At 43.4% G+C, this 64,709-nt stretch overlaps 16 protein-coding genes across 24 annotated transcripts; 11 read left to right on the top strand and 5 right to left on the bottom strand.

Annotated features, from left to right (window-relative positions):
* The first annotated feature begins 6,723 nt into the window (after nt 1-6,723).
* On the top strand, nt 6,724-9,276 carry LOC128297139 (protein vreteno). Its single transcript, XM_053032709.1, has 3 exons — nt 6,724-6,990; nt 7,060-8,335; nt 8,404-9,276. The coding sequence occupies exons 1-3, from the start codon at nt 6,776-6,778 to the stop codon at nt 8,992-8,994; spliced, it is 2,082 nt and encodes a 693-aa protein (XP_052888669.1). The 5' UTR covers nt 6,724-6,775; the 3' UTR covers nt 8,995-9,276.
* A 276-nt stretch (nt 9,277-9,552) lies between these two features.
* On the top strand, nt 9,553-11,549 carry LOC128310704 (damage-control phosphatase ARMT1-like). The gene is made up of 4 exons (XM_053047407.1): nt 9,553-9,970; nt 10,048-10,380; nt 10,452-10,611; nt 10,697-11,549. The coding sequence occupies exons 1-4, from the start codon at nt 9,888-9,890 to the stop codon at nt 11,447-11,449; spliced, it is 1,329 nt and encodes a 442-aa protein (XP_052903367.1). The 5' UTR covers nt 9,553-9,887; the 3' UTR covers nt 11,450-11,549.
* A 1,297-nt stretch (nt 11,550-12,846) lies between these two features.
* On the bottom strand, nt 12,847-13,302 carry LOC128306081 (histone H4). Its single transcript, XM_053043724.1, has one exon. The coding sequence runs from the start codon at nt 13,239-13,241 to the stop codon at nt 12,930-12,932; it is 312 nt and encodes a 103-aa protein (XP_052899684.1). The 5' UTR covers nt 13,242-13,302; the 3' UTR covers nt 12,847-12,929.
* Nucleotides 13,303-14,170: 868 nt separating this feature from the next.
* Nucleotides 14,171-19,121, bottom strand: LOC128297113 (solute carrier family 26 member 10-like). Its single transcript, XM_053032683.1, has 6 exons — nt 18,589-19,121; nt 16,459-16,757; nt 16,157-16,261; nt 15,880-16,021; nt 14,825-15,429; nt 14,171-14,752 (listed from the first exon to the last, which is right to left on the bottom strand). The coding sequence occupies exons 1-6, from the start codon at nt 19,055-19,057 to the stop codon at nt 14,294-14,296; spliced, it is 2,079 nt and encodes a 692-aa protein (XP_052888643.1). The 5' UTR covers nt 19,058-19,121; the 3' UTR covers nt 14,171-14,293.
* A 4,527-nt stretch (nt 19,122-23,648) lies between these two features.
* On the bottom strand, nt 23,649-28,619 carry LOC128303713 (integumentary mucin C.1-like). 3 transcript variants are annotated; one of them, XM_053040767.1, is made up of 4 exons: nt 28,353-28,487; nt 28,031-28,211; nt 26,992-27,075; nt 23,649-25,766 (listed from the first exon to the last, which is right to left on the bottom strand). In XM_053040767.1, exons 1-4 carry the CDS (start codon nt 28,428-28,430, stop codon nt 25,360-25,362), a joined length of 750 nt encoding a protein of 249 aa, XP_052896727.1. In that variant the 5' UTR covers nt 28,431-28,487; the 3' UTR covers nt 23,649-25,359. The 3 variants fall into 3 exon arrangements, with proteins under 3 accessions (XP_052896727.1, XP_052896735.1, XP_052896743.1); XM_053040775.1 differs by having other exon boundaries at nt 26,992-27,072; XM_053040783.1 differs by lacking the exon at nt 28,353-28,487 and adding an exon at nt 28,531-28,619 and having other exon boundaries at nt 23,651-25,766.
* Nucleotides 28,620-29,049: 430 nt separating this feature from the next.
* On the bottom strand, nt 29,050-30,887 carry LOC128297594 (zinc finger C4H2 domain-containing protein). 4 transcript variants are annotated; one of them, XM_053033266.1, is made up of 5 exons: nt 30,559-30,887; nt 30,301-30,472; nt 30,047-30,225; nt 29,701-29,973; nt 29,050-29,504 (listed from the first exon to the last, which is right to left on the bottom strand). In XM_053033266.1, exons 1-5 carry the CDS (start codon nt 30,615-30,617, stop codon nt 29,369-29,371), a joined length of 819 nt encoding a protein of 272 aa, XP_052889226.1. In that variant the 5' UTR covers nt 30,618-30,887; the 3' UTR covers nt 29,050-29,368. The 4 variants fall into 4 exon arrangements, with proteins under 4 accessions (XP_052889226.1, XP_052889227.1, XP_052889228.1 ...); XM_053033267.1 differs by having other exon boundaries at nt 29,050-29,501; XM_053033268.1 differs by having other exon boundaries at nt 29,725-29,973.
* Nucleotides 30,888-31,380: 493 nt separating this feature from the next.
* LOC128297119 (protein FRA10AC1 homolog) lies at nt 31,381-33,684 on the top strand. Its single transcript, XM_053032688.1, has 4 exons — nt 31,381-31,904; nt 31,996-32,155; nt 32,217-32,489; nt 32,559-33,684. The coding sequence occupies exons 1-4, from the start codon at nt 31,632-31,634 to the stop codon at nt 32,624-32,626; spliced, it is 774 nt and encodes a 257-aa protein (XP_052888648.1). The 5' UTR covers nt 31,381-31,631; the 3' UTR covers nt 32,627-33,684.
* Nucleotides 33,685-34,001: 317 nt separating this feature from the next.
* LOC128297702 (inactive CLIP domain-containing serine protease A28-like) lies at nt 34,002-35,445 on the top strand. The gene is made up of 4 exons (XM_053033389.1): nt 34,002-34,127; nt 34,207-34,407; nt 34,466-34,768; nt 34,831-35,445. Exons 1-4 carry the CDS (start codon nt 34,050-34,052, stop codon nt 35,362-35,364), a joined length of 1,116 nt encoding a protein of 371 aa, XP_052889349.1. The 5' UTR covers nt 34,002-34,049; the 3' UTR covers nt 35,365-35,445.
* Nucleotides 35,446-35,629: 184 nt separating this feature from the next.
* On the top strand, nt 35,630-37,955 carry LOC128299716 (inactive CLIP domain-containing serine protease A28-like). The gene is made up of 5 exons (XM_053035759.1): nt 35,630-35,754; nt 35,820-35,960; nt 36,399-36,599; nt 36,658-36,960; nt 37,024-37,955. Exons 1-5 carry the CDS (start codon nt 35,668-35,670, stop codon nt 37,543-37,545), a joined length of 1,254 nt encoding a protein of 417 aa, XP_052891719.1. The 5' UTR covers nt 35,630-35,667; the 3' UTR covers nt 37,546-37,955.
* Nucleotides 37,956-38,267: 312 nt separating this feature from the next.
* Nucleotides 38,268-39,323, top strand: LOC128299717 (inactive CLIP domain-containing serine protease A28-like). Its single transcript, XM_053035760.1, has 3 exons — nt 38,268-38,346; nt 38,412-38,717; nt 38,781-39,323. Exons 2-3 carry the CDS (start codon nt 38,439-38,441, stop codon nt 39,312-39,314), a joined length of 813 nt encoding a protein of 270 aa, XP_052891720.1. The 5' UTR covers nt 38,268-38,346; nt 38,412-38,438; the 3' UTR covers nt 39,315-39,323.
* A 2,254-nt stretch (nt 39,324-41,577) lies between these two features.
* Nucleotides 41,578-42,525, top strand: LOC128299720 (inactive CLIP domain-containing serine protease A28-like; the record flags this gene model as incomplete). Its single annotated transcript, XM_053035762.1, has 2 exons — nt 41,578-41,847; nt 41,911-42,525. Coding segments are annotated over 2 exons (804 nt in total), but the record flags the coding sequence as incomplete, so codon positions are not given.
* A 184-nt stretch (nt 42,526-42,709) lies between these two features.
* LOC128299715 (inactive CLIP domain-containing serine protease A28-like) lies at nt 42,710-45,035 on the top strand. Of its 2 annotated transcripts, none has more exons than XM_053035757.1 (5): nt 42,710-42,834; nt 42,900-43,040; nt 43,479-43,679; nt 43,738-44,040; nt 44,104-45,035. In XM_053035757.1, exons 1-5 carry the CDS (start codon nt 42,748-42,750, stop codon nt 44,623-44,625), a joined length of 1,254 nt encoding a protein of 417 aa, XP_052891717.1. In that variant the 5' UTR covers nt 42,710-42,747; the 3' UTR covers nt 44,626-45,035. The 2 variants fall into 2 exon arrangements, with proteins under 2 accessions (XP_052891717.1, XP_052891718.1); XM_053035758.1 differs by having other exon boundaries at nt 42,711-42,839; nt 42,900-43,331; nt 44,104-45,029.
* Nucleotides 45,036-45,347: 312 nt separating this feature from the next.
* LOC128299719 (inactive CLIP domain-containing serine protease A28-like) lies at nt 45,348-49,538 on the top strand. The gene is made up of 3 exons (XM_053035761.1): nt 45,348-45,426; nt 45,492-45,797; nt 48,990-49,538. Exons 2-3 carry the CDS (start codon nt 45,519-45,521, stop codon nt 49,521-49,523), a joined length of 813 nt encoding a protein of 270 aa, XP_052891721.1. The 5' UTR covers nt 45,348-45,426; nt 45,492-45,518; the 3' UTR covers nt 49,524-49,538.
* Nucleotides 49,539-49,766: 228 nt separating this feature from the next.
* Nucleotides 49,767-51,777, top strand: LOC128297624 (inactive CLIP domain-containing serine protease A8-like). Its single transcript, XM_053033305.1, has 5 exons — nt 49,767-49,886; nt 49,952-50,116; nt 50,193-50,345; nt 50,441-50,671; nt 50,741-51,777. The coding sequence occupies exons 1-5, from the start codon at nt 49,803-49,805 to the stop codon at nt 51,260-51,262; spliced, it is 1,155 nt and encodes a 384-aa protein (XP_052889265.1). The 5' UTR covers nt 49,767-49,802; the 3' UTR covers nt 51,263-51,777.
* A 273-nt stretch (nt 51,778-52,050) lies between these two features.
* LOC128309174 (adult enhancer factor 1-like) lies at nt 52,051-55,976 on the top strand. 3 transcript variants are annotated; one of them, XM_053045576.1, is made up of 4 exons: nt 52,051-52,193; nt 52,404-53,010; nt 53,106-53,337; nt 54,473-55,976. In XM_053045576.1, the coding sequence occupies exons 1-4, from the start codon at nt 52,186-52,188 to the stop codon at nt 54,910-54,912; spliced, it is 1,287 nt and encodes a 428-aa protein (XP_052901536.1). In that variant the 5' UTR covers nt 52,051-52,185; the 3' UTR covers nt 54,913-55,976. The 3 variants fall into 3 exon arrangements, with proteins under 3 accessions (XP_052901536.1, XP_052901534.1, XP_052901529.1); XM_053045574.1 differs by having other exon boundaries at nt 52,404-53,025; nt 53,112-53,337; XM_053045569.1 differs by having other exon boundaries at nt 52,404-53,025.
* A 1,457-nt stretch (nt 55,977-57,433) lies between these two features.
* LOC128296703 (vanin-like protein 1) lies at nt 57,434-59,536 on the bottom strand. Its single transcript, XM_053032172.1, has 5 exons — nt 59,409-59,536; nt 58,543-59,333; nt 58,226-58,472; nt 57,821-58,122; nt 57,434-57,750 (listed from the first exon to the last, which is right to left on the bottom strand). Exons 1-5 carry the CDS (start codon nt 59,478-59,480, stop codon nt 57,570-57,572), a joined length of 1,593 nt encoding a protein of 530 aa, XP_052888132.1. The 5' UTR covers nt 59,481-59,536; the 3' UTR covers nt 57,434-57,569.
* Between the last annotated feature and the right edge of the window lie 5,173 nt (nt 59,537-64,709).

The following is a 64,709-nucleotide window of genomic DNA, read 5'->3' as shown; positions in this document are numbered from 1 at the left end:
CAAAAATGTGTTTAAAACCATAATATTTACCTCACTACTTTATAAACATTTAATTTTTGTTAAAAGATTTTTGAAATAACCCCCAGGGTTTGAAGGATCCCTGGACGGATTTGTTGCACTATGGGTTCAAATTTGTCATGGATAGGAAAAATTAAAAAAATGAATGTGGTTTGTTTAAACTTTTGTTTCCGTTGCTCTAATAATGAAAAACAATGCTGTTTATGAGCAGATGTGAACTAATGGTGCTGTACCATAGCGAATCGAAAACATCACCGATACATTAAAGGTGGATATGCATTATTTAATGTTCAAATCCAAAATAAATTAATACGAACACAGTATGAAGCTACCACATGTTTACAGAGGTTTAAAGATTTACCCAGAACTATATATTCAAATGAAATCCAACGATCAAATTGAAAATGGCTTCGCCGCAAAGACATTACAGATAATTTATTTTAGTTACATTAATACAATATCCCAGAATAAAATGTCGATCAAAAATTGATGAAAAATTTATCACGGTATGGATATAATGCTGTTGCTCAATTACATATGACGTATACTAAAGGAATTGGAAACAGCATTGAATATTGAATACGAAAGTAGAAAAAATTATAATCACTCACCAGATATTCAACCAACAAGCAAAATCCACAACTCACAATTGTCACTATTTTTACACAAACACTTGTACATAACATGCACTTACTAGTACTACTTCCTATTTTACAAACATCACGTAATTCGTACAGAATTGCTGTATGAATGCATTGTAAAACTATATCCCGCGAACAAGCAAGGATAGAGTCGAAAAGATTTATAAACACAGAACAACACTGGCCACATTTGATGGGCCACACAGCGACGATATTCCGACCGAACCGAAACATATTTCACAGTGATCTAGATTGAATTTTCGAATGCCTACACCGAAATGACCGTACACGATCTCCACTAACACGAAAAAGAAACTTTTGTATGCTAACAATTCATCAATCTATAAAGAAATGTTGCGAAACTAAAACGAGCTACAGCACGGGAGTGTTTTGTTTTGTTTTCTATAAGGACCACGTGCGAAAACGATAAGTAATTTGACAGTTCGATCTAGTGAGCGGATGCCAGCCAGTGGTGCTCAATGCGAAACAATCTCACCTTTCTGGACTCAAAGATATAGATATACTACAAAAAATCTTTTACCAATTTTTCATTAAAACAATTTTTCTAACAAAAGGTTTTAAATTTCCGAAATAATTATAAACAAGACAAGTAGTTACACCAAAATTAAAAACAAATACATTACATAATAAACTTAGAGAGAAAAAAAACGATGTCAAACAAACAAAGACACTAACACTGGAATAGAAGAGAAAGAAAAAAATCAATTTCACGCAAATTTTAAAGAAAACGATAAATAAAAACAAGCACGAACTAGCGCTTATACAAAACACGAACTAAAACATGAACTTGGCAATAAAAGCGACCAACATAAAATGGACAAACGAGAAGCAAAACGGGGGAAAAAAATGGCCTAAACATATTGAAATTCTTCTTCCCTGCCGTGACACAAAAACGCATGGCCGTCTCTCTCTCCATCATCACCAAGCTACCAGAAAACGATTTGTGATGAGGCTTTTTGTGTAGTGCGCGGTGTTAAACGCTGACAAAGCGTTCGCTCCTGTTGCGATGTTGGACAAAATAAAACCCAAAACAAAAAAACAAAACAACCGACAGGCGTTATAAAGTATAGATCAACACCCGTCCTAGCTGGAATGGGATGGTTTTAGTGGAGAGAAGTAGAAAAAAAAACAGCTGACACCGTGGCCCTTTAAATGGCGTGTGCGTGGCGCTTGGTGCATGATTTTCCTTTCACACGCCAATATCTTTCTTTTTCCCCGCGTTGATACCACATGCTGGTGTAACAGCTATTTCAAGACATCTTTTTTTTGTTGGTTTTCGTCCAAGTTTCGTACCATCAACCGGTTCCGGCAGTCCGGCATCGACACCTTGTAATGCGCCCGCACGGTGTCAAACGCCGCTGGGACACTTTCTACGCCGGCTTCGACACGACACACCGCAGCAGCAGCATCAGCAGCAAAGAAGCAAAAGGTTAGCAGATATCGATCGGCAGGAGACATCCGGGACGGAACCAAGAGCCTGCTGATAGTTTGATAGTTAATCGATCCCGTGGCAAAACCCCGATGCCACGTGCAGATTGTACCCAGGCAGCTGGCTGCATGGACCCATCGATACTGGAGAACCCTGGGCAAGATGCGAATCGTGCGATAAAAATGATTTAAGATCCGATGTGCGGAACGAGATTCCAACGACACTTTGGCACAGTTTTGTAAATATTAAGCCCGCTTGTTTTTGCGCCAGTGATGGATGGGCTGTCCCCGAATTGCGTGTGGCTTCCAAAGCTATAAATATAACTAGACAGTCGATATTGGCTATCAAGCAGCGATGATAGTGATAAAGAGCATTTTAAATCGGAAATTACAATATATAAAATAATGCTCACCACTTAAGGAATGCATTCAAATTAACTATTATTTAAGTACTTTGCCTTGCCTACAGAAAATTAAAATATCACCAATAAACTTTACCAAAAGCATAACGACCAATTCGCAGCCTCTGCACCGTGAAATATTGGCCATTTAAAGCTTACATAAATTTGCCGCCACAATTGCATGCCGCAAATCACTCTGCTCCGGCAAACAACCGGCAGCACAGCCACTTCCAAACCGTACGCTGCTTCCGACAAAATACGAAGCAAAAAAAAAACAAAACCCTCTGCAAACATTTGTCTAACGGAGAGAACTGGCCCACAACGGGCACAACGGGGGTTAGGTTATTTATCGTGAAACATTCGCGTGGTCCGGACGGATGCACCACGGTCAACCGAGTGAGTGACCGTGAAAATGTCCTGCCCGAGTCGTCGGCGAATGTCCGGCGGATCGCAACACGGCTGTGGAATTAATTGAGTTTTCACCCAGCGATAGTGATCGGCCATGTTTTACCCGTGAGTGGGAACGGTGGGCCAGAGATAGCGGACGGTCGTCTGTTCCTGTTTTTTCGCCTTTCCGTCAAGTCTTTCGTAACCGTAGCAAATGGACATTGTCATTCTTGGTGGGGAAGCGAAAAGGCTCCCCACCCCTGTCCTGTTGGCTTATTAAACTTTGGTGGAATTTGATTAACTGTGAGGCATGAATGATGTGAAGGGCATCCTGAGAGATGGGCTTCAGCTTTTGTTTTGTATTATATTGTGGAGCAAACCCTTGGAGAATTCATAGCAAATACATTCGTCTAAATGTAGTTCGGGTTGTAGCAACTAAATCACTCACTAATGGTGTTGGTCTTTGTCCAATATTTTCACAATATCTGCAAAAGAAGGACTACAAACATCAGCCAAAATTCCCATCCGGACTAATCCCCCGTAAGCAAGAGAGACTATCCAGCTACGGGTAAATATTGTCCAAGAAATGAAAGACCTAGTCCTCAAGCTTATTAAAAAGAAGTATCTTGTAGGACATGTCTCTTCGCCACTCTTAGAATATTAGGTTAAGATATTGCGACGTCTTGACGAATTCGTGAAAGCTTTTCTACTTCCCACAAACAATGGCAGACTTCTCTATAGAAGTACCAACGATCAGAAGTTAAAAATTGGAGTTACCTTTAGTGATCTAATAACCCAGAATCATTTAAGGACACTGGCTACCAGTACCTTCCGTTAGAGGACATCTGGACAATAATGTTTCTGCAGGTGTTTTTGTTCTGAGCGGGCAGACATGAACTTCAGGAGCACAAATCAGAAAAGATTCTAGGATCTCTGCAATATTTACCTATAGATCTCTCCTCCATTGAAAGAGATTCAGGAGAATCAAGCAGATGCGTTATGTACGAGGTTCTACCATGGGGTTTAATATCGTCGATGTGGTGAAAAGTGTTAAACAATATGGTGCTTCTTCAATCAATTTTCGTTACCAGTTAAGGTACTGTCCGCACACTGTACATTACTGGAGAGCTACAGATGGCTTAGTGTATGCTTATTAGTGAGACTCTTCAATAACACCTCCAGCCCCACCAGAAACGCTGGTGAACACAAACAATAACAGGGTGAGGTTAATGCATTCAAGAACGATCGTCTGTAGATCGAGTGTTCACACTTGCAGCAAGCACTTACGCATGCAAAAACCACGCTGGAACAATCCGAACATCGTCGATCAGGCGTGGTGCAGCAGACAAGTTATTAGTGGTTCGTAAGTGGCACGTCTATTAATATCACCAGCATCAGGAAGTAGACGGTTGCTATGAACATTTCATGAACGCGAATCTAAAGCACCTAGCAGGGTTTAACGTTGGAGAACAATATTTCAATTCTATTACAGCTGAACATTTAAAGTTGCTGAGTTAGATATTGCTGTCACTTTTTATGGCACCAGCAATTTTGAGCGATTGGACAATTAAAACTATGAAACAATTGGGCTGCTCTATCCATCAGCAAGGTGGAATTGTCTTCCTCCAGCATGTTTCATTTCAAACGTGAATGTCCGAAGAAAAAACCATTGCTCGCATTCGGAACTTTCGTTCAGTTCCGATTGCTCTCTCGACCGAGAGGAGGAAAATTTCGAAGATATTTTTAACAGTAAATCTTTCCCCTCGCTACAATGAGAGATTGCTCTCACACATTCTCTCACGTTTAGTGTTTTCCATTTCACGGTGAAAATGTTAATACAACGCGTTGTTGCGTTGCGATCTCAGCAGACGTTGCAGTGCAGTGTGTACAGGGGTTAACAAATACGCGTAACGCACCGTAACGCTACAACGGGAAAACAGCGCACAACGTTTATTGATTTTCTTTCACCATTTTTCCTTCAATCCGTTCTTTGCTTTTCCTTACTTTCATGCCAGCCACAGCTGACGATGTGCGTGGGCTGCGACAAGTGTGTTCCCGCGCAAAATTCTTCGCCTCACCTTTAAGTCATAAATCATGGTCACCCGAAAACAGGGATCGTTTTTGGGGGGGGAGAGTGGTAAGGATGGGGAGTCGATGCCAAACACCCAACGAAATAGCAGCACTGACAAAACTTTGACCTAGCAGACTTCAAACGACCCGGACCCGCGTCTAGTTAGGGTGCCTGTTCCATCCATTCATCTTATTCAGTGAGTGGCTTCGAGGCAAACTATGTGGAGGCAATGAAATGCATCGTGCCAAGTGGTAAGCCCCGTTAAACTCAGTCAAACTGATGGTAGCTAAAATTGTAACGCCATGCAAAAAACAAACCTTTCAGCCCGAAAAATTCCAAACCAGACCCTAAACATGACGATGTGCATTCGAATATCCTTCGGCCATCCACAAAGAGCTTTCGTAACCGCTACCGAAAATAAAAGAAAAAAAACACCCGAACGCACCATCCTGCGTACAGTGATTTTTCGGGAAATGTTCGGTTCGGGGCCCCCAAAACCCTGCACCCTGCAAGTGCGAGATGATTTATTGCAAATGAGAAAAGTTAGCCCAGGAATAAACGGGAGGACTTTCGCTGGGTTGGCATCAACCATTTGCTAGGCCAATAAAACACGCAAGCTTTCCATCCGGCGTGGGCACGCGCACGCGAATATACATTTTTAGGGTGGTTTTCTCATTGCCTACAGTTATGGTTCCTATCAGAATATACTCTGGTTTACCTCCCAGAGCCATGATACTTGAGGATGGGTTGATAGAACTTGCCTTATTTTTTGTTGCTTTTCCTATAGTGTTGATTTTACTAACTCTATTTCTCACCAAACCTTGGAGAGAATGGGAGAAACCTTTGCCTTATACTATAATTTAGAGAAGACGCAGTTGAGGTCATCAATAGCTCTGCAGGAGTCATGGTCCTTAATTGGAATATTACTTTCGAGAAGCTGCATCCTACCTCCGACAAACTGATCTTTGGTCAACCTTATGCAGCTTAAGTTCTTCATCTATATGTTTGTGGACGTCAGTACCTCCAGGATAGTAAATTCGTCTAACAGTTGAACTACTTGGAAATAGCTAAAACCCTTCAGCATCAGAAATTATGTTGAAAAGCTTTCAGTCATTATCTTTTTTCTCTAAAAAAAATCATAAAAAAAAGAATCATGTATAAAGCAGCGCGTCTGCTACTTATAAGCTACTTAAAGGTTACTGAATCTTACAAACTTCTGTTGGAACTCTCCAGAACTCGTAATTTTGTTCAAAAAGTTGAACAAATAAAGAAAATGGCATAATACGTAAAGCAGCTTGAATGCTGTTTAAGAACTGCTTACAAGTGCCTCAACCTTACATGCTATTAGTTGACTAGTTGAAGCCTACAATATCATCGTTCGACAGCCTTATTATGCTATTCTATTGTCAGTATTTGTGCGTATTTTTGTCTTTAAAATGGTAAAGTGTATTTTACAGCACAAATTACACATTAAAAATTTATATTATTTTTATTCGATGTTGATCTTTTATTTGCAGAACATGTTCTTCTGTGCATTATGATGTAATTTGCCTTCATTGAAATGAATTACGATCAACCTCATTTTTGGAAAACAATTGAACATTTTGAAACCATTTTATTTAACTGCCAATTTAAGCACGAGAAGAAATGTGTACAATTTCAATGGCTTCTACTGTAATTCGACAGCAAATGTCAAACGTTCTGTCTGTCAAAACCATCCGGAGCCGGCAAATGTGCGTTCCGGAAAGGAGCGGTAAACAAACTCAAAACTTCACCGGTAAACAATCGCTAGTTCGCACAAAACAAATATGGAATCACAAATAGATGGTGCTGATGCCGAGACCGCTGATTGCTGGCAGCTAGACCATCCGGAGGTGGACCAAACAAAGAAAATTGTGCTGCACAATGTTGCCGACCTGACGGTATCAGGTATACATCGGCTCTGCAGCTCCTATGGCACGGTGGTTAATGCGTTTAAAACACACACACCCGGTCTAGCGTTCGTCGAATTTTCCAATGAAACGTAAGGGGAATCGCATATTGTAATACCGCACGATTCTGCTCATCACTCATCGATTCCTACCATCTGCAGGGAAGCGGCAATCGCTGTAAAGCAGCTTAACATGAAGCTTGGCTTCAATTACAACGCCGATCTGGCAATGGCGAAAGAAACGTTACCTACGGTCAAAACTGTTACACCAAACGACGAGGCTAAAGATGTGCCGTTAACGGACGAAAGCTGGGAACGCACCAGCTTAAAGCGAAGATTCAACTTGGGCTTCTCGTTACCATTGCTGATCAACTTTCCCGCACAAGAATCGTTGGCCACGAGCGCACACTATCGCTGCCTAACGGACGGTTGCCTAAGGCGCACCGATCCGGAGTTGTTTTTCCGCATCTACAAAGTGCAGGAACTGTTTGATACACCCAAATTAATGTTCTACGATCCGAAGGAACTGCAAAAACGTAACAATGCTTCAGAAAAAAAATATGCTGACGAGCGTAATCATTTCGACGGGGAATTCTTCACGTACCGCGGGCTGACCGAGGAGGAGCGCGCTCATTTTGAGCTCAAATATTGTGTGGTTTGCAAAGGGTTAGGGTTCAGCTACTGCAAGGATTGTGGCACCCACTACTGTTGCATAGAACATCAGCGGCAGCACCTCGAGAAACATAATCGCTACTGTCCGCCAGGAGAACGAGCGGGCGGCAGCACACCAACGGACATTAACAGCGATGCAGAAGCTGAACCAGCAGCGACCAACGTACTAAAGAGAGATCCTCTTCCGACGAAGGTGGAAGTGATTATTACTGCCATTCTAACACCGGATCGCATTTATGTAAGATCGGCAGAGAAATCCGCCATTGAGGAGTATGTAGAAACGATCGGAGAGTTTGCTGCTGCCGGGCTGAATGCTGCACCCGTCGTCAAGAGCAAAGCGCCCACCTCGGGTGACATTTATCTGGCGATGTATGAACCACTGGGGGTGTATGGCCGTGTGTTGGTCGTGGATGTCGATGCGAAAAAGTCAAAGTGCGTGTTCATCGATTACGGAATGGTCGTGTTCGTTAGTAATGATGCTTTACTGCTGATCGACGATCCCGCGCTAGCGCACCGGAAGGTGCTCGTGTACAAGGTGTGCCTAACGAACATTACGGATGAGCAAGGTGAGCGAGAAAAGGCGGTACAGTATCTGCTTAGTCTGAAGGACCGTCCTTTGCGAATGCATTACCGACTCGAGGGTAACAACATCGTGGATGTGCAGCTGCAAACACCGGAGGGAGAAAGCGTGAATGATATGATCAACCAGCTTATCAAGATTCTCCCACTCAAAAACATGCGTAGCAATTCGTACGTAATGTACAAGGTAACGTGAAACGATGGGCAAGTGCCTTTTGCCGACCGATAAAGATATTTTTCTGTTGTTCATTTCAGGACCTTATCCAAACAGCTCCAGCGGTCGGTAATAGTAAGCAAATTATGATCCTGAACCGTACAACCATCCTGCTGGACAGCCGAATAACGTGGATATCGTTGGAAGATCTGCCCTACCTCAAGAACCTGCAGAGCATGCTCGAATGTTACGGCAAGAAGGTGGCCGAATTCGAACAATCGTATTTACCACGCGAAGGAGAAATGTGTTTGGTGGAGTGTCTGAAGCGTTGGTACCGTGGCGTATGCTACGAAACGGCTGGCGACGGTAAACCGGCCATCTTTCTGTGCGATTACGGTTCCATGACGCTGGTAGATCTTTCCAACATTCGCAAAATACCGATCCAGCTGGCAACGAAAGCGGTGCGCACGCACGACGGTACGGTGGCCCATCTGGACGAAGCAAAGGCAGAAGGGCTAACGTTGGATGCCATGTTTCTCGACATATATCTGCCCGAAAACGAGCTGGTCACGGTGGATATAAGCCAAAACACCGTCGTGGAAGGATTACCCAGTGCCCAGGAAAAGGAAACGTACACCCTGATTAATTTGCACGAGTTGGATATTTTTTTGAAATCGCGCAACGTGCAGTAATAATGGATAAAACTGGTTCATCCCAGGCTACAAGGATAAAGCGATTTCCTAGCATTTTTTTTTTACTTTTGTCCATTCTGCGTTAAGCAACATTCGGACATTTTTTTGAAATCATGCAACATGGACTCATGACAATATATCTCCTTCATTCCAGCAGCGAGGATAAAGCCTTTTCTAATCTTTTTATCCTCACACGTTAGGCGGCACCAAATGTAGCTGTTACAAACAAAAAAGAATTTTGAATGTGATGAATTTTTGTAAAACAAATGAACCGGGAAAACTCATCGTACAACTAAAGCTCATCGTACATTGTCCTTCAATGGGGCCACTGTCAGCCTTGTAAATCCAGAAAGAAAAAGAACGGAAATAGTGGATTCCAGTTCGTTTATATTTCACCAACATAAAAAACCCCTTTGTTCTTCTCTGTGCCACTGTGCGCGTTACTTTTTGATCAACCCACAGGGATTTTGACAGTTAGCAGCAAAACAGCTGATTGCCGTTGTGCGTTGCTGCTGTTGCCGTGTAGAGGTGTTTTCTTCTTTCCGACAACAACACAGCCTCCTGCGAACATTGAGGTCTAGTGATTCCATAACAACTTGTTTGTATAAAGACAAGCGGGTTTTGTGTGCGTATTCATCACATTAGCCAATCTTCCTTCTGGCTGTAGCTTATTGTCTAGGACGGAAAAAGCGAAACCATCCTAACGAGTGCCGCAGCATAACCGGGAAAAGCGAAGGTTCTAAAAATAGCACATTTTTAAGTGTGCGGGGTGCTTAATTTATGCTCCCCTGCTGTGGGTAGACCGTGCTGACTGCCTGCGTGATCATTGCATCAAAACACTCTGGAGTAGCGGTCATCGAAGCTAATCGTACGAACAACAACACTGCCTCACGATGACGACGGATCTTGCAACCAAGTACAACATCATCGACGAAAAGCCACCCTTTAATGCACCGCTAAAGGGCCAATACAAGCAGTAAGTTGTACTATTATTGATTTTGGGCGAGTGATAAAGTGAACGCTATTGTTGATTATTCTACGCAACGAAAACAGAGGGTTCGGTTTCTACACTATGCGCGAACGATTGCCCATCATTTTGACGCAGGTCATCGATCAGCTGTCGAAGGACAAGGAACAGATTGTGGAAAACTTCGGTGGAGAAACGGCCCGCGAAGAGCTGAAGGCCGCGATTGGGGAAATATCTAAGCTGAAGTATGAACTGCAGACGGATAAAGATTTCCGCCCGATTCGTACCGCCGTAGGGGACGAAACGGTCTGGAACGCCTTCATCGAGGATCTTGGGCAGGATAATTCTTACTTCTCAGCCTGCTGGCTGTATGCGGAAACTTACATGTACCGGCGATTGAATAACATATTCGAAAACACGTAACTATAGTGATGGGACCGTTTAAAAAAAATTGGCATCCTTTGTGACAATTTCCTTTTTTTTTTTGCAGCACAACCCTTCAAAAGTTGGACTACTTTCAGCAGCAAAAGCATAAAGCACTCACCAATTCGTACGATGCGATGGTTGCCGTACTGCGCTCAATAGAAACCTTCAATGAAGAACCTAAAACGACAGAAGAAATTGGTTCGTTCTTTCGTAAGCTGTTAAAAGTGAGTAACTGAGCCATTGTTGATGGTCGAGAAAGAATTGACAAAGATCAGTTTCTAAAAGCAAGTAATCTGTTACCTTTTGTAGTTAAATCTTTGGGGCAATCGATGCGATCTCTCAATCAGTGCTGGACAGGATGTGAAACAGGATGGTGATCCGTTCAGCTTGCTGGACTCACTGGAAGCGTGTATCGTTAGCGATCACACCCAGGACATTTGGCATTGCATCGCAACCGGACCCGCTGCCGGCATCGTGGAGATCATCAACGATAACTCCGGCTATGAGCTGTTCACCGATCTGTGTCTGGCCGACTTTATCGTACATCACAAACTCGCACCAAAGGTGTGCTTCAACGTGAAAGCCATTCCGTGGTACATTTCCGACGTTACACCGAAGGACATGCAGTGGACGCTCGATACGCTTGCCACCCATGACACTCAGCCCCTGCTGGCACAGTTCGGTACGCGCCTAAAACGTCACTTTGCGTCCGGTGCGCTCGAGATGCGCCCGGTGGATAATTTCTGGACGTCGCCGTACGAGTTTTATCGCATGCGCGCCATCGCACCGGCACTGTACGACACACTGTCCCAGGCCAAGCTGCTCGTGTTCAAGGGTGATCTAAACTATCGCAAATTGTTGGGCGATTTTAATTTCCCGTACAGCACACCGTTCATGGAGGCGTTGCGGGGTTTCTTGCCAACGAATCTGTGCACGTTACGCACCGTTAAGGCGGATCTGATCTGTGGGTTACCGGAAGGTATGGCCGATGAGTTGACGCGCAAGGACGCTTCCTGGATGGTAACTGGAGAGTACGGTGTATTACAATTTGCCGGCAAATGATCGTGTGCAAGTGTGCGCATGTAATGGTTTAATTTTTGTTTATTGACCGTTTTTGGTTTGGTTATGTGGTTGTTTACTAATAAAGTATCTTATGTTACCATTTTTGTTTAAAGTTTGTTTAATAAAATATATCACAGTCAATATTGTCGTGAATTGAACAGGAAATACACTTTTCGGATCACGCTAAAACGCAACACAATCGGAATGCATCTATTCCAGCTGACAGTTCTAACTCAACTGACTCGTTTCTTTTGTCTTCATATCTTTTCTCCTATTCCGCTGATGCATATATTCGTTTCTCTCTTTTTTTTGTAACTCCCTCTCCTCTTCTCTCTATACCTGATAATCCCTGCAATCATGGTTCCTGTTAACTTATTTGCGATTTGCCCCGTAAAACCAAACACGTGTTTTGTGTGTGCAAACTGAGCTTTAGTGCTGTGCATAGATGGGACCACAGCCTACTGCGCTACAAACCCAACATCTAAGGCAGCGGTCTAATATGTTTATGTGCAGGCATGTTGCCGGTGGCTTCCATGGTCTATTAATGTTGCTGGAAACATTTCAAATTTCATGTCAATTTCAGCGAATAAATCTACACTTAATTAATAAATTTTATGTTGAAGTGAATATTATGGCTGGCAACATATATGCTACCGGAGCAGCTGTCGAATTCATACATTAGACCGCTGCCTAACCGACACAGTAAATACACACATTTAACGCACACACGCACACACCTTCATATATGATCCGGGGTTATGTTAGATTTTCCTCATAAAATATGCAATCGGAATGAAATCTTCTTGCTTTTTTTACCCAATACAATCTGCTTGCTGTTGCTTTTATGCTGCTCTTAATAACCACAAGCAGATCTAAGAATGGATTTAAAAACATTTGCGAAGTTTTCGCAAAACTCAATACTGCCCATCACGCACACACACTAATACAGTATGTTTGCCGAAAACGTCTCCCTCCATTTGTTCAGGAACTATACCAATTCACTCTGCATTTTAAAGCCAGCAACTGCAAGTCCTCTCTCAGGGCGAGTTGTATTACCAACAGCTGGATTCTGGCATTACTGATCGGTTTAAAAATATTAGTTGCAAGCGCTTAGAGAAACGTCTCGAAAGAGAGACCCTCCCGGTTGTACATGCAAGTGTACATAACTTTTTCAGCAGGCGCGTCATGACGCCGCCGCCATCTTGGGACACGATTGGCAATGGTATTTGCAATATCCCCTCCGGGAGCTAAAATCCAGTGTTCCCATGCCACTTTCACTGAACCGAATTCCGCGGTCTACACAGAAAGCTACAATAAATCTAGCGACGCGATCGGAAGGTTGTTAAGTCGAAAAATATCTTTACTGAACTCTATCAGTGGCCCTGAAAAGGGCCGTTTTTGTTTCAGACGAAATAATCCATGATGTTCGTTCGGGGTAAACCGTCCGTGTGTCCAAACTGGTCGAGAGGGCAGTGTGCGCTTAACCTCCAAAACCGTACAGCGTACGGCCCTGGCGCTTCAGTGCGTACACCACATCCATCGCCGTAACGGTCTTGCGCTTGGCGTGCTCGGTGTAGGTGACGGCATCGCGGATCACGTTCTCCAGGAATACCTTCAGCACGCCACGGGTTTCCTCGTAGATCAGTCCGGAAATACGCTTCACTCCACCACGGCGAGCCAGACGACGGATGGCGGGCTTCGTAATACCCTGGATGTTATCGCGCAACACCTTACGATGACGCTTGGCTCCTCCCTTTCCGAGACCCTTGCCTCCCTTACCGCGACCAGTCATTCTGCTTCAAGAGGGTTTAACTTTCACACGGAACTTAACGGCGACGATGCGCTAGAATTGCTTCTTCACACTCGAATAACGCGTTACCGTGGAAATTGCCCTGTTTATATAACCACGGTCGAACGTACGCTCTGTCATGTTGGCAGCGGTGAGAGCAGCTGTTTACAGCGCTACGTTCGCCGCTCCAGACGTTTTTGCCGCCAAAATCTGGCGTTCCCACAGTGGGTGTTCTGTGTAAACAACGTTGTATGTATTTTTTTAGTTTGTTATTTTACATCAATGAACGTAATTTACTTAGGAAGTAATTATCGTTGTGGCATGGCAGTATTGAATTACAATTACTTCTTGCAATATAGCTATTATTTCACTCACAAACCGGTGCATTATCTGCCGAAAACAAAACCGCTTTTGTATACTTGTGTTCATTCATAATTTAATTTACGTTACAGTTTTCAACAAAAATACTTGACCGTTTAAACTGGTAACATTGCTCTAATGAAAATTTATCTTTAAACAAACATTTACCAGACGATTTCCTTTTCGATTAACGTCTTAACAAGGAATAATCTTGATGTAGTTTCCTTCCCCATCAGCATTCTGCTTTCTACAATTGGGTTGATCACCATTTAAGGATCTGTTTTAATTACAGCAGTTTGCAATCGCACGGCTTTGAGAAGGATAACGGATAAACAAACGGGGAAATCTTCATCGAAAGACAACGCAGCGGATTGTGTTTCGGAACATCGCGCAAGTAGTGAAATAAACATATAAAAAAACTAAGCTGTATTAATCAGAAACAGGTAAGCAAATCCACTCAGCAAACAGTTGCCATTTATCACTATGTTCCTAAACATTGTAACTATCTCCTGTACACAGAACCTTTGTTTTCTCACGGAAAACAAACACTAACGCTAGAGGGAAATACAGAATACCACCAATTCCGGTTCGGCCGATAAACCGTCCGTCACCGGCATTGTTAAGTACCATTGCCTCTGCAACATGGCACGTAAAAAAGGAAGCCCCATATGCGATCAGCCGATCCGTCTGCAGCGCTACACAATACCGGTAGTGCTGGAAATGACGCTTCCACTGATCGAACCGACGCCAACGTATTCCCGCGCGTACTGTACGGCATCGTGCACGGAGGTAAACAACCGGCAGTACGGTTTTTCGATGTCGCCAGTCAATCCGCACCGTTGCATCATCTCGAATACGGGCGGCTGACAGCCGGCCAGGACGGTTTGGATGTCGAGCACTTCGAACTCGCGCACCATCGCCTTAAACGTTCCGATAGCCGAAGGATCGATCGAGCTAAGTGAGGTAAAGTCCAGTACCAGCACCCGGCACGCCTGCTCGATGCTTGGCTTCCAGTCCGGATTCTTTCGCCGTTTAATCTCCTCGGTGAGATTGATGCCGAGCGTTTCGCAGATCGTTGTTTTGAAGGCGGCCCGGGAAGCGAAATTAAGTGCACCGCAATAGTGGAATATCTTTACGCCCGCGTGTTGAATCAGCTGAAACAAACAAATTGTGCTGTTAGATTTGCTTTTGGATTGGATTGCAGTCACTGATCGTGGGTTCCTTACCCCATCGTAACGATTCACGTCCAGGTAAATGTCTGTATTCGGTACATTACCCAGCAGACAAGTGTACGGTTTGAGTGCCCGGAAGAAGATACAACAAACGCTCAGCACGATGCCCACCAGCAGACCGATATCGATCGCAACCAGCACCACCGAAAGGAACGTCAGTATCCACACCATTCCATCGATCCAGCTCTGGCGCCAGAAGCTTTTGAGCTGCGTCACCTGCATCAGCAAACCCTTGAGCGATACCACGATGATCCCGGACAGTACGCACCGTGGCAGGGGTTCGAAGAACGGTCCCACCCACAGCAAAACGATCGCAAGCAAACCGCAGGAAATAACGGACGCGATCTGCGTCCGTCCACCGACCGAGTACTGGATGGAGGAACGGGACAGGGAAGCCGCAAACGGGAAGCAGGAGAAGAAGGAACTGAACACATTGCCGGTGCCCATCGCAAACAGTTCCTGGTTGAAACCGATCTCGTAGTTTTCCTTCTTCGCAAAGATGAGCGCCATCGAGACGGAGACGGTGTAACCGACCATCGCGACCGGGAAGCTGTCGAGGAGTATCGAAGGCATCAGGCTGAAATCTGGCAATGTTGGAGCTAAAACAGATACAATAAAAAAACATGAATGAGTAAAGTAAGTCACAAAAAATAAAATGGTTAGTTAGAAAAAAAGTAATGGATGGTTGAAAATAAGGTCATTGTTAGCGATCGAAGAGTTAAGTTCACCGCAAAAAACGAAACCAGATGATAAAGTGTAATAAGTCAATTGTATCAGGAAAACAAATCACACATGAACACCTGGCGGAACAAACCATGAGGTTGAAATATTAACATTTTGATAGGGACGGTAGAATAACTTCATCTATTCAGTTACGGTCAGGGCCATCAGTAAGGAAAGGGCATGATTATTTTTTGCAAAAAAATAAAAAATCGCATTATCGTTCTAACAAATGGTTTTAAAATTTAGGCTGTGATTGGTATCAATTTAGCAAATGGATCACCAGTTCAATTGAACCACCTTCTTCCCCCCCGGGGTTCATCACTTACCGGGTAGTCCTGTCGGGATGGTTCCGATTGTTTTGATGCTGTACTTCTCTTCAAAAAGCAGATACCGCGACAACAGTGTACCGGCAATGACCGCAATCAACTCAATCGGTATCGGAATGACACTGCGCTTCGCGACCTTCGGCTGCCCGACCGGAACCAATCCCCGTTCGTCGTTAATGAAATTGCGAGAAGATAAAACAGAAACAATTAGACCCACCATACTCGATATCCTTCGCCAGAATGGCGATGAGAGGGCGAATCATTCAATAGTCTTTACCTTCAGGATCTCGTTGTTAACCACCAGCACGATGATGGTGATGGCCGATATGATGATTGCGGCCCAGTTAACGTTAACAATCTGCTTGAAGATTTCGATGTACGTCTGTTGTACGTGTTGCCGATTGGGGAGAGGGGAGAAATAAAGGTGTGCGAACGTATAACGTTAGGTTCGTTTAGGATTTCTGCGCTTGAAGGTAAACGAGATTGTACTACCGAACGAGGTCAAGTTTGCCGGTACAATGCAACGGTCCAGTACATTCGCAGAATCGCCGGTTGTGTTGTGTTTGGTTCGGCACTCACCTTAATGATTTCGAACATGCTTCCCACCGTGGGTAACGATAGTCCCAGCAGGTCCTTGATCTGGGACGTTACGACGTGGATGGCGGCACCGGTAGTAAAACCGGAAACGAGCGTATCGGATAGCAGGAAGGATATTACGCCGAGCCGGCAGATGCACATTATAAGCTGCATAATGCCCACGACGAAGCAGACGGCCGTTGCCACGTCCAGGGCGGTGCGTGGCGGTTCGCCCGGTTCGCTGGTGCCGGTGTATGCTAGCACGGTTTTACCGACCATTATGGACACCACGGCAAACGTTCCTGAAGGATGCGGGTTTTTTTATTATTAATTGTAATTATAATTAATTTTATTATTATTGTATTATTAATTATTAATAATTAATTATTAATATCTCCGATTCCGATTACTTGAATGAATCATAATCTCTCTTTCAAATATTTGTGACCTCCAGGTGAAGGATCTTCAGAGGGATTTGTTTAAATTTAGATGAATCAGATTCCGATTCATAAATCTAAATGACTCTTTAAACCGAATGAATGAACTTGACACTCTCGTTCAAAGATAAATGAATCATACAAGATTTATGATCTCCGAGTGCCAGATCTCCAGAAGGATTTGTGTAGATACGGGTGAATCTGATTCTGAATAATGAATCTCAATGATTCTTTGAACTGAATGAATGAACTTTATACTCTCTTTACTCTGATACTCTGAACGAATGAACCTGATGTTGTATTTCAAAGATTCATGAATCATCCAAGATTTATGACCTCCGAGTGCCGAATCTCCAGAGGGATTTGTGTAGATACGGATACATCTGATTCCGATCCATAAATCTGGATGACTCTTTGAACTGAATGAATGAACGTGAAGCTCTCTTTAAAAGATTCATGAATCATCCAAGATTTATGATCTCCGAGTGCCGGATCTCCAGAGGGATTTGTTTAAATTTAGATGAATCTGATTCCGATTCATGAATCTAAATGACTCTTTGAACTGAACGAATGAACCTGATGCTGTCTTTCAAAGATTTATGAATCATCCAAGATTTATGACCTCCGAGAGCCTGATCTCCAGAAGGATTTGTGTAGATACGGGTGAATCTGATTCCGATTCATGAATCTAAATGACTCTTTGAACTGAACGAATGAACCTGATGCTGTCTTTCAAAGATTTATGAATCATCCAAGATTTATGACCTCCGAGAGCCTGATCTCCAGAAGGATTTGTGTAGATACGGGTGAATCTGATTCCGATTCATAAATCTGGATGACTCTTTGAACTGAATGAATGAACGTGAAGCTCTCTTTAAAAGATTCATGAATCATCCAAGATTTATGACCTCCGAGTGCCGAATCTCCAGAGAGATTTGTTTAAATTTAGATGAATCTGATTTTGAATAATGAATCTAAATGACTCTTTGAACTGAACGAATGAACCTGATGCTGTCTTTCAAAGATTTATGAATCATCCAAGATTTATGACCTCCGAATGCCTGATCTCCAGAGGGATTTGTGTAGATTATAATGAATCTGATTTTGAATAATGAATCTCAATGATTCTTTGAACTGAAAGAATGAACGTAATAGTTCCCTTTCCAAGATTCATGAATCATCCAAGATACGACCTCCGAGTGCCGGATCTCCATAGGGATTTTTGTAAATTTGGATGAATCTGATTACGATTCATGAATCTGAATGAATCTTTGAACTGAATGAATGAACCTGAATTTCTTTTTCTATCATCCAAGATTTATGACCTGAATCCGTAATCCAATCCTGAAATTTATTAAGCATCCAAGATTAATGATCGACACCTGATTTGAATAACTCCTCGCTAAAGACTCATATGAATGGCTCTTTTCAAAAGATTCATTACGCACAACATTAGAGTTTTGAAATTTTGATAATATTCAAAATTAAAAGCGAGTGCACTGGTACACAACGCCCAACTTCCACACCATTGTTAAGACACTTTAAATCGGTTTTGCCAAACAAATTCTCCCCTAAAGATCACTCACTGCATCACCGAGCGCACAATACACCGCAATCAATTAAACCATCTCGTCTTCCTTTGACATTGACGCATCCAATCTTATCACACCGAGCACCACACCACCAGCAAACTTACCCATGGAATTGTGGCGCGAGGTACCGAACAGAAAGTACACCAGCACGGGAAAGAACGCCATATAGATGCCGACGATTGGGGGCACGTTGGCCAGCAGCGCATAACCGATGCCTTGCGGTATATGCATCACCGCCACCGTACAACCACTGATCAGATCGCGCACCAGATCCTTACTCCACGAGTACTCCGGCAACCAGGTCGTTAGGGGGAAGACACTGCTGCAGCAGGCTTTCGAATCCACCTTACGGATACGGGCCTTAATCTCCCGCTGGAGTTCCCGTTTCGGTTTCCGATACCGGTACGCATCGTTTAGCTGGTGCTGCTGGTACAGTGGATGGGAAACGGTGACAATCGGTGGCACCACCGTATCACGTGTGGCCGTTTCCGAGTGCGTTTGTTCGTCGGTTAGCTCCTGGTAGAAGGTAGGATTCACAATGCCACTTTCGGCACCTTCCGAATCGAGCTTCATGTTTGTGTTTTTGCTTGCCTGCCTGCCTGATGATAGAACCGACCCGACGAACGCCGGACGACAACGATCCTTCCGGTGAGAGCGCGCCGACAAGACTGGCGGGCACGATCGGAACGCGCGCGCGCTCGACCGCGCGCTCGGCGACAGGTTTCCGATACCGGTGTGCGAACGAAAGGGTACACGGATGAGAAGATCTATCTTGCCGAGAACTTGAACCCGAACGTAACGGTCCGCCGTCCCCGGTGAAGGTTGATAGTTGGTGCTGTTTACATGCAAACACACTAGCTTCCCACCCGGTGGCTCTTGGCGACTGGAAGCTGTGACGGCTTCCGACTTATCTATTGCTAGCTCTGTTTGTGTGGAAGTACAGATTAGACGTGAGCAGCCCTATCATCAACCAATCTTGCAAAAAGTCTGACCATCGGCATGGGCATCGACAAACAAGAGATGTTTCACCCTCATGGTCGAGCCCACGCAGAGACAATGCAGAGAGCTTTAAATGTAGGTTAATATATGACCGTTCGCCTGCAAGGGAAGATGTCAATCAACCGGGAAACGGACCATCGTTGTGCTTAAGTCCGTTGTTGACCGGCAACCAAGTTACAGAGAGAATTAGCAGCGGGTTGAGTTTAATATTGTTTTCGACGCACTTCTCGAAACTAAACGCGAAGCGAAGGATTCTGTGGATGTATTGCTGTCTTGTTCGCACGCATGAATCTTTCGGGACGAGCTAACCTGTAATACACCGACGGGCATTGAGTTGACAGAATTATTATTTGGCACACGGATCGAAAAAAAACCGAATGTCCGAACATTGCCGGCTCAACAACAATCCATTTTTGCGCATTTGGGGAAACTAGTTTCAGCAGTGTTGCAGTGCTGTGGCCTTCGCTGAAACTGGAGCCTACCGAATGCGCCCCTCACGTGACTTGTCGAAGTGAAAGCAGCTGCGGTTATGGTGATCGACAATTGGTACGGGGTAGGTACACGCGAGTTCTTGGATTTACAGTGAGTAACATCGAAAAGATGTATTCAGCTGCCTGTACCATAAGCAAATAGCGAGTGTTGGTAGTAGATGAAGCTCGTTTGCACGTCTAATCGTACCGTCGTGCCGTCTTATCATCGTCCACATGACGTCGGATTGCCTTTCAACCAAATCAACCTTCCAAATGCTGGGCTGTACTTCTCATCGGTGAAAAAGGGAAATGACGTTATCGCGCATCTTCGTCCAGGAACTTCAACTGATGCTCAACTTCATCACCAACAGATAAAGTAACGATCTTGGGCATTAAACCGCACATACGATCGAGTTCATTACCATGCTCCATAGATGTTGTTGATAGGAATCAGAAAAGCTCAGCTTTGTGGTGAAATATTTTACATATTAAAGCAGTTGTAGAACATCTCACCTCGTTGCTCTGCTGTTTCTACCACTGGTGGCGTTATTTTTGTTATCGCGCCTCAGTTGACACGCGCCTGGACATGCTAATCGCGGACGGATATGATGGGCCGTGTGGGAAATGACGAAATTTTCGACTACCGAACAACACTGATAAGACTCGTACACCCCACGAACAAACAATAATACACACACGCCAGCTCATGCCTGCCTGTATCTCTTCGTCTAACTCCGGAGGCTATTCCGGTAGCAGTGCCATTTCCATCTCCAGCCGAGAATATCTCGATCTAGCCATACGCGTCCAGCAGATAGCACACCGGAGAAGGTTACCTTAATACGGGCATATGGAGACCGGATATGAAACGGGGGGCTTCTATTTGTGTTGACCATTCTTTACTGGGCCCTGTTTGTCCATCTTGAATTGGTGCTATTTCTGTACGGAAGGATCACCTCTTTTATAAATGCTTAATAGTGGCCCACTTTTTATTTCTTTATGGTGAGCAATTATCTTAACGTCCAAAGGGAAGCGTCATCAGACGTGGGATCGTACCGAGAGCGTATGTTTGATGTTGTTTTATGATTGTTTACCACGCTCAATAGTACTGTAAAATTTCTTTTAATACTTCCAAAAATGATGGACGGTAGGACCAAAGAAGCAAAAAAAAAAAACTCGTGTGATCGCGATTTTTAGAATTCAAGATGGTGGCTGGACTTCTAGCAGAGTTCAACACAGATAATGATAGACATTTTAATACTCAAAGCTCTTTCTCCGGATTGCTCCAAATTGTTCCAATTTTTCAGACACCCGCGACACACCAGATTGGTTTAACAGATTCGCCTTGTTGTCACCTGCGAAACAGCTGTAACTAGTGCCGGCCGTTAAAAAAAATGGCCTTATAGCGGATCTAGCAAAACAAAAACGTTTTTACATCGATAAAACCGATCGGGAGGGATGTACGTTAGATCGTGGGTTGTTTTTTTTTCTTTATCCACCGAATGGAAGGTCACACAAAAGGACATTCCAAACATGGGATAAAACTTGTTATTGTGAGTTGTATCGGGTTGGGGGGGGGGGGGGGGGGGTAGTACAACAAACAAGAAAAAAAACAAGGGTGGAATATGAAATTTTGTTAACGTAAAAGAAAAGATATAGAATAAAGATTGATCGTGACGCAAATGCGTGTGGAATGGAGTAAACCGTACAGTAACACACCAACGAATTTGAAGAGTGTTGTGCAAACCTGTTTCCCTTTTTTTGGAGGGGGTGCTTTACAGTAACATTAAGGTTTTTGTGTTGTTTGTATCGCAATGCCTACGCAGCGTTGCGGGAACTGAACGCGAATCGAAGCGTAAAAGAATACGCGAATGCGGCTGGTAGAACAGGAATACAGGGAGGATATTGAATTCTCTCGATCTCGATTTCTGTTGCGGACCGTTTGCGATCGTTTCGTTTTGCTTTTGGGTTGAAATTTGGGCAATCGAGAAGTGATGTTTCGTAGTTCGTAACTCTGCGCAAGATCCGTAATCTGTAACAAAACGGACCACATTGCACGAGGATGCGGGGAGACACACTGTTGTTTTTGAAATGCGTTTTATGTTTGTTTTGCATCGGAGGCAGCACCACAATCACCACAAACACTAACAAAGCTTCAAGCTAGTAAAATCAATTCGATGGTAGCTCGTATAGGATATTCTATCGAAACACAACCTCAGTGTATGGGTCGAACGAACGAAACAAATGTGCACGATCGTTACGTGGCCAAGACCGGCCAACACTACCGGCACGGGCCGGGCACCTCTGTACGGGGCACATCACAGTAAAAGCGACCGGTGTAAAACACATGCGTCGTACGCGAACCGTGACGGTGTCTCTTACTTGCGCGATTTCAACATGCTACGTTGTGTTCAGCATCTTGCTTACAACAGCGCCAGAATGGTCTGGTGTCCGCTGAAGGTGTTTCTTTGAATTGCTCTTCACTAACACAAACCGACTGATTTGTGGAGCTGTTTCGAATAATCCACCTGAACATACGATCGGCTGAGCGAACTGCTGTTTGGGGAGACGTTCCACGTGATAGCTACTCCACGGCTGATTCCCGGCTCGTCTCGAGACAACCGAATGAATTCTCTGACAAATCAATCGAGCAACAGCGGTACAGCAATCACTTAACATAATCGGATGTTTTCAACCTCATTTCGAACGACGCTCGGTCAGGTTGTTGCTTATCATCGGCACGATTTCCGTCAACGCTCCGTTCACGTGAGTTGTCGTTATTGTTCGTTAGACGCATCTTGCTGTAAGCAAAGGAAGATGTACTGAGATTGTCAATGCACACACGGTTAAGAATTTAAATAATTAATTTGAACATGTTGGACGATGTGCGTTAGGTTCATGTGGAGATTGTATGAAGGTTTTACCTGTTGGGTTGCCTGATGTTATTCTGACCAGCCTACCGGGACCTTGCTGGTTTAGTCGCTAGAATGATAGTGAGATCATATTATAACAATTATTACAACTCGTTCCCCATTATCCTTCCACAAATCCTTCGGTGCATCTTCCACTCGAACACCTTGGATGTAGTCTCTGCGGCGCCTTCACAATATTGGCGCTAGAAGCGTTTTAAAATAGCATCAGTTTCTTCCGAAGTATCAGGTATATTGAACCGGAGAACATGAAGGATCTTCCGTACTTATGTACTTGTGCTGAGAAGTTACTGAAGGTGGAGTTGCTCTACGCCATCGAACGGGGCTTCGCAACAGCTCAACAACATGTCAAACTAGCTACAGGAAGCAGTCCTTGATCAAACCCTATTCGACGTTCGACTATACTGATTCTCGTGTGCTATTAATTACGTGGCGCAGGTTCTACTTGGGCATAAGTTTTTCGAGTATCTCAACACCTAATCCAATCAATCTGTAATTCGAGGTTCGTCGCCTTCTACATATAGCTGGAGAGCTGTAAACCAGTAACGTCCGTGGCATCAGTATACTCCAGGATCAACGGTTTTGAATACTTGTTGAGGTCTCTGAAGGTCTTGAGAACATGAAACTAGTCTTGTGCTCTTATAACTCAGAGCATGCCAATGATCATTCAAGATCGTTGAAGGCAATTGTCTAGAAGCGGTAAAGAACATTTCTTGAAGAGTTATCGTCCAAAACATTAATGCTATTTACTGATAATAAACTTTATTGTAAATCTATGTGCGACAGTAATATTTTACAGAACGACACGGATCGCCCTTTTGTTTATTAAAGTTAGCACAACATTCGCAAGTTACCTATGCTTATGATCGTTTGTTTTAATACTCAGCTCAGCGGTTTGGAAATTATAAAGTGTTAATCGTGAGACCGAAAAAGCATTTATTTATTTTTACAACATGTGACAAAATTTCAACTCCGAAAACTTAGGGTTTTTCCTGAAAATCGTCTTTCGTTGGAGAAAAAATACAATTCCAACAAGGACAGCTAGCTAGGATTCGATGGAACGGGAGGAACAATTGCATACAATTCCAGAATGTAACCCCATGGAAAGCTTTGACGATTTGGCCCTAACGTTGACACTGTCTACATAAGTACACAATCGCTTCAAGTGTACGCAACACTGGCCGCACTTCAGTTTCTACTTTAAGAGCACTTACTTCCTTTTGGACGATTCGTTATTCGGATCAAACGGCGGACAAATATTTCTACGGCGACCGACTTCCAATTTATCATCCACACCTTTCTCTTCCTGGTGCGCGGATAATTTATTGACGCAATAGTTTTTCCTCCTCCTAGCTCGCTACAACACATTGTAAGAGCGATCTCCGATATTTCAGCCTTTTTATTTCATACGATTTTCTTTTTACAGTAACAATTTAGCTTAGTTCTTTCGCACCAACTGCAGAGCAACAGTGTGTGTGTGTGTGTGTGTTTAGCAATAATAGACATGATGTGTGCACGCAATTTCGATCCTCTACTAAACCCATATCCCAATTATATGCTGCCTAAGGGATTATTTCTTCATCATCGAGCAATTTTTTATGTTACTGGACTGGGTCAAATAGCGTAGGGGGGGTAGCGTTTTTGACTGGTTGTTTGCAGGAATTATCGTATAAAGGTGAGTTTAAAGTAGTGTACAATAATGAATTAATACATTAATGCGGATACGTTTTGGTATAAAAAATTTGGATTTTGGAACGCAAGCTAAAAGTGTGAATGGTTTTTTTCTTTTTTCGTTACGTTTTTCTTCATAAGAATTTTCATTTGTTTATAATTGATCAGCAAAAGTATTGTTATGGATTACTTAAGAGAGTAAGAAAAAACACAAAAGCTTTGATATCGTTCTTTTGAAGCCCGGCCATTTTATCTGGGAGCTTAAATGCATCATCACGTACCGGTACTTTCAACAGCCGCTAGAGAACCGGCCGCGATGTACGGATTCACTGTAAATCTGATCTGACTACTAACTGGCACTTTGGTAATAATTTGAAGAAGAAAAAAAAAGCAAGGTAATTAGTATTCTGAGCGGAACCAATAGCAGAGGTTCACTGAACGTAAGCTGTCCTATTAGAATGTCTTATTTAAATGAAATGTATTTCATGTGCCACCCACCTGTGTACGACTTAACATTAATGGCATCAAAATAATTGAAGAATAGGAAAAGAATACCTCGCAGAACGACAACTACCAAGGCCAATAAACTACTTCATCAAATGATTTGGATACAGATAAACTATAAGATTGTAAAATAAACGTTTCCCAACTGTCATACTTCTATGTAACCACCATTATTTTTCCACGATTTTGGACATTTGGGAAGGAGTGCTTAAAATGGACGACAAAATTAAAGGAAAGCAAAAATAAACTAAAAAAAAAAAGAAAACTACGCTCACTGTGGTGAAAACCGTGTGGACGCGTTCGTTTACAGCGTGCGGTAGTTGTTTGAGTTGTTAGCGATACCGGCGGCGTTCGAGTGCGTTTTGTAAAATTTGTACAGTACCAGCGAGATGGCGAGCGAACCGTAGGCAAGGATCATACCACCGACGAAGGAGTACGCGTCGAAGCGGTTACAGTGCGGTGCCGGTGTTGGTGCCGGAGTGGTGGGAGTTTCGGTCGACGTCGACGTCGGGGTTGGCGCGGGAGTCGGCGTAGTGGGTGTGGTGGTGGTAGTTGGTGGCGTAGTTGGAGGGGTCACTGTAGTGGTGGTGGTGGAGGTTGTTGTAGGGGTAGTAGGCTTGGGAGTAGTGGTGGTGGTGCTGCTAGTAGTTGTACTTTCCGTAGTAGTAGTAGTAGATGTGGTTGTTGCTGGTGTTGTCGTATTCTTGTCATCTAAAATCAAAGCATAAAAAACATTTGCATAATTTTTAATTTTAAAATACACGCATTTACGCATTACGATATTGGTATCAGGTAGGACTTACTTTTAATCTTGTGATTCTTGATAATAAAATGTTAATCATTATGATAAGGAAAAGTCACACAGTAGCATTACCAGTAAGGCAGGAACACAATATATTGTTCACGACGTTCTAAAATTATAAATGTTTTGGATCTCATTCCCTCTTTCGTTTCTCACTTCAGGAGGGACAACAAAAATTCATTACATTGCATACACGAAAATGTCGACAAACTGTAAATTATGAAGAGTTATACAGTATCTTAATGCCAAAAAGCCTTAAAATTACACCATTTTTGGTTATCGACCGTCCTTCTGATTTGTCATTTTAGGAAAATTATTATGACTTATGATTGCATGATGCACAATGGAGAAATAATAATTCTATGGGCAGTACGATGAACTTACTATCGTACAGACAGAGAACAGAGATTCGCCATGTTCCGGGGGAGGTGTTGCAATAAGAATGACACCGGACGATTTTTTACGTAGTCCATACCCATGTGGGAGAATACCCACAGCAGACTAAGGCTGTTATGGTGGCAGATAATGTTGAACTCTAAGTAACATTAATTGTGTATAGCTGAAAAGTGACATTTATCCAAATTTTAAATTAAAAAAAGATAAAATTTGAGCAAAACTCTCTTGTTTCAACATTCGGAACTGATAATAACGAAATCGTTTTTTTTATTTAAAAATTAAGCAATAAGACATGCTTATAATCTTATGATTGTAAATTATTTCATAAGATCAACGATTTGATTGAGGCATAATTTTGTGTGTGGAAGATAATGTTTCTCGCATTTTCAATTGAACATTTTTCTAAAGAGTAAAGGAGTTTGTAAGTATTACCAAGTACCAAAACAAACCTATGTGCCGATTGAATGCAGAAAAACGGTACATTTCTTAATTGCACCACATTGACTTTGCGATACTAAGATTATGCCATGGTTAGCTCCAATGGCCATGTAGTTGCAACATGTTGATAACAAGCGTTCAAGCGTTTGCAAATTAAATGTTTTATCATAAAACTCTGTCGACTGTGATTTCAAGGTCAGGGCCGGGGGGTTTTCTCTAGGTCACAAAGGGGTAGTAATGATTGTAACCAATTCGTTCAATGTAAATACACCCCTTACGCATTACATTACCGAAACTTACCTGGAGGTGCCTGTGTGGTTTGCGGCTGTTCTTGGGTAGTAATATCTTCCGTTAGAGCGTCATCGAATTTTGTAGCAGCTGCTGCTAAAAGAGAAAAACAATTTAGTATCAAATTGAACAGTAATCAGCCATCAAATATGTCGTATTAATGCAAGCAAATCATGCAATATAAGAATGGAAAACTTTGCGACAACAGCATGATAAACAATGCGCGAGCAATTTTGTTTATTTATTCAGATCGGAACGAAGAAAGACGCAATTTGCCAGCCAGCGTAAGGCATTTGTCTGCAAACAAAAGTTGCGCCGTTGGTGGTGTTGCGGTCAGTTAATCCACATCTCATCGTATCATCGTATGCTTAGCAACAGTTGGAAGCGAATTATAAACACGTACTCTCTGTGCATACTTTGTTCCGCGAGAAACATTCGCGTAGAAATGCTGACGGATGCATTTGAGAGCTGCAGTTGTACGATTGAGCCACCCCTCGCCCGGCGCCCTGGACCACCACGCTCTTATCGCGCCCATACACAACACACAACTATTGCAACCTTGCTCCTACTACTGCTTGACAAATCATCCAGCGCAAAGAGTAATCGTGAAAAAGAAATACGCAACATCGCCTTCTGCCCGCATTCGTGCATTTGGAACAATTTTTCCTGCGCTCACTTGGATGAAGTGATCGGGATGATTCGCTTTTTGTTAGTGAAGTAGAGAGAATGCAAAGCAGTATGTGTTGTGTGGGGAAGAACAGCACGAAAATAAGCAAAAGCAACAGCACAGCTTTCAAACAAGCCTCCTCTGCAACAGGCGCACAGGCTGCCCCGTGATGAATCATGCCACACACTCATCAATACGTTGAAAATTAGATTAACCTCTTTTCGCTTGCAAAACGCTGGATTTGCGAACGGAGATCGAGCAAATAAATGGCAGCGCTGCTGACCTCACGCGTATTCGAAACGAGATAATCTACACGAAATGCATAAATTCCAACAAACCGAGCGGCCGGTAACTGCAGTGTTCGCTTCCTCGAATATTTCTTACCTGATGTTGTGGGGACTGCGTTCACCGCGAATAGCGCAACCAATGCCACCAGCAGTGCACCTTTAACGTACATCGGCGCAATCATTTTCTCGTTGCTATCTACCTTTCTTTGGCTGGTTAGACGGTTCTTTACGATTCCCTGGAATCTGGGTCTACTCTCGTGCGACAACTGTTCTGTCACCTACGGAAGCGAGAAATACGAAACTGCGTTCATTAACTTGACTGCCGTACGATTGGCCTGCAATCCTTTCCGGAAAGAGACGTCGAAAGATGGATTGAATAAATACACCCGCTTCCGTTTACCGCTCTCCCACGTAACAACCTTTTGCACAGCTACCGCAGGGCAGCAAAATTGCACGCACTTTGCAATGGCGGTGTGCAATAAGGGACGATGATGCATTTGGCAACAATCGAAACAGGAAACGGTTGGGATGTAATGGAATTATATTCAACTTGCGGACAGTCCGTTTTCAAGGAAATGGGTAGAATTTCACACTTGCCTGTGGGAATGAAGGTTTTTAGCCGGAATTCGAGGAAAGCACCGATAGATCACACACACACGACTGACTAAACCAATTTACTCTGAGCGAGCTAAGGATGTTATGTCAGCAGGCTGGTCCATTGGTACGATTTGACGTTAAGATCTCCCGAATTGACAGTAGGAATTCACAACTCATCAAAGTTCCTTTGGCAGGCCAACACCGCGGAGGTGGCTGTAGCGCCCGATAAGGACGTAAGCAACCCAGCTACATGATAGTACTACCTAATATTTCTTTTTTTTTTTTTAATTACATCTAAAACAGATATATTACGGACAGCTTAGATAGCTCAGAATTATTTCTAATCTCAACTGTCATCTCACGTTCACAAAAACGTCACGAACAAATTCTTGACCGAGCCTTTGCTTGGCTTCTCGCGAGAAACAACTAGTCGTCTCTTTCCATCACTTTTCTTCAGAATTTGTTGTGTTCGATGAAAAAAAGCTTTGTTTATGATGAAGAAAATGATTTATTAGCGTTTTTAATGATACTTTTGAAACTTAATTCTACGACTTGCTTTTAATTTTTTTTTGTTGAGATTTTGATTATGCGACACAACGTTCACAAAATCGCTAAACTATCCAAATGCGCTACATAAAATTGTATGTAATTACATCATTCTTACCATTCTACGAAAAATGCAAAGTATGCTTACAAACCTATGGCCTTCTATCTTGATGCCGACACTGTACTGAACTACACCGTTTGCAGTAAATATTAACCCATCGTGTTATGGAAGATGTAGATGAAAGTAGCTAGCACTTTCTTGTCCAAAGCCTTTGCGTACTTTTGAAACCAATTAATGGTCCTTCTTTTTCGGTTTCTTGGGGTTGCGCGAGCGGCTTTTGGCCTTGCATAGTGGGCATATCGGTGCATTGCGATGAATCTGCTGATGACACGAAAGACACGACTTCATCGGAGGCGGCTGCTGTCTGCTGAAAGAGGAAAACAATGCGAAGGGAAGCTCTCAATGTTTGACAAAGTGTAGCCGGAAACTATTTTTCCTGTTTCCGTTTGTTGTGTGGAATCGCAATCTGAACTACTAGCGTGTGAGATAGTTCTCGTAACAAGCGTACAAACATATTAGCAAAAGTATAGATAATGAAACAATAAAACCGAACGAAAAATCACCTTAAATTCACATTGAAATCAGACCTGAATGTCGGATGACCGATGCCAATCGTGGACGGTGCCTGTTGCAGCCGGTTTGTCGGAAGTTCCGGCGGTTTGTTGATACGCATGGCAACCGGTGGTGGAGGAAGAAATCCGGGCGGTGCCGAAGGTGGCAACGAGGTGGCGGGTGCATCGGGCGGCAACGGATGATGGGCGGATAACGGTGGCCGGGTGAATGTGGCGGATGCTGCCGACAATGGTTTGTTCGTAGCGTAGTAGTTCTGGAAGCGGCTGAAAAGGGCAAATGGAATGGAACGGTCAGAAAATTGCTGCAAAACGGGTAAAACTTTCGGTATGTACGTACTCCGGAGAAATGGTAGTTCCTTCCTCTTCGTGCAGTTCCGGCAGTCTTTCCAGGCCCAAGTAATCACGCCGCATTGAATCAACCTCGGTTTTCAGCGGGACGTACTCTTCGTGTATGCGATTAGCCATATTAATCGAACGAATACGATTTTCCTCGGCCTGCTTAATAACAGTTTCCATCTGCACACCAGGTAAACGCAAATTTTTCAACTTTCCTGCCCAAATCGCACCGGAGTGATTGGTTCGTTTACTTACAGCATTGATGTCGGCATGAATTTGACGCAGTTCCTCCACATGGCTCATCTTTTCCTGCATGAGCAGCTCCAGCTCCCGCCGATATTCGGACAGACACTTCTCTTCCGCATCGCCATTCTCCACCTCGCGAATGATTTTCAGCTTCAGCTTCTCCAGCTGGAGCGTTTTTGAGCTGCAAACAGTGGACACAGCACAGTGAAAAGAATCCAATTCACAAAAGGATGCCATGGAAGGCAGAGAGTAGAACGCACAACCTACCGGATATCTTTCATCGCTTCAAGCTTTGCATAAATCGTTCTTTCATCAACTGCACTCATTTTTGTACCGTGCTGTAAACCGCTCTGGCAAGTATAGTAATTTGTTTCTCTTAATTAATTGCACTTTCAGTCCTGCTGCTTTCACACACTGCACTTGCGCTTAGGTACGTCTGTATAATTGTGGGAAACCGAATTCAAAATCTATTCAAAATCATACTTTCGCTCGTGGAAATGATGATGCGCTGCTGATGCTGATGGAAAATGGCCGATTAATCTTTGCATCTCTCGTGCTTCGTCTCCGCACAGAAAAATCCTTCCCTTTTTACAGCCTTTCAGTTACCAGCGTCACGCATACATCGACGTTTCGAGTCAATGCCGATGCGATGTGCGCTCATGCACACCAGCAAGCGTCTGTTTACAAACAAACTGCCACACAACCGCACTTTCGCAAATTTAATTTCACACATATTTCACAAATATTTTTCCTAATATATTCATTTTCAGTATATTAGGATTAACATAAATTATGCCCCAGCTTAGACAAAGAATATCGTAAGCATTCAAGTGATTTGTTCGAATAAGAGTGTGTCCGTGTGTGTGAGCTTTTGTTGTACATCGTCAACAGTAAATATACGGCCAAGGGACGTTTTGGCATTCAAATATAACTTAAAATATGTTTTTTTTAAATAATACACAAATTAGCGAGTCGAAAGCAATCCCCAGGAATCTCTCTGGAAGCAATACTATCATCAGAATACGCGAGTTCTGACTAATATGGGAATATGCTTCGAGATTTTGTCTCCTTTTTTACATACGTGGAATGTGTAAACTATTCTAAGCGTTTAACGTCGTTTCGAACATCATTCGTTGCAATATTCTTGCTCACAATTTGTGGCGGAATATGCTAAATATGGAAAAAAGATAATATCGAGCATCAGATTCGATTGCACGGTGAAGTTCCCCCAAACATGGCCCACACGTCGAGTGACGTTTGAAACGGTGCCGCTGTTGTTTACATTGTGAGTGTTGTTGCCGGTACCGGGAGCCAAAACCCGTACTAATTCCAGCGGCAAAATGTATCACCGAAACTTGGCCCACCTGAATCCGTACGAACTGCACAAACATCTCATCAATGAGTACATGCTGATCAAGCCGGGCGCTACCAAACTGCTGCAGCGTGACACTTCCCGCGACAAAACGGACCACGATGTGGTGCGCGAGAACCATCGGTTCCTGTGGGATGGCGAAACGGTGGACAGTTGGGAGAAGCAGCTGGCCAAAAAGTATTACGACAAGCTGTTCAAAGAGTACTGCATTGCCGACCTGAGCCGCTACAAAGAGAACAAGGTAAGCGAAGAGGTGTACCGATTCCTATCCTCGCGGCACCGATTCATATGCCTCCGTACCAAGGTTTCGTTCATTCATCATCCTCTTCGAGGTTGCCATGCGTTGGAGAATCGAAAAGGAAGTCGTCGTTGGCAAAGGTCAATTCGTGTGCGGCGATCGGAACTGTGAAGAGCGAAGCGAACTGCGCAGCTGGGAGGTCAACTTTGGATATCTGGAGCAGGGACAGAAGAAGAACGCTCTGGTGAAATTGCGTAAGTTAAACACCGGATAAGATTGCCCAATAAACTATTCAACAAACGTCTTTGTTCGCAGGATTGTGCCCTAAATGTTCAGACAGGCTAAACTATCACTCTAAAAAGAGAGAAATCAAACGACTGAAGAAGCGGGATCGGAAAACGAAGACTTTCAGCGATTGCAGGGTTAGCGTTGAAGCTCCCACTAGTTCCGTTGCAAAACCAATTTCGCAGGGTAATGCTGTCGGAACAATTTCCGACGGAACGACCCCGGAAGACGGAACGGCACCAGCGGAAGATGAAAAGGATAGTTCCACCGTGCCTGATGTCACCGAAGGAAGCTGGAGTAAAGGTAACTAGAAACGGGGCGTTATGTATCATCGATTAAACTAAGAGATGTATTTATCTGCCTTTTCTTTAGGAAACGAAGTGGAAGAAAAAACGCGCGAAGAAGAATTTAATGAGTTTTTAGAGGATCTCTTGCTGTGAGATCTTGTAAATGCAATTTCTATATGATCCGCAAACATCTCCTGATCCGGCTTACCGACAAGAACAAGATTGCAACCTCTATCCTTACTGCAAATACTTAATAAGTAAGCTACAGTCGCCTTCGCAGTCTTGGCATGCAGCAGAAGTGTTTTAAACCGCTCACTGGATAACTTTGGATCTTATATTTCAGTGGCGCATGTGAGTACTGGACAGCGCGACTTTCAAGGTTCTATATTGTGTCCATCTTCGATCGTTGGGACGGGTGTTTTAAGATGGAAAAGTTTTTTCTGCCTCAAAAACTTCCTTGCTTCGAGTATAGATTGAAACCTTCTTTATCGGCACAACAACCTCAAAAAGTCTAAGGTCTGCCATCTCTAGCTTTCTTTTATTATATGTACCCGTAGCTAGATAGTCAGTTCCGCGAACGGAGGATAGGTCTGGATAAGAATTTAGACCGGTCCTATCGTGTTAAGACCGATGTCTCTACCAACACACCACCGTGCCAGTTGAAACCACTCCTATAATATTTAGATAAACGCGATACGATGAAAGTTATTTTATTAAATATAATATCAGCTACACTTAGTTGAGGTGGGCGTAGAGGTATTATTAGTTCAAGTTCTAGTTGACACCAATACTGGATTATTTTCAAGTTGTAACGGAATAGGTGGCATTTTGACCTCTGTTGTGCCATCTGCTTTGATTTGATGCTTTGACTTTGAAAAGCTTTTACGAATGTAGGTGAGTTGAAGCTCAAGAAAGGTGGATAGATGTTACATCTACATCATCTGCATCTTACCCATATTCCAATTCAACTAATAATGAAAACATTGAAAATAACTTGAAAATAAACTATAAATGACTAAAACTTTAACATTATCACTGAACCACTGAAAAGAACTTTCACTATTACATTTATAGCACAACGTGAACAATGTGTGGTAACATAATATAAAAGTTTAATATCTTCTAAAAACACATAGACTTCAGCTCTTGTAATGTAATGTTTCGCACGTGAATTACTGCTTCTTTACGCTAGAATGAGTTCCTAGGATATTCCTAACGAGAGGATGGTAGAATAAATGAATAAATTGTATCGCTGCTACAATAGTTTTAAATAAATTACAAACTTCAAAAAAGGAAACGAACTTTTGCACAACGTTCCGGATGTTTTCAGTTATCAGCGTTCCGCGCAACCCTTAGCTATTGGACATCAAACGGAGAAAAAAACAGCGAATGGGATAATGTTTGTATAACACATACGGGAGTGCGCTGCGTCTGGTACGCTTTGTTTTAATCAATCCGACGTGAAATCCATGCTTATCAATGTTTTACATATAAGCTCATCGTTTGCAAAACGGTCTCACTTAGTTTGGTTTTACATTCGCAGTGATCACATCGTGGTGTGCTGGTGTCAAAGACGATGAACACGTCCTTAATCTGTATAGCCGTCTCGCTGTTGGCGTTAGCGTATGGCCAAGATAGAGGTGAGGAACAGCTGGTAAGTGCCACATATTCGTTTGATACTATAATTTGCAGTTTTTTTTTAAAATGTTTAAACTGATTGTTCTTTCTTTTAGACATGCCCCGGTGGATATTGCGTTTCGAAGCACCTTTGTCCTAACGGCACGTTGGTTAATGATCCAACACTTGCCCAGAGTACTCAGCTCGTTGGATTGCGCGTGGGGCTTGACATAGATGATATCGACTCGTGCGCAGATTATTTACTAAAATGTTGTGATACTGTAGCCACTGCAACAGTTAATCCACTTGACAGTTGGGTAAGTATACATAAGCCATGGATTTGCTGTGTACTGTCTGTAATGGATGCTATTTTAGGAAGATATTGAAATACCTGCGCCTAGCGTTGAATGCGGACAATTTAACAAGAATGGATTGCACTATCAACTGCATCATAATGACTCCTTGGCACAGTATGCCGAATTCCCTTGGATGGTTTACATAATGAAGGGTGAAAACCAAAAATCATCCCCGGCGCATAGTAACTTTGTCTGTGGCGGTACTTTGATTCATCCTCGGTTTGTGGTAACAACGGCTCACAACACGGATGGCAAATCGAATTTGATCGCACGTTTCGGCGAATGGGACATTAGCACCACAAAGGAACCATACCCACACAAGGTAATAAGCCAAGTACTAAGATGTATTGTTAGTGGACACTTCTGACATGTTTACTTCCACAGGATATCAGCGTCACGGAGATCATCAAACATCCCGACTATGTGCACAACCCCATACAGAACGATATTGCACTGTTGTTGCTGGAGGAAAACGTACAATACCACAAGCATATTCAACCAATATGTCTGCCGCAACCTAATGATCAGTTCGTAGGCGAAAGTTGCATCTCCAACGGTTGGGGCGAGCAGCGTGGAGTGTACGCGAACGTGATGAAGAAAATAACGCTTCCGGTTATTACCAACAAGGAGTGTACCCGTATGCTGCGCTTTGCTGGGCTTGGACCATTCTATAATCTCCGGGAGGGTTTCATCTGTGCTGGTGGTGAAGCCGGTGTCGATATGTGCAAAGGCGACGGAGGATCACCACTCGCGTGCCAAACCGAAAGTGGCACGTTCGTGCTGGCTGGAATTGTTTCGTGGGGTATTGGATGTGGAGGCCATGAATTGCCCGGCATGTACGTTGCTGTGAACCAGTACGTAGATTGGATCAACGAAATCATCACAGGCCATAGTTTAGAATTTGATATTACACTGTAAAACGCAAGAAGCGAACGGGCGGATCTGTTAGGATTACATTTAGAAAACAATAAATGATGCTTGGACATTTGCTTGCAACACGTAATCTTGCTTCCCTTCCGTTCACATTGACTTATGACCTAGGGTAGATTTCGTACCGGGGAATCCCCGGCTTTGCTTATCAAGAGATTACGTGTTACGTTTCCTGATCTTTCCTTTCTTTGCATTATGCGTGTATTGAAATGCTAAATTGATGCTGTTTAAGCTTTCTCGGGTAGTCGATGTACAGTGTTCAGACGAGAAGGCATCACATTCGCAACTGCAATGCCTTGTTGGGACGCTCTTTTAGTGATCTGCAGCTGCTTGATCATCGCATGCGTAGCGAACCGCTACGACCCGTTTGATCTGCAAGTAAGGTAGTACCTCTAAAATGATCGTGCAGCGTTAATACTCAAACAATAGCATCCCTTTCGTAGGAATGTCCGGGAGGTTTCTGTGCAAGGAAAGATGAGTGCCCATATGGAATATACGACCAAGCAAATGCGCAGACTAGCGGTATTATTGTGCTTCGATTTCGTGATAATGTGTGCCGGCATGGGAAAGTGTGCTGCAAAAATGTGAGAGAAGTCCTGCCTAATATTTTTTTATCATATGTATTACATACGTTACGCAGCGGGGCTCTCACGTGCGCTCACCGCGTGAGTGATCTCTCGTTGGTTGATGAGCACGAGTGCCCGTTATTCCAAGAATGGACCGAGCTCGTTATCTCGATGCCGATCGAAGGGATAAAGGAGTCGGGTTCGCGTCACGGTCATAGCAACAGCTTATGAGTTATCCTCCGGTTAACCAGTATTGTTACACTGAAACGAATAAGTATAAAACATATAAATATTTAATATACATATATGGTAAACCGATAAGCATTACAACCTAAGCGTTATAAGCGTTACACATTCATGTGTAATCACCCGTACACGATCACCTCATGAATTCCAACGCCACAAGGGGAAATATTAATTGTTTTTATGTTGCTTCTTTACTTTCTCTTTGGTTAGCCATGTCCCGGTGGATATTGCATTGCGAAGCACCTATGTCCTGACGGCACGTATATTGATGATCCAACACTTGCCCAGAGTACTCAGCTCGTTGGATTGCGCGTGGGGCTTGACATAGATGATATCGACTCGTGCGCAGATTATTTACTAAAATGTTGTGATTATCAAGCCACTGCAACAGTTAATCCACTTGACAGTTGGGTAAGTAATCATAAGCCATGGATTTCCTGTGTACTGTTTGTAATGGTTGCTATTTTAGAACAAGCCTGAAATACTTCCGAATAACATTGAATGCGGACAGTTTAACAATGATGGATTGCACTATCAACTGCATCATAATGACTCCTTGGCACAGTATGCCGAATTCCCTTGGGTGGTTTACATAATGAGAGGTGAAAAACAAAAATCATCCCCGGCGCATAGTAACTTTGTCTGTGGCGGTACTTTGATTCATCCTCGGTTTGTGGTAACAACGGCTCACAATACGGATGGCAAATCGAATTTGATCGCACGTTTCGGCGAATGGGACATTAGCACCACAAACGAACCATACCCACACAAGGTAATATGCCAAGCACTAAGATATTATTGTTAGTGGACACTTATGACATGTTTTCTTCTACAGGATATCAGCGTCACGGAGATCATCAAACATCCCGACTATGTGCACAACCCCATACAGAACGATATTGCACTGTTAAAGCTTGCGGAAAGCGTACAATACCACAAGCATATTCAACCAATATGTCTGCCGCAACCTAATGATCAGTTCGTAGGCGAAAGTTGCATCTCCAACGGCTGGGGCGAGCAGCGTGGAGTGTACGCGAACGTGATGAAGAAAATAACGCTTCCAGTTATTGCCAAGAACAAGTGTACCCGTATGCTGCGCTTTGCTGGGCTTGGACCATTCTATGATCTCCGGGATGGTTTCATCTGTGCTGGTGGTGAAGCCGGTGTCGATATGTGCAAAGGCGACGGAGGATCACCACTCGCGTGTGAAACTGACACGGGATCTTTCGTACTTGCTGGGATTGTTTCGTGGGGCATAGGATGCGGGGGGCATAATGCACCGGGTGTGTACGTTGCAGTGAACCATTACGTAGATTGGATCAATGAACATCTTATAGATATGGATATTGTTTTGTGAGCAGCTAGGCAGTCGTGTAGACGCTACGCAATTGACGTAACACGTCAAGATGTTGGGAGCGAGTGGTAATGTGTGCGCTCAAATATAAGTGGTTGCAATTGTAACCCCGGCGACCGTACATCCGTGTATTAAAGTGTCCGAAATATAACAGATATTAGGATGTAAAACATGAAAATGAGCAGCTCCGTTAGGAATATATATTGGAAAGTAAAAGATGCGCTGTGCAATCTCGCTTCTCGTTCTCCATGATCTATGACCTTGGGTAGATTTCGTACCGGGAAATTCACAACTTGGCTTATCAAGAGATGCTTTAAGAGGGTACGCTGTTTTACAATAACAGTAAACATGTACTGAACAGCTATGTCGTCCATGCTTTTAAAGCTGCCGCGATCAGTCGAATACAATCGTCAAACGTGAACGATCGAGAAACCGTCGGTGCTATAATGTTTTGTTGGGACTTTCGACTAGTGATCTACAGCTGTATGATTATCTCAAGTGTAGCGAACTCGATTTATTCGAATGATCTGAAAGTAAAGTAAAGATTCATAAATGATCTTGCAGAGTTCATTCGAAAACAATATCATTTTTTCGCAGAAATGTTCGGGAGGCCACTGTGCGCAGAAAGATTTGTGTCCAAATGGAATGTACGACGGCAAACATGAGAAGGAAAATCATATTCCGTTACCTGTTGAAGGAAACAAAGGGTGCCAGGCTGAGGAAGTCTATGTCAATGAGGAAGCAAGTGTCTTAAATTTCGAACCAGATCCGGTGACGTCTCCGACTGATCCAGCGGACAGTGGCGTAAGAGGATGATTGATAAAACTGAAGAAGAGTTAACTAAACCGTCCTAACAACTGCTTTTTTAGGAAGATATTGAAATACCTGCGCTCAACATGGAATGCGGACAGTTTAATGAAAACGGATTGGAAATAGACATACTCAACAATAATGACTCCTTGGCACAGTATGGCGAATTCCCTTGGGTGGTTTACATAATGAGTGGTGAAAAACAAAATCCATCCCCTGCGAGTAGTAACTTTGTCTGTGGCGGTACTTTGATTCATCCTCGGTTTGTGGTAACAACGGCTCACAATACGGATGGCAAATCGAATTTGATCGCACGTTTCGGCGAATGGGACATTAGCACCACAAAGGAACCATACCCACACAAGGTAATAAGCCAAGCAATAAGATATTATTGTTAGTGGACACTTCTGACATGTTTTCTTCCACAGGATATCAGAGTCACGGAGATCATCAAACATCCCGACTATGTGTACAACCCCATACAGAACGATATAGCTCTGTTATGGCTTGCGGAAAGCGTGCAATACCAAAAGCATATTCAACCAATATGTCTGCCGCAACCTAATGATCAGTTCGTAGCCAAACGTTGTATCTCCAACGGATGGGGCAAGCAGCGTGGAGTGTACGCGAACGTGATGAAGAAAATAACGCTTCCGGTTATTACCAACAACGAGTGTACCCGTATGCTGCGCCTTGCTAAACTTGGACCATTCTTTTTTCTTCGGCATGGTTTCATCTGTGCTGGTGGTGAAGCCGGTGTCGATATGTGCAAAGGTGACGGAGGATCACCACTGGCGTGCCAAACTGACACGGGAGCTTTCGTACTTGCTGGGATTGTTTCTTGGGGTATTGGATGTGAAGGACATAATGCACCGGGTGTGTACGTTGCAGTGAACCATTACGTAGATTGGATCAACGAATATCTCACGAAACATTCTAAAAATATTGGTATTAAGTTGTAAATCGAAGGAAGTGGATGAGCGGAATTATTAAGACTACATTTGCTAAAATAAATGATGCTTGGTCGCAATCTTGCTTCATTGAACTATGACTGTTTAGGATAGATAAAGCGCCTAGAAGGTAGGCTATTTAGGATAGACAAAGCGCCTAAAGGTAGGCCATAAAACGAGACGATTAGCGCCACCTAGGAATAGGAATATGAACTACTAGGACAGGATTACCTTTGGTCATTGGACAAAATGGCGAATTTAGAAATTGTTAGGTTGAAATGATTAAACGTCGCTAATAGACCATGGGTGGTGTCTACCCATAGCATTTCATTTAAACGAATGAGTCAACAGGCAGATTTTGGAGTTTATCCTTTGTTGCGTCCAGCAACAAAGGTCGCGTCCAGCGACCGCTTTTCTACCGCAAAGGCGACACTAATAGCTTCTTTTAACACTTTTATTCTAAAGGAGAGTGTATCTCTCGTGTTAGGTTAAGAGAGGGAAGAGGGTTAAAAAAACTTCTATCCTTTGCCTAAGCTGGTATCGAAAAAGACCCTAGCTGTCCCTGCGCGCTGCTTTTATCGGCATTCTCTCCCGTTTTCCCAGAACGGGAATACGTGAGAAGAGCGCACGATCCTGCTACGCGAGCGCCACCTAGCGTAAACCTACTGAACGGGCTGCTGTTGGTTCAAATGAACCGTTGCTCGCAACATCCTTTAACCATCCAGCTGTCAGATCTAATGCAAGTCCTGGAAACGGGTAGCGAACATTAGACACTTGGTAGCGCTCTCCGATGAGTTAAAAATCAAGCTGTTATTTTTGACCCCCTTGGAGGATTCACCTCTTGAATTCTCAAATTAATCAGCGTAGGGCGCAATCCTACACAATGACCTTGGGTAGATTTCGTACCGGGAAATTCACAACTTGGCTTATCAAGAGATGCTTTAAGAGGGTACGCTGTTTTACAACCCAGTCATACAAAGGCAGTCTCTTGGTCGAGTTTCTTTTGTTCTCATTGTCAAGTTTTGAGTCTACTCGGTTTCGAGTAGACAACCGACAGGAATACGAACTTCGACCTTCACGCACACACTCTCACCGCGATGGTATATAAAGCGGCGCGTAACCACGCCCGCTTCAGTCGCCCGGCGGCTTTTGCAGCGTGTGGACCTACGCCGGGTCGTAGCAAAAATATGATTCTATGGAAAAAAAGGGGGGTGGGGGTACTAGCACCACTCTCTGGCTCTCTCGTGAGAGCCGTTATCAGAGAATGATACTCTTTTTCCCCATACTATTTGCGTGGCGATAGTGCTGTAATGAAAGAGAATATTGGATTAAGTCGGTCGAGCAGCAGCAATAGGTACATCCTTCAGGGTCGCGCGAGTAGCTTGGCTCACGTGCGTTGCTAACGGTTTATAAACAAAGCCTAACGGGAAGGATTTTTGTCATTGAAAATTTTGAAAAACATTCAAATGGCTTGGCGATTGGCTGTTTTTAAATAAAACATAAAATTTAAGGCATTTTGAAATAATTTTTGCATTGAAAAATAATGAAAAAAAAATTTTGGTATAAGTTTTAGAACTTTTCAAACACCATAGAAAGATGTATTATTTTATTCTTTACATTTTTGTAGAACATCATTTTTATCTATCTCTGCTACTTTTCTAGTTATTCTCAAAAATATGTAAAAATTGTGGAAAAATCACAACTGATATGTATAGAAAACCTACATTTCTTATTCTTAACCACTTTGTAGAACAATTTATGTATCTAACACTTAAACTTTTCCTGCTATTGTTAAATACTCCCGTGTGTTACCGATCGCCACAAAGCAATGTCTTCGAATGTATCAAATTATACCTAGTTTTGATCATTGAATTTGTGCGCTTGTCCTTCAAATATCATAGGAAAAAGTGTTCCAATTGTTTAGTTAAAGTGTTGCCAATACTTTATAACCGATGGTTAATAATTTAATAAATAATAATTTAAGTACGATTAAATGCAAAAATCCACACACGCCAGTCAGTTAGACGCTTTAAATGAGAGGTTGAATATGTGGGCTTCGAGCCGAATATGCTGAGCTGCAAGGCGCGTAAGCTGCAAGGACAAAATTTGACTCTAAGTCGGCAGACGCGAGCACAGTACACAGGTACCTGTCGACACACGCGTTGTCGGTCGGTCGCTTTGAATGTGTTGGTGCGTTGCGATATCCGTATACGCGCGATGGAGGGCGTGGATCGCGTACCGTGATTTTGCGTGTGTATGTGATTTTGCGTTTAATGAAAACGGATTGGAAGTAGACATACTCAACAATAATGACTCCTTGGCACAGTATGGCGAATTCCCTTGGGTAGTTTACATAATGAGAGGTGAACACAAAAATCAAAAACAAAAATCATCCCCGGCGAGTAATAACTTTGTCTGTGGCGGTACTTTGATTCATCCTCGGTTTGTGGTAACAACGGCTCACAATACGGATGGCAAATCGAAGTTGATCGCACGTTTCGGCGAATGGGACATTAGCACCACAAAGGAACCATATCCGCACAAGGTAATAAGCTAAGCACTAAGATATTATTGTTAGTGGACACTTCTGACATGTTTTCTTCTACAGGATATCAGCGTCACGGAGATCATCAAACATCCCGACTATGTGCACAACCCCATACAGAACGATATTGCACTGTTGTTGCTGGAGGAAAACGTACAATACCACAAGCATATTCAACCAATATGTCTGCCGCAACCTAATGATCAGTTCGTAGGCGAAAGTTGCATCTCCAACGGTTGGGGCGAGCAGCGTGGAGTGTACGCGAACGTGATGAAGAAAATAACGCTTCCGGTTATTACCAACAAGGAGTGTACCCGTATGCTGCGCTTTGCTGGGCTTGGACCATTCTATAATCTCCGGGAGGGTTTCATCTGTGCTGGTGGTGAAGCCGGTGTCGATATGTGCAAAGGCGACGGAGGATCACCACTCGCGTGCCAAACCGAAAGTGGCACGTTCGTGCTGGCTGGAATTGTTTCGTGGGGTATTGGATGTGGAGGCCATGAATTGCCCGGCATGTACGTTGCTGTGAACCAGTACGTAGATTGGATCAACGAAATCATCACAGGCCATAGTTTAGAATTTGATATTACACTGTAAAACGCAAGAAGCGAACGGGCGGATCTGTTAGGATTACATTTAGAAAACAATAAATGATGCTTGGACATTTGCTTGCAACACGTAATCTTGCTTCCCTTCCGTTCACATTGACTTATGACCTAGGGTAGATTTCGTACCGGGGAATCCCCGGCTTTGCTTATCAAGAGATTACGTGTTACGTTTCCTGATCTTTCCTTTCTTTGCATTATGCGTGTATTGAAATGCTAAATTGATGCTGTTTAAGCTTTCTCGGGTAGTCGATGTACAGTGTTCAGACGAGAAGGCATCACATTCGCAACTGCAATGCCTTGTTGGGACGCTCTTTTAGTGATCTGCAGCTGCTTGATCATCGCATGCGTAGCGAACCGCTACGACCCGTTTGATCTGCAAGTAAGGTAGTACCTCTAAAATGATCGTGCAGCGTTAATACTCAAACAATAGCATCCCTTTCGTAGGAATGTCCGGGAGGTTTCTGTGCAAGGAAAGATGAGTGCCCATATGGAATATACGACCAAGCAAATGCGCAGACTAGCGGTATTATTGTGCTTCGATTTCGTGATAATGTGTGCCGGCATGGGAAAGTGTGCTGCAAAAATGTGAGAGAAGTCCTGCCTAATATTTTTTTATCATATGTATTACATACGTTACGCAGCGGGGCTCTCACGTGCGCTCACCGCGTGAGTGATCTCTCGTTGGTTGATGAGCACGAGTGCCCGTTATTCCAAGAATGGACCGAGCTCGTTATCTCGATGCCGATCGAAGGGATAAAGGAGTCGGGTTCGCGTCACGGTCATAGCAACAGCTTATGAGTTATCCTCCGGTTAACCAGTATTGTTACACTGAAACGAATAAGTATAAAACATATAAATATTTAATATACATATATGGTAAACCGATAAGCATTACAACCTAAGCGTTATAAGCGTTACACATTCATGTGTAATCACCCGTACACGATCACCTCATGAATTCCAACGCCACAAGGGGAAATATTAATTGTTTTTATGTTGCTTCTTTACTTTCTCTTTGGTTAGCCATGTCCCGGTGGATATTGCATTGCGAAGCACCTATGTCCTGACGGCACGTATATTGATGATCCAACACTTGCCCAGAGTACTCAGCTCGTTGGATTGCGCGTGGGGCTTGACATAGATGATATCGACTCGTGCGCAGATTATTTACTAAAATGTTGTGATTATCAAGCCACTGCAACAGTTAATCCACTTGACAGTTGGGTAAGTAATCATAAGCCATGGATTTCCTGTGTACTGTTTGTAATGGTTGCTATTTTAGAACAAGCCTGAAATACTTCCGAATAACATTGAATGCGGACAGTTTAACAATGATGGATTGCACTATCAACTGCATCATAATGACTCCTTGGCACAGTATGCCGAATTCCCTTGGGTGGTTTACATAATGAGAGGTGAAAAACAAAAATCATCCCCGGCGCATAGTAACTTTGTCTGTGGCGGTACTTTGATTCATCCTCGGTTTGTGGTAACAACGGCTCACAATACGGATGGCAAATCGAATTTGATCGCACGTTTCGGCGAATGGGACATTAGCACCACAAACGAACCATACCCACACAAGGTAATATGCCAAGCACTAAGATATTATTGTTAGTGGACACTTATGACATGTTTTCTTCTACAGGATATCAGCGTCACGGAGATCATCAAACATCCCGACTATGTGCACAACCCCATACAGAACGATATTGCACTGTTAAAGCTTGCGGAAAGCGTACAATACCACAAGCATATTCAACCAATATGTCTGCCGCAACCTAATGATCAGTTCGTAGGCGAAAGTTGCATCTCCAACGGCTGGGGCGAGCAGCGTGGAGTGTACGCGAACGTGATGAAGAAAATAACGCTTCCAGTTATTGCCAAGAACAAGTGTACCCGTATGCTGCGCTTTGCTGGGCTTGGACCATTCTATGATCTCCGGGATGGTTTCATCTGTGCTGGTGGTGAAGCCGGTGTCGATATGTGCAAAGGCGACGGAGGATCACCACTCGCGTGTGAAACTGACACGGGATCTTTCGTACTTGCTGGGATTGTTTCGTGGGGCATAGGATGCGGGGGGCATAATGCACCGGGTGTGTACGTTGCAGTGAACCATTACGTAGATTGGATCAATGAACATCTTATAGATATGGATATTGTTTTGTGAGCAGCTAGGCAGTCGTGTAGACGCTACGCAATTGACGTAACACGTCAAGATGTTGGGAGCGAGTGGTAATGTGTGCGCTCAAATATAAGTGGTTGCAATTGTAACCCCGGCGACCGTACATCCGTGTATTAAAGTGTCCGAAATATAACAGATATTAGGATGTAAAACATGAAAATGAGCAGCTCCGTTAGGAATATATATTGGAAAGTAAAAGATGCGCTGTGCAATCTCGCTTCTCGTTCTCCATGATCTATGACCTTGGGTAGATTTCGTACCGGGAAATTCACAACTTGGCTTATCAAGAGATGCTTTAAGAGGGTACGCTGTTTTACAATAACAGTAAACATGTACTGAACAGCTATGTCGTCCATGCTTTTAAAGCTGCCGCGATCAGTCGAATACAATCGTCAAACGTGAACGATCGAGAAACCGTCGGTGCTATAATGTTTTGTTGGGACTTTCGACTAGTGATCTACAGCTGTATGATTATCTCAAGTGTAGCGAACTCGATTTATTCGAATGATCTGAAAGTAAAGTAAAGATTCATAAATGATCTTGCAGAGTTCATTCGAAAACAATATCATTTTTTCGCAGAAATGTTCGGGAGGCCACTGTGCGCAGAAAGATTTGTGTCCAAATGGAATGTACGACGGCAAACATGAGAAGGAAAATCATATTCCGTTACCTGTTGAAGGAAACAAAGGGTGCCAGGCTGAGGAAGTCTATGTCAATGAGGAAGCAAGTGTCTTAAATTTCGAACCAGATCCGGTGACGTCTCCGACTGATCCAGCGGACAGTGGCGTAAGAGGATGATTGATAAAACTGAAGAAGAGTTAACTAAACCGTCCTAACAACTGCTTTTTTAGGAAGATATTGAAATACCTGCGCTCAACATGGAATGCGGACAGTTTAATGAAAACGGATTGGAAATAGACATACTCAACAATAATGACTCCTTGGCACAGTATGGCGAATTCCCTTGGGTGGTTTACATAATGAGTGGTGAAAAACAAAATCCATCCCCTGCGAGTAGTAACTTTGTCTGTGGCGGTACTTTGATTCATCCTCGGTTTGTGGTAACAACGGCTCACAATACGGATGGCAAATCGAATTTGATCGCACGTTTCGGCGAATGGGACATTAGCACCACAAAGGAACCATACCCACACAAGGTAATAAGCCAAGCAATAAGATATTATTGTTAGTGGACACTTCTGACATGTTTTCTTCCACAGGATATCAGAGTCACGGAGATCATCAAACATCCCGACTATGTGTACAACCCCATACAGAACGATATAGCTCTGTTATGGCTTGCGGAAAGCGTGCAATACCAAAAGCATATTCAACCAATATGTCTGCCGCAACCTAATGATCAGTTCGTAGCCAAACGTTGTATCTCCAACGGATGGGGCAAGCAGCGTGGAGTGTACGCGAACGTGATGAAGAAAATAACGCTTCCGGTTATTGCCAACGACGAGTGTAACCGGATGCTGCGCCTTGCTAAACTTGGACCATTCTTTTTTCTTCGGCATGGTTTCATCTGTGCTGGTGGTGAAGCCGGTGTCGATATGTGCAAAGGTGACGGAGGATCACCACTGGCGTGCCAAACTGACACGGGAGCTTTCGTACTTGCTGGGATTGTTTCTTGGGGTATTGGATGTGAAGGACATAATGCACCGGGTGTGTACGTTGCAGTGAACCATTACGTAGATTGGATCAACGAATATCTCACGAAACATTCTAAAAATATTGGTATTAAGTTGTAAATCGAAGGAAGTGGATGAGCGGAATTATTAAGACTACATTTGCTACAATAAATGATGCTTGGTCGCAATCTTGCTTCATTGAACTATGACTGTTTAGGATAGATAAAGCGCCTAGAAGGTAGGCTATTTAGGATAGACAAAGCGCCTAAAGGTAGGCCATAAAACGAGACGATTAGCGCCACCTAGGAATAGGAATATGAACTACTAGGACAGGATTACCTTTGGTCATTGGACAAAATGGCGAATTTAGAAATTGTTAGGTTGAAATGATTAAACGTCGCTAATAGACCATGGGTGGTGTCTACCCATAGCATTTCAATAAACGAATGAGTCAACAGGCAGATTTTGGAGTTTATCCTTTGTTGCGTCCAGCAACAAAGGTCGCGTCCAGCGACCGCTTTTCTACCGCAAAGGCGACACTAATAGCTTCTTTTAACACTTTTATTCTAAAGGAGAGTGTATCTCTCGTGTTAGGTTAAGAGAGGGAAGAGGGTTAAAAAAACTTCTATCCTTTGCCTAAGCTGGTATCGAAAAAGACCCTAGCTGTCCCTGCGCGCTGCTTTTATCGGCATTCTCTCCCGTTTTCCCAGAACGGGAATACGTGAGAAGAGCGCACGATCCTGCTACGCGAGCGCCACCTAGCGTAAACCTACTGAACGGGCTGCTGTTGGTTCAAATGAACCGTTGCTCGCAACATCCTTTAACCATCCAGCTGTCAGATCTAAAGCAAGTCCTGGAAACGGGTAGCGAACATTAGACACTTGGTAGCGCTCTCCGATGAGTTAAAAATCAAGCTGTTATTTTTGACCCCCTTGGAGGATTCACCTCTTGAATTCTCAAATTAATCAGCGTAGGGCGCAATCCTACACAATGACCTTGGGTAGATTTCGTACCGGGAAATTCACAACTTGGCTTATCAAGAGATGCTTTAAGAGGGTACGCTGTTTTACAACCCAGTCATACAAAGGCAGTCTCTTGGTCGAGTTTCTTTTGTTCTCATTGTCAAGTTTTGAGTCTACTCGGTTTCGAGTAGACAACCGACAGGAATACGAACTTCGACCTTCACGCACACACTCTCACCGCGATGGTATATAAAGCGGCGCGTAACCACGCCCGCTTCAGTCGCCCGGCGGCTTTTGCAGCGTGTGGACCTACGCCGGGTCGTAGCAAAAATATGATTCTATGGAAAAAAAGGGGGGTGGGGGTACTAGCACCACTCTCTGGCTCTCTCGTGAGAGCCGTTATCAGAGAATGATACTCTTTTTCCCCATACTATTTGCGTGGCGATAGTGCTGTAATGAAAGAGAATATTGGATTAAGTCGGTCGAGCAGCAGCAATAGGTACATCCTTCAGGGTCGCGCGAGTAGCTTGGCTCACGTGCGTTGCTAACGGTTTATAAACAAAGCCTAACGGGAAGGATTTTTGTCATTGAAAATTTTGAAAAACATTCAAATGGCTTGGCGATTGGCTGTTTTTAAATAAAACATAAAATTTAAGGCATTTTGAAATAATTTTTGCATTGAAAAATAATGAAAAAAAAATTTTGGTATAAGTTTTAGAACTTTTCAAACACCATAGAAAGATGTATTATTTTATTCTTTACATTTTTGTAGAACATCATTTTTATCTATCTCTGCTACTTTTCTAGTTATTCTCAAAAATATGTAAAAATTGTGGAAAAATCACAACTGATATGTATAGAAAACCTACATTTCTTATTCTTAACCACTTTGTAGAACAATGTATGTATCTAACACTTAAACTTTTCCTGCTATTGTTAAATACTCCCGTGTGTTACCGATCGCCACAAAGCAATGTCTTCGAATGTATCAAATTATACCTAGTTTTGATCATTGAATTTGTGCGCTTGTCCTTCAAATATCATAGGAAAAAGTGTTCCAATTGTTTAGTTAAAGTGTTGCCAATACTTTATAACCGATGGTTAATAATTTAATAAATAATAATTTAAGTACGATTAAATGCAAAAATCCACACACGCCAGTCAGTTAGACGCTTTAAATGAGAGGTTGAATATGTGGGCTTCGAGCCGAATATGCTGAGCTGCAAGGCGCGTAAGCTGCAAGGACAAAATTTGACTCTAAGTCGGCAGACGCGAGCACAGTACACAGGTACCTGTCGACACACGCGTTGTCGGTCGGTCGCTTTGAATGTGTTGGTGCGTTGCGATATCCGTATACGCGCGATGGAGGGCGTGGATCGCGTACCGTGATTTTGCGTGTGTATGTGATTTTGCGTTTAATGAAAACGGATTGGAAGTAGACATACTCAACAATAATGACTCCTTGGCACAGTATGGCGAATTCCCTTGGGTAGTTTACATAATGAGAGGTGAACACAAAAATCAAAAACAAAAATCATCCCCGGCGAGTAATAACTTTGTCTGTGGCGGTACTTTGATTCATCCTCGGTTTGTGGTAACAACGGCTCACAATACGGATGGCAAATCGAAGTTGATCGCACGTTTCGGCGAATGGGACATTAGCACCACAAAGGAACCATATCCGCACAAGGTAATAAGCTAAGCACTAAGATATTATTGTTAGTGGACACTTCTGACATGTTTTCTTCTACAGGATATCAGCGTCACGGAGATCATCAAACATCCCGACTATGTGCACATACCCATACAGAACGATATAGCCCTGTTATGGCTTGCGGAAAGCGTGCAATACCAAAAGCATATTCAACCAATATGTCTGCCGCAACCTAATGATCAGTTCGTAGGCAAACGTTGTATCTCCAACGGTTGGGGCGAGCAGCGTGGAGTGTACGCGAACGTGATGAAGAAAATAACGCTTCCGGTTATTGCCAACGACGAGTGTAACCGGATGCTGCGCCTTGCTAAACTTGGACCATTCTTTTTACTTCGGCATGGTTTCATCTGTGCTGGTGGTGAAGCCGGTGTCGATATGTGCAAAGGTGACGGAGGATCACCACTGGCGTGCCAAACTGACACGGGAGCTTTCGTACTTGCTGGGATTGTTTCGTGGGGTATTGGATGTGAAGGACATAATGCACCGGGTGTGTACGTTGCAGTGAACCATTACGTAGATTGGATCAATGAATATCTCACGAAACATTCTAAAAATATTGGTATTAAGTTGTAAATCGACGGAAGTGGATGAGCGGAACTATTAAGACTACATTTGCTAAAATAAATGACGCTTGGTCGCAATCTTGCTTCATTGAACTATGACCTTGGGTAGATTCCGTACCGGGGAAACCCCGTCTTTGATTACTAACAGATGCGATACGGGTTCTTCTTTTCCGTATTTTTTACCTTATGCATTGAATCGCTAAAGAGAAGTTTCATCGCTCAGGTTCAGCTTCATCGATCAGTTGGAATACAATCGTCGGACAGGAAGGTTTCATTTTTCGTAAACACCATGCATTGTTGGGGTTTCGTTTTAGCGATCTATAGCTGCTTGATCATCTCAAGCGTAGTGAACGATAACCCGGACGATCTGCAAGTAAAGTATTATCTCTACAATGATCGTGCAGCGTTAGTACTAAAACAATAACATCCCTTTCGTAGGAATGTCCGGGAGGTTTCTGTGCAAGGAAAGATCAGTGCCCATATGGAATATACGACGAGGCAAATGCGCAGACTAGCGGTATTATTGTGCTTCGAAATCGTGATAATGTGTGCCGGCATGGGAAAGTGTGCTGCAAAAATGAATCAACTGTTCACACTAATGAGGTAAGCAGTGATTCGCTCTGGCGTACATCGAGAAAAAGCAAATTATTGCTTTCTAAAACTTGTCCTCTCTTTGTAGAAATGTCAGGTAGGTTTCTGTGTACTGAAAGATCTGTGTCCGAATGGAACGTACGTCGAAACAACTGCGCAGAGTAGCGGTATTCTTATGCTACGAAATAGTGATGATAATGTGTGCCGTGATAACGAAGTATGCTGCAACAATGATGAAAATGTTCGTGCTGATATGGTAAGACTAGTACCAATGGTACTAGAAGGTACCATTACGGTATCGAGCTCTTCTGGAAGCTAATAGAATAAATATTGCAGATTAACCCAAATGAAACTGGTAATGAAGTCGAGGACAGCCAGACATATGTTAAGCATAGCGAATATCCGTGGGTTGTTACCATTTGGCAAGAGGAAACGTTCCTTGGTGGTGGAACACTTGTACATCCAAGATTTGTGCTAACGGCAGCGCATATCCTGACGTCGAAGAACAATTTACATGCCAGGTTTGGATACTGGAATATGGTACAGGGAAAAATCTTGCCAAAACAGGTGAACTATTAGCAATCGTTAACGTACGGTATTTCATAAAGACCAATAATGCGTGTATTATCTTTTCAGAATATTGAAATACGAAACACAATTCATCATCCCGAGTTCCAGAGTGAGAGCTTACATAATGATATTGCGCTAGCGCAGCTGAAACAAGATGTGCTTTACGATACGCATCTCCGACCAATCAGTTTGCCCAGCCCGTCCGATCTGTTCGATGACCAGCTGTGCATCTCTACTAGTTGGGGCAACAAGCACACAACCAAAACCCTGAAAGTAACTGCTTTGAAACGCGTAGAACTACCGGTTATACCACGAAAAAGGTGCAAGGAACTGTTTGCGGCGACACGATTGGGAGAATTCTTCCGGCTGCACAGGAGCTTCCTTTGTGCCGGTGCCATCGAAGGCGTAGACACGTGCTACGGAGATGCTGGATCTGGTCTATTTTGCCCGACAGAGTCGGAATCGTACGTTTTGGCGGGGATTGTTTCTTGGGGCTTAAGTTGTGGCCAGCAGGACGTACCAGGCGCTTACGTGAATGTGGCTAAATTTGTAACGTGGATTAATTCTACGATAGCAGAAAATGAGTAATGTAGACCTTTGCTATCACTTACTTAATGTCCGTGTTAATAGTTTTCCATTTAAGTGTTTCTCTAGAGTGGTTCTAAGGCCACTACAAAGATGAGCATGTTGCACTGACATGACCGGGGGACCAATTCGTTTCCAAGAAACTCAATCCAGGACTGTTTTCTTTCACCCCTGCTGGCTGGGCAGGTTTATCTCCACTTGGTCCAGTCAGTCGATGTCGCACATGTTTCGCAATAACATAGAAATAATCCAGCATTGTCCTTACGAATTTTGCTGCTTAAGTTGTGGTCCTACTACCTTGAGAATGACGCTGGCAACTGATACCCTTAAGCGGACCGGTCAGAGCCTCCGGCAATTTTCGTTGCATTTACCCTCAACCCAATTCTGAAGGCCTCATGTAGTCGCCGTGTCATTGCAATAAAGGATACCAAAGTCCGTGATGATAAACACTAAGCTTCCGGCTGACAGAGTTACCGCAAAGTGAACATTGTTGTGAATTGATTATAATTGGATTGAGAAAGTTACATAATTTATTTACCTGTTTCATTCCGTTTTCAACGAACGAACACGAATCAATCAAATGCAAATAAACACTGCCCGAAACTGCAATCGACCATTGTGTAAACTTTGGAATAAAATCGGTACAATTTTCCTCCGCCCCAAAGTGCACACTCCTTAGGCACACGCTTGTTTCGTCAAAATGAACGTTCGTTAAGTGGTGCATGAAGAGGATTTTTCGTCAAATGATTGATGTGTTGAGTTATTTCGTTAAGGTGGTGCTGTCAGCGAGAAAAAAGTAGAAAATGTTATTGTTTTATTTTCGTTGTCGTTGTTAAGCGTAACGCAGTGCAAAATCGGGACGAGAACGTTCACAAAATTATGCTATTAAACGTTGTTTAGAAACCGTACAGTGCGTGAGAGTGAAAATGAATTTGTAAGTAATGCGGCGCGGACGGAAGTGTGGTTGGATGGTGCACGCGACCATACCTTTGGCGTGGGGAAGTGGGGGTAACACGGCGGGTGGTGGTTAGACTTACGGAATGGACCAAAAAGGATTCAATTTCTTGTGCTCAAATACCTTTGCAGTCGAATGCATAATGGTGATGCCGCACGATGAACTTACGAACCAACTTCCTCTTTTTAGCTTTATCCCAAATGAAGTGAAACGCGAAGGGATCTACCTTCAGCATCAGCTTGGCCCGCCGCTAATCCATCAGCAGCATCACCAACTGCCGCAGCAGTCCCAGCATCAGCTGCTCGGCTTTCCGCATCCCGGCATGATCGTTAATTTGAAAAAGGAAGAATTTGATCCGCTGGAGGGCCAGACGCATAATCAACAGCACGTACTGCAGTTACAGCAACAGGCCCAGATGGTAGGACTGCAACAACATCTCTCTGCCCAGATGCAGTCCCAGCTTGCACAGCAACATCAGCAGCAACAGCAACAATCGCAACAGCAACAGCAGCAGCAGCAACAGCCACAGCAGCAGCAGGCACCACCAGCACCACCATCATCGCAAACCCAACAAGCGCAGCAGCAACAACAAACACCTCAGGCACAATCCTCTACGGTTACTACCGCCTCGACGACAACGACGACAACAACCACTACCACCGGTACGGGTAAAAAGAAAAAGAAAGGCAAAGCGAACCGGAACATTGTCATCCCGCAGCTACCGGAAGGGTTCATCGTAAAGGTGAAGGAAGAGTACACGGAGAACTACGTGCGCACCGTGACGAAAATCCCCGAAGTATGGTGGAACCAGGTCTGTTTGTGGCTCGTGTTGGTCTTGTTGTTAAGCTCCATTCTTTCCCGTCTCGTTGGCATACGGTTACTTTATTGCAGGAACAGTTCATCCGTACGGTTAAATCGCCGGGTAAGAAGGAGCGCAAATATCACGATTACAACGCGGTCAGCGAACACCAGTGCGATGTGTGCGGGAAGTATTTCAAGGATAAGTACAAGCTGAACTACCATGTGCGCATCCACGTGCCAGAACTGTCGCACCGGTGCGACGTTTGCGGCAAGGTGTTTGCACATCAGTCAACGCTGCATAACCACAAGCGCATCCACACAGGTAAGGGACGGGGGGTGTGCGGGATGGTGGTTTGGGCGGATTTTATCGGCGAGGGAGGTTTCGTACCGTGTACGATGTTTGCAATTATTTTTTTTAAGTTAACAACATTTACTAACCAAATTTTACATTTGAAATAGTGCAGAACACGCTCAGATTCCACGTTTTGTCATGCTTGTTTTGTCCAACGAATGTTTTGGAGCTACCATAAGATAATGTAAAAAAGTTGAAAGAATAACACAAGCTTTCGGTATAAACGTAACGTATGCATTAAAGAAATGGACTGGTTTTAGTTATTTTTCATACCTGGTAGAGAATTTAGCATTGTTTCGTCTTTTGTAGTTATTCTATTGTGCAAAGACTAAACTTGACAAACGTTATCAGTTAATTTGTAACAGTCAGTACGGAAGAAGTTAGGCAACTGGATAGGATCAAGATTTATTTTAATGGTAGGCAAAGACGCACATATTGTGCTCAGGATAAGAGCCGATCTGGCATTTTTCTTTTTTTCCCATCTGAAGAAAGGTGCATGTCCCAAACAGAATTCATAGATACCCTGGTAGCACGGTAAAGCGTTATAGAATCCTACGATGAAGATCGAAGGCAAACTGGCAATTGCTGCGATCTCGCTAGAATTTTAAGCGTCATTGGCCAAGCAGTGACGAAGTACCGGTGAAACAATACCAGTCGCATCGCAAGGAGCTAATGAATGTTTTCGAGAAATGCTGCTTTCTGAATCACTAAGAATAAATAACGATCGCCATGCCTCGTAAGGGTCTTTAGTTGCAAAGTGCCGAACTGTTTAGGGCAAACCTCGACAACGACAAAAATAATTGTATTCGGTTATCTTTAATTGTTTATTCTTATCGCTATGTTAAAATTAGTCCATTTTTCTAAGCATACGTTATCTACATCTACTCTTTGTGATGATTAAGACGCATTGAGAGAATTCTAAACTATGAACGATGAATAACAATGCCTCGTAGAACAATTGTTTCCATTAGCACACCAGCACTGTTTCTCTTGCGTATCTAAGGTAGAATTTAAAATGCTGTCTTGAATGAAGATCATCCCTTCCCAGGAATTGAGTTACACCTTCATTTATGTTCAACCAACCCCCTTTGTGTGTGTGCCCTAGGTGAGCGTGCGTTCAAATGTTTAACATGCGGCAAGGCGTTCGTACAATCGTCGGCCCTGTCAAACCACACGAAAATACACACCGGCGAACGGCCGCACGAGTGCCTGATCTGTGGCATTAGCTTCATCCAGAAGATCAACCTTATCTACCACATCCGCATACACAACGGCGAGCGTCCGTACCGGTGCAACATCTGCCAGAAGTCGTTCATCCAGCAGAGCCATATAAAGAACCACATGAAGGTGCACAAGAAGGACAATCCGCTCGATTGCAGCATGTGCGGCAAGAACTACAGCGATCTCAACGAGCTGACCGAACACTACTCGTCGCATCATACGGCCGAGCTGACCTACCGGTGCCAGGCGTGTGGCAAATCGTTTGCCCAGGCGAACCATTTGAAAATTCACAAGAAGAATTTCTGCAACAGCAAATCGAACTAAAGCGTATCCTTTGCTTCCAACCTGATGTCTGTTTTGTTTTCTTCGTTCCTCACAATTTCTGTTCCTTTTCTCAACTTCTCCACTATTCTGTTTCTCTACGTTTACGTTTGTCGCATTTTTGTGTGGTGTTCACACACTAAAGAAGTCACCCATTCTTCCCTAAGTAGACAAGATTTTGCAGTCAAAATAGCGTTTCCGTGTCTGCAGTTAGATAAACGGATCGAACTAGTTCGAATAGAATGAAGAGTGGGAGTGAGAAAAAGCACGTGGATGTTAATAGGCGCAATGTGGAATGTTATTTCGTCTTCTGCTTTACAATTTACATGATACGTCGTTTATGTTTTAGTTACTAGCACAAAGTTCAAAGTATCGTTACAAACGCAAAACAGAAGCGAGATAAACCAATAGATGCCAGAGCGATGTTATCATCGAAACAATTTCAATCCCGCTACAGACGGAGGAACACCCCGGATCTAAGGCGATATATAGCAATTTCTGTTCCGATTACTTCCGTCTCCATCCCTGCCTCTGCATAAACGCAAGAAAAATGTACATTTATTGTAACCCCGTACGTTGTAACTGCTGCCACTACTTCCCACACTTCATATAATCCCATTCCCCTTCCTCTTTCCCCCCAGTGTGCTCGTCGTAATCATCAACTTGTAATTTCAAAATTAATGCTTCAAAATTGATCGATAATTAACAAGCAAAACATAGCTGCGCGCGTGTCCGTTCCACTTTATCATCCCAACAAGAAAAAAAAAACAAACACTTCCGCTGATGAAATTCGTCCCAGCGGAAATGTTTAACAAAAAAGAATAAACTATCTGATACACATCCTACAGTAGAGGTAGAGCGTCCCTTTTTCTGGAAAGCCGTTAGTAGTGGAACAGGCAGCGCCATTTCACGATCGAATGGCAAATATATATAGATTAATTAACATGGACCGGCAAGGTAAAAAACAATCGGAACGGCACAGCAGCACAGTAGTGGCGGTGCAGCAATTAAGCGCATTCAGAATGGTAATATTGATTAATAAAATCAAAAACAATTGTAGAGAGCTGTATGTGAAACTATAAGTGTGCTGTTGGGAAGTGATTTATCTGTTTCAGTATCCGAATCGAATCGGTTAGCGGGTGCATTGGGTTCAATATCTGGCGCCAATAACCAGCACCGTTGTGCTTACCAGAGTCTTGTAGTTCCTTTTTTAAATGTAGATACCTCGTTGAGAGAGGAAAATAAGTCTGTCCCTGACAGTCTTCGCAGGACGGAAATTCCCAGCATTTTTGTGGAAAAGTATGGCCATTTAAATAGACACCAATTTTATAGCGACGGATCCTCATCAGAGCACGGCATTGGTTTTGGCGTATACAACACACTATCCGAAGCATACTTCAAAATTACGCCAACCATGCTCGGTGTACGTAGCGGAGCTCGCCGCAATCTTTTACGCCTTACTTATTATAATTGCTAGCCCTCCGGACGAATATTTTATTTTTTTCTGGCAGCTTAAGTGCTATCGAAGCACTGAAATCCGTGAAGGCTATTAAGAGCCCAGACTATTTTGTGACAGAAATACTGAAAGTCTTAGGCTCCTTGTTTGAGAAATCATTTCGTATTTCACTCGTTTGGGTGCCTTCTCATTGCGGCATACTAGGGAATGAAAAAGTAGACCAATTGGCCAAAAGGAGCGCTTCGGAAGGTGCTCTTTTTGATAGGCTCATCCTACCTCACGAACACCTTTGTGCCCCACAGTCGCTCTGCATGGCACGTTGGCAGAGTATGTGGGACATGGATGAGCTCGGGAGGTTTTTGTATTCCATCACTCCTTGTGTTTCCTTGTAGCCTTGGTTCTCTGGCATCTCTGGAGATCGAGCGTTCATTCGAATGATGTCTTAGACTTAGGTCTAACCATTTCGCATTGGGCGCACATCTCCAGCGTATAGGACAGGTCGACTCCAAAGTATGTGGCTGCGGTGTCGGATTCCATGATGTGGATCATCCTTTATGGTCCTGCGTGGAATACGAGGCTGCAAGACCCTCCTTGTTGGACCCAGTCCGAAGTATAGGAAGCGTCCCTGATACCCCAATTCGAGATCTGCTGGGGGGCTCGGATGTAGCTTCCCTCAAGGTAATTTTTGAATTTTGCCGAGCTAATGGTTTGGCTGTGTGACCCTGTCTTCCTTATGTTTGTGTTTGTGTTGTATGTTGTACCTCGCTTGTATATATGAAGATGTATACGTGTTTGTATGAATGGAAGTATGAATGTGTTTGATGCGTGTAAGTTGTGGGTACGATAAAGCAAGTCGACCGCTGCAGAACCACCAGAACGAATTGTCATTCGGTCATTAGAATGACCCCAGTTCGTAAAAACTTCTAAGGTCGTCCATATGGCGATCAGATGGACTGCATCAACGAGAACTCCTGAAGAGAGTTAAAAGAACTCCAGCAGTACTACCGTCAGTCAGGTATAACATGTTCGGATTCGTTGAGATTTCCTGTATACTGGTCATGCATCTCATGTATCTGTTTTATTAAAACAACACAATCATTAGGAACTGTTTGGGAATCTAAACCGGATGAGAATAACGCGTATGGAAGTGATCTTTATCATGAGGAGTGATGATTACAGTTCGTCAATGCGAATGCCACTAAAATCACCAGACGTTCCTCATCAATCCTGCCACACCGACCGCAATCAATACTAGCGTCGAGACCAGGCTGGAAGGATTAGCTCCAGAAATGGGGTAATTCTCGAACTTACGTGCCCAGATAGCGAACGTGTAGAGATCCGAATGGGGATTGTTCAGTTTGTAGGTCACAATGTTATGGGGTGTCCTGTAAGAAACGGTCACAGTTAGTTAATTCTCAAGCAGGCGCGGCTTCACCGCATACAACAGTTGCTTACTGATCGCCCACGCTCGGAACGACGACATATTCCGTTTCCGACACGTCGAACGGTACGATACTGGTGTCGACGTTATTCGGCAATACAAACGTGTCCGGGTTGTCCGGAAATTTAGCCACTATCGTGATTGCATTGAACGTGATCGCTTCATCGTACGCTTCGTTCGCGTCGAACCTTCGCGAGCAGTCGCTATAGTTGGTGGAAGAGCAAGCCATTATGGCACACGTCGTAATCTGGCCATCGGCAAACCCATCAAACGTACGGCCTGCATCATACGCAGCTAGCTTGTAGCGATAGTACTTCTGCAAAAGTGAATCGAAAGCGCGATCGAAAGCAAAAAAAAACGGCATTGAAACCCATTCTTAATCATCCCAAAGCGACCGATAACACAACAGCGATTGATACCGTGTTTTGTAGATTCGATTTCACGCTATAGTTGATGGTAAAGTTGCAGCAATGGCTTTGATAACAAACGCGCTCCTCTAGCTGCGCGTTCGACGTCATCGGAAGATCCTTCGTCGTATACTTATCGATCTGGTCCCGTTTGAGCAACAGTTTGGCCATCTGGGCCGGTGTACCTTTCGGTTGCGGTATCTTGTTAATGGCCGCGTTGGGGTAATTCACTTTCGGCACCTGAGTAACGTACAGTTTACTGCAAAACGAAGCAAAAGATTTTTAGAATGGTCCCGTTCGCTCCGCCTATGGTACAAAGAGTGCCATACGTTTGTGGTTCGTGATTCATGACGGTCGTGATCGCACCGCGCCGACCGGCATATACACCCGTACCGGTACTGCCAACACCAGGGAAACTCGCACCAGCCGCCAGCAGGTTCACATTGTTCGAAAATGCCCATCCTTGCTGTATCTGGGACGCCGTCAGGAAGGGCAGTTCCGAGAACCACATCGTCGGGAAAATGAAATCCGTAATGCCCAACCGCACCAGCTCGAGGGCGGGTTGGTTGAACATCAGGTCGAAGCAGATAAAGTGCCCAAACTGTACACCAAAATCCGTGTCGAAGTTCGCCATCTCCGGGTAGGTGGTCGTGTTTATGCCAGCCTCACCGAACAGATTAAACTTACGGTAGCGCGACACGACCACACCCTCCCGGTCGAAGGCAACGTTCGTGTTGAAGTGATACAACCCATCCGGACTGCAGGGGCGCGTATCGGACTGCTCCGGACATTGCGCTTTCTCGGTCAGATTGATCACGATGTACTTCTTGCGGTTGCGGGCCGCACAGGAGATGTCACGTACAACCCGCTCGTACTGCAGGTTGTTGCACGGTGCGATATAATCCCGCGGATGCGGTACAAAGGACGCAGTTTCGTAGCCGTTAAGTGTGCCCTCGGGAAACACTATCACATCGGTAACGTTCGCTTCGCCCGAATCAATAATGGTGAGATACTGTGCCAGCCGATTGGCCGTGCTGGCTTCAACCGTTTCGTCTGATACGCGGGCGGAACTGAACTCTACCACACCGGCCCAGTAGTGTGGATCTCCCGGTGTGGAAGCCTGCAATGCGAGCAAAGCGAAAGTGTGAGGCGGCTGATTCGCTGACGATCGTAAACACTTACATTGATCGCGTACCTGTTGTTTGCTCGGTGCCACAGCAAAGAGGAGCAGCAGCAAAATGCAAATCAGAACCGGTGGTTTGTGCATGGCGAGTGTATCTGCTTACGGCGCTCGGTACGGTAATGACCTTCGGTAGTTGCGTGCTAAACGGGAACTGATGGCAGTTGTCTGTAATCGGATTCGGTCTCCTATCCGCCAACACCATGGAGATACGGAGCAATAACTCCAGCTAGTGACAGCTGTTAGCGCCATTGCCTTAACGCCTGTTGATAGCACAAGTACATCATTCTGGTGTGTAAGTGCAAGCAGTAGGGCGAAGTGAATTAACAGTGGCTAACAAAAAAAGTATACAGTCACAAGGCAACATATTAAAAAAGCATTAATCTAGTAGTCATGGCACGTGTTTGCTCTAATCTTAACTGTTACATATGATTTTAAACGGAATATTAGAGGACAAAAATAGTGTACTTATAACCGTGCTGCACTGTATGAATAAATGCATTGTTGCTTACAGTCATCCACATAGTGATAATTACAATGTATTACAACTAGACTTTGGTCGGAACCGTCTTTATCTCGCACTGATGAAATTATCATACGACGGAAGAATATTGTCAGGTTGATCACGTTTCAAACAGATGGTGCAAGGGGTAGATACACCGATGCGTATGCAAATCATATCACTCCCGTTGTTCATCTTCATGATCTTTCATTATGTGTGCTCGTGTGTGTGCAAACGGTGAGGATTAAAATTTGTACATATTTGTTAACAAAACCGCTCGTTCGGCGGTATGTTTATCAAACAGTACTGCCAAATACTGCCATCAATTGTTATCATCGCTCAGCCGATGGGTTTGGTACAGGCTGTTGTTGTTGCAGGGTTACAGAAAATCTGGGATTTGATAAGAAACGCACGTATCTTACACCTGATAACAGCCAGTGTTTACAACAGTGTTTGTCATTGATTATTCGTAACAATCGCGTCAGGTATATTTCCCAACAATCGATTTACAAATTCCATCCAATCGGTCTGCGGTGATGACTTAGTGCCGTTAGTGCCCTTGTTCAAGAGATTCGCTTATCGCCGATCTGATGTGAGTCATTGGCGGTTGTGACGTTACGATGTGTGAGCATTCAAATCAAACTATTTCTGTGGCGTTTTCTTATGTGCCTTAACAAATATTTCATCTTTATAAAGGGAAGAGAGCAATTGCTCGTTTTGTAATCATGCTTTGATCATCCTGAACGTTGGCGCTATAATAGGCGGACATGTTTATGGCGTATGGGGAATGCATGGAAACACGTGTAATGATTATATTGCATGCATGCAGGCGCAAGCGGACAAATGAGTAGATGATTTAACTGTGATCAAGAGGGTGGTTTATATCCGGAAGGGATGAAACTTTGACGAAACACATTATTCGCTAAAAAGTTAACCAATCTTTTAAGAAAAAAAAAATGTTCACAATTTTTTTTTTCAAATGCTATCAAATTTATAAAATATTAAAAGTTAATATTATATAAACATATGCCAGCCAGTTTATTCTTGTTGATTAATCAACTTCAGGGGTATATCGACAAATAAATAGGTCAGATAAATCGACAAATAAACGTTGTGGAAAACGTTTTTACTTTTAAGGATTTTTTTAGATACCAGATTCTTCTTTAAAACCATTGTTTTATTTTGTTTAATTCCAATGTTTGTTGTTTCCTGCGTATCGTCATAGGGCTCTTGCAAAAGCCTTGTAAAGAAGTGGTTACGAGATAGATGCTCTAAGCTAAAGGTTATTGTGGGTGCTCCTGGTCAAGAAGCCTGGTGTGAGTTTTGTGCCAAATAGCATGCCAAGTGTCATTATGTTTTGGGGTATGATGGCGTCCGACCGATTAAAAACCGAACGATGGTGATGGCGCTGAAGTAAAAAATCAAACCTTACATTCCATGGCCATGACGGCTTACTTCATGAGGGTGTTAGCTTGAAAAACATCTCAGCTTATTGGGAAAACCCTGAAGATTTTGCGGAACTAAAGATCACGCACATGACAGTCGATAGCGAGATTTTACTTTGAAAAGATGTGTTCTAGTTTCTGGCGTAGTTTTGCGAATCTTGTTGATAAAAATGGGGTCTTATTGAGCAAAGTTCCAATAAGTATATTGGGTATATTAAACCAAAAAATGTTCATGTTAATGCCATTGGTGATCTTTTCCTACCGCACCCTTCGTATGACACAGATTATCATTTATAAAACTCAAAAATAACCTTTTTTCGAGCGTCTGACATTAAATATAAAAGCAGTAAAGAGGAAAGGAAGCGAAAAACAATAAATGTTTACCTTCTTTATTCCTAATTTCGACCATCAATCGTAAGCTTTCGATGTGCCGAATTGATCACCGTTCATCCATGGGTTCTTCGATGGCAGATTGCGATCGGAAAACTTATGCCAAATTAAGTCTATTAGTATCAAGGTAATGGGTGTAAATGATTGCAAACGTACACCCATTACTTTTCCGCAAGCCAGTTAACCAGCAGCAAGTGAGAGAGAGAGATTCAATTTGTTCAACAAGCAAACAATCAATAAAGAAAGTTTGCTATGTATGAGGCTTTCTGAAGGATCACTTCAAACAGTTCACGTCTTCAAGATATCAACAGATACTGAAAAATAGTTTCCCAGATCAGTTCTTAAAATTGCACCATCACGATTGTGCGATTATGTTACAGTAAAAACAAAGCTATATTTTGATCGACTTCTTCCAGCATTATTCCTGAGGCATCGGCATAGACACCTATGGTAGGTTTTCATTTTTTTTTTTGTTAAACTTTCAATTCTCATTTTTCCACCACCTTCATGCGTGCACTTGTTGCCCGCCGGCGGAACGTGTCCATCGGACGCACTCGAAGGCCGTTTCGCCGCCGACCGCGAGCTGCCTTTTCTTGACATTGACATTGCCCTACCCACCCCAGAGAGAGCAAGTGTGGTGGTCTGTTTTGGTAGTCGTTCTTCGGGGTGGTTAATGTTGTCCCCGGTTTATGTTGTTGTGCTTTTTTTTCTCTCATCGTTGAATTCATTCGATTCTTTGGCCGTTCGTGCTAATGCTCAAACATTGCGCACGATCTATTAAAGCGCTTAGGAAGAGAATGCTCCAACGCCAGCGCAAAAGCGCGTTCTGATGGTGGAAAAAATCAAACAAAAAATTCCAAAAATGGTTTCTTCACCTGACCCACCCCGAAGGTATGCGTGTGCCATGTGTGTGGCGAGGGCATTAATGGTAGTCGTTGGTCGTCTCCACCCTGTAACGTACGGTCGTCGGGCTGCACCTTCTAGTTTGAGATGGATTAGGCTGTGAACTTATTTACCAAGCAGCACAGTTTCGATTTCAGCTTCACCACCCGGAACACATATTAAGCTCCGTTGCTGTGCCTCTCGTCTTCAATCGTTCCGTTTTTGAAGTTCTTCTAGGAGCGGAATTGAATTCTATTCTTACTTGTGCCAAAATATTACTACGTGCACGCACATAAGGGGTTTCCATTTTTTTAATCGTAGAATAATTGCGCTTAAAATTGTTATGTTGCGGTTTTGCTATTTATTCGCTATTTTACAGCAGCAAACTCAACACACAAAAAAAAAACAAGAAGGTTCAATTAGTATTTAACAACTAGCACGGCAAAAGCTCATCTAGCGGAAAGGAACTAGCGCTACACACACAAAAAAAAAGGCAGCTGGTTCACACCCAACAGCTCAGCCACAGTCTCACGAACCTAGATGGAAATGTTTTGTCATGCAGCCGGGTGTTGCCACAGCCTGACGGCATTCTTGACGTCGATCACGAAATCAAGAAGCAAGAAGCGAGTTTCGGAGCGATAGATTAATAGTGCATTCGAAGAAAAAAAGGCAACAACACACTGTTAAACGCGAACAGATAACTCAAATAAAAAAAAACACGAAAAGACACAATAAACTCCACAGTTCCGTGTGGAAATCGCGCAATGCCCCGCGGTAAAATGAGCTAAAGCTACATTAGCGACCCAAGTTGGGTGACTGTGCCGACATCGCAGTAGACCGGTTGGATGGTATTAGGATGAAGGGGAGCATTTTTTTCCCCTAATCCAAAACTTCCCCTTCTCTTACTTTGAAGTTTTATAATTGTTACACTTTACAATGTCTGTAACGACCGAGTGGCGAGAAAAAAAATCTAATAACCCTTAGCGCAACGTTTGAATATGCATCACTACGCGCTACTACCAGCCCCGCTCGGGGAGTGAAAGCACACACTAAAATTATTCAAATCACATCAACGAACACCGTGGAGAAGGAAACCGTTTGAAACGGAAACCAATGTTTGTCTTTTAATTTATCCTCTTTTAAAAATCTCTTATCGTGTGCGTGTGCGTGGGGGTTTTTTCGTAAATTTTCCCAATTTTCACCGTACCGGTTTGGTGCGCATGGAGCGCACATAAATCAGAACCGTGTTACTTTTACTCCCTCATTTGGTCGATATAAAACAGCACCAAATTACCGCACAATCGCAATGGTTTTGATAAAGCGGTCCCCCAATACCGTGGACATGCGGATGACGCTGAATGATTTCGCTACAAACGCCAAGATTAATTGGGATCGGTTCACCGGGTGCTGCTGCATTATTTAGTGTGATTCTGAATTAAGCACGTGCTCATGCAATGGAAATAATGTACAGGCAGTCCCCGTGATACGCGGTTTTTGGAAATTTGACAGAAGAGCTAGTTTATAGCACAAAATTTAAGCAAAAATTGGTCGAAATACTTTTTTTTCTCATATAAAACATTTGTTTTTATTAGATTATAATGAATTATTTGTTATAATAAGATTATAATGAATTGTTGTTAATAATTTGTTGAATAAATCAAGTGCAGAGAAGAAAGTCGACTCTGTGACTTGGAAGTATAAACGAAATTACAGTATGATTCAACTTACGCAGAAATTCGAGATACGCGGATTTTTCCCGGGTTAAAGCGGTCCGCTATAATAGCGTATCTCGGGAACTGCCTGTATTGAATTTTTGTTGAATTTTTTCTCGCCTCATCCACACTGTTGGCTTGCGTTTTAACCTTTGCGTAAATGTGTACGATGTTTCGGAGGCATGTTTAATACTTGTGCTGTGCGTAATCTCTTGTTGGGAGTTTTATTCGTTTGCCATTCTCCATGCCAAATAATTGTGTATTTAATTTCTGCTGTTGACTATTTGCCCAATGATATGAAGGAAAATTCAGGAAAATGGAATATTAAGATCAGTTTATTGTTTGATTTCTTTAATATAAGTTACCTTCCTTCGATGGATTAAAC

The sequence above is a fragment of the Anopheles moucheti genome, chromosome 2, assembly GCF_943734755.1.
Source record: "Anopheles moucheti chromosome 2, idAnoMoucSN_F20_07, whole genome shotgun sequence".
Taxonomy (NCBI): domain Eukaryota; kingdom Metazoa; phylum Arthropoda; class Insecta; order Diptera; family Culicidae; genus Anopheles; species Anopheles moucheti.
Note: the sequence above shows the minus strand (reverse complement) of the source record. Positions and strands in the feature narration are given on the sequence as shown.

What these genes read in the sequence shown, in the direction of transcription:
- LOC128297139 (XM_053032709.1), top strand. Translation starts at nt 6,776, where the DNA reads ATGGAATCACAAATAGATGGTGCTGATGCCGAGACCGCTGATTGCTGG. An exon ending in GTCGAATTTTCCAATGAAAC is followed by an intron (nt 6,991 to 7,059) that starts GTAAGGGGAATC and finishes TACCATCTGCAG; the next exon opens with GGAAGCGGCAATCGCTGTAA. An exon ending in ATTCGTACGTAATGTACAAG is followed by an intron (nt 8,336 to 8,403) that starts GTAACGTGAAAC and finishes TGTTCATTTCAG; the next exon opens with GACCTTATCCAAACAGCTCC.
- LOC128310704 (XM_053047407.1), top strand. Translation starts at nt 9,888, where the DNA reads ATGACGACGGATCTTGCAACCAAGTACAACATCATCGACGAAAAGCCA. An exon ending in AATAACATATTCGAAAACAC is followed by an intron (nt 10,381 to 10,451) that starts GTAACTATAGTG and finishes TTTTTTTTGCAG; the next exon opens with CACAACCCTTCAAAAGTTGG. An exon ending in TCTTTCGTAAGCTGTTAAAA is followed by an intron (nt 10,612 to 10,696) that starts GTGAGTAACTGA and finishes TACCTTTTGTAG; the next exon opens with TTAAATCTTTGGGGCAATCG.
- LOC128303713 (XM_053040767.1), bottom strand. Translation starts at nt 28,430, where the DNA reads ATGCATCATCGTCCCTTATTGCACACCGCCATTGCAAAGTGCGTGCAA. An exon ending in CGCAGTCCCCACAACATCAG is followed by an intron (nt 27,076 to 28,030) that starts GTAAGAAATATT and finishes TTTCTCTTTTAG; the next exon opens with CAGCAGCTGCTACAAAATTC. An exon ending in AACCACACAGGCACCTCCAG is followed by an intron (nt 25,767 to 26,991) that starts GTAAGTTTCGGT and finishes CTTTGATTTTAG; the next exon opens with ATGACAAGAATACGACAACA.
- LOC128297702 (XM_053033389.1), top strand. Translation starts at nt 34,050, where the DNA reads ATGAACACGTCCTTAATCTGTATAGCCGTCTCGCTGTTGGCGTTAGCG. An exon ending in TTAATCCACTTGACAGTTGG is followed by an intron (nt 34,408 to 34,465) that starts GTAAGTATACAT and finishes ATGCTATTTTAG; the next exon opens with GAAGATATTGAAATACCTGC. An exon ending in AGGAACCATACCCACACAAG is followed by an intron (nt 34,769 to 34,830) that starts GTAATAAGCCAA and finishes TTACTTCCACAG; the next exon opens with GATATCAGCGTCACGGAGAT.
- LOC128299717 (XM_053035760.1), top strand. Translation starts at nt 38,439, where the DNA reads ATGGAATGCGGACAGTTTAATGAAAACGGATTGGAAATAGACATACTC. An exon ending in AGGAACCATACCCACACAAG is followed by an intron (nt 38,718 to 38,780) that starts GTAATAAGCCAA and finishes TTTCTTCCACAG; the next exon opens with GATATCAGAGTCACGGAGAT.
- LOC128297624 (XM_053033305.1), top strand. Translation starts at nt 49,803, where the DNA reads ATGCATTGTTGGGGTTTCGTTTTAGCGATCTATAGCTGCTTGATCATC. An exon ending in ATAACCCGGACGATCTGCAA is followed by an intron (nt 49,887 to 49,951) that starts GTAAAGTATTAT and finishes TCCCTTTCGTAG; the next exon opens with GAATGTCCGGGAGGTTTCTG. An exon ending in GAAAAATCTTGCCAAAACAG is followed by an intron (nt 50,672 to 50,740) that starts GTGAACTATTAG and finishes TTATCTTTTCAG; the next exon opens with AATATTGAAATACGAAACAC.
- LOC128297594 (XM_053033266.1), bottom strand. Translation starts at nt 30,617, where the DNA reads ATGAGTGCAGTTGATGAAAGAACGATTTATGCAAAGCTTGAAGCGATG. An exon ending in GAAGCGATGAAAGATATCCG is followed by an intron (nt 30,473 to 30,558) that starts GTAGGTTGTGCG and finishes CACTGTTTGCAG; the next exon opens with CTCAAAAACGCTCCAGCTGG. An exon ending in GGAACTACCATTTCTCCGGA is followed by an intron (nt 29,974 to 30,046) that starts GTACGTACATAC and finishes TGCCCTTTTCAG; the next exon opens with CCGCTTCCAGAACTACTACG.
- LOC128297113 (XM_053032683.1), bottom strand. Translation starts at nt 19,057, where the DNA reads ATGAAGCTCGATTCGGAAGGTGCCGAAAGTGGCATTGTGAATCCTACC. An exon ending in TTAACAACGAGATCCTGAAG is followed by an intron (nt 16,022 to 16,156) that starts GTAAAGACTATT and finishes CCGGTCGGGCAG; the next exon opens with CCGAAGGTCGCGAAGCGCAG. An exon ending in CATCCCGACAGGACTACCCG is followed by an intron (nt 15,430 to 15,879) that starts GTAAGTGATGAA and finishes TATCTGTTTTAG; the next exon opens with CTCCAACATTGCCAGATTTC.
- LOC128309174 (XM_053045569.1), top strand. An exon ending in CCGAAGTATGGTGGAACCAG is followed by an intron (nt 53,026 to 53,105) that starts GTCTGTTTGTGG and finishes ACTTTATTGCAG; the next exon opens with GAACAGTTCATCCGTACGGT. An exon ending in CCACAAGCGCATCCACACAG is followed by an intron (nt 53,338 to 54,472) that starts GTAAGGGACGGG and finishes TGTGTGCCCTAG; the next exon opens with GTGAGCGTGCGTTCAAATGT.
- LOC128299719 (XM_053035761.1), top strand. Translation starts at nt 45,519, where the DNA reads ATGGAATGCGGACAGTTTAATGAAAACGGATTGGAAATAGACATACTC. An exon ending in AGGAACCATACCCACACAAG is followed by an intron (nt 45,798 to 48,989) that starts GTAATAAGCCAA and finishes TTTCTTCTACAG; the next exon opens with GATATCAGCGTCACGGAGAT.
- LOC128296703 (XM_053032172.1), bottom strand. Translation starts at nt 59,480, where the DNA reads ATGCACAAACCACCGGTTCTGATTTGCATTTTGCTGCTGCTCCTCTTT. An exon ending in ATGAATCACGAACCACAAAC is followed by an intron (nt 58,473 to 58,542) that starts GTATGGCACTCT and finishes TTCGTTTTGCAG; the next exon opens with TAAACTGTACGTTACTCAGG. An exon ending in GTTCCGAGCGTGGGCGATCA is followed by an intron (nt 57,751 to 57,820) that starts GTAAGCAACTGT and finishes CGTTTCTTACAG; the next exon opens with GACACCCCATAACATTGTGA.
- LOC128299716 (XM_053035759.1), top strand. Translation starts at nt 35,668, where the DNA reads ATGCCTTGTTGGGACGCTCTTTTAGTGATCTGCAGCTGCTTGATCATC. An exon ending in TTAATCCACTTGACAGTTGG is followed by an intron (nt 36,600 to 36,657) that starts GTAAGTAATCAT and finishes TTGCTATTTTAG; the next exon opens with AACAAGCCTGAAATACTTCC. An exon ending in ACGAACCATACCCACACAAG is followed by an intron (nt 36,961 to 37,023) that starts GTAATATGCCAA and finishes TTTCTTCTACAG; the next exon opens with GATATCAGCGTCACGGAGAT.
- LOC128306081 (XM_053043724.1), bottom strand. Translation starts at nt 13,241, where the DNA reads ATGACTGGTCGCGGTAAGGGAGGCAAGGGTCTCGGAAAGGGAGGAGCC.
- LOC128297119 (XM_053032688.1), top strand. Translation starts at nt 31,632, where the DNA reads ATGTATCACCGAAACTTGGCCCACCTGAATCCGTACGAACTGCACAAA. An exon ending in GAACGCTCTGGTGAAATTGC is followed by an intron (nt 32,156 to 32,216) that starts GTAAGTTAAACA and finishes CTTTGTTCGCAG; the next exon opens with GATTGTGCCCTAAATGTTCA. An exon ending in CGAAGGAAGCTGGAGTAAAG is followed by an intron (nt 32,490 to 32,558) that starts GTAACTAGAAAC and finishes CCTTTTCTTTAG; the next exon opens with GAAACGAAGTGGAAGAAAAA.
- LOC128299715 (XM_053035757.1), top strand. Translation starts at nt 42,748, where the DNA reads ATGCCTTGTTGGGACGCTCTTTTAGTGATCTGCAGCTGCTTGATCATC. An exon ending in TTAATCCACTTGACAGTTGG is followed by an intron (nt 43,680 to 43,737) that starts GTAAGTAATCAT and finishes TTGCTATTTTAG; the next exon opens with AACAAGCCTGAAATACTTCC. An exon ending in ACGAACCATACCCACACAAG is followed by an intron (nt 44,041 to 44,103) that starts GTAATATGCCAA and finishes TTTCTTCTACAG; the next exon opens with GATATCAGCGTCACGGAGAT.